Source organism: Hibiscus syriacus, unplaced genomic scaffold, assembly GCF_006381635.1.
Source record: "Hibiscus syriacus cultivar Baekdansim isolate YM2019G1 unplaced genomic scaffold, ASM638163v2 tig00110864_pilon, whole genome shotgun sequence".
In the NCBI taxonomy this organism is placed as follows: Eukaryota; Viridiplantae; Streptophyta; class Magnoliopsida; order Malvales; family Malvaceae; genus Hibiscus; species Hibiscus syriacus.
Genome location: NW_024062893.1, coordinates 732,074 through 804,162, shown reverse-complemented (window position 1 = coordinate 804,162; position 72,089 = coordinate 732,074). Strand labels below are relative to the sequence as shown.

The 72,089-nt window shown below is 33.6% G+C and overlaps 2 protein-coding genes and 1 pseudogene across 3 annotated transcripts; 1 reads left to right on the top strand and 2 right to left on the bottom strand.

Moving 5' to 3' along the window:
* Positions 1–21,517: 21,517 nt before the first annotated feature.
* On the bottom strand, positions 21,518–22,476 carry LOC120143782 (PLASMODESMATA CALLOSE-BINDING PROTEIN 3-like). Its single transcript, XM_039158018.1, has 4 exons — positions 22,384–22,476; positions 22,041–22,283; positions 21,912–21,942; positions 21,518–21,756 (listed from the first exon to the last, which is right to left on the bottom strand). Exons 1-4 carry the CDS (start codon positions 22,433–22,435, stop codon positions 21,537–21,539), a joined length of 546 nt encoding a protein of 181 aa, XP_039013949.1. The 5' UTR covers positions 22,436–22,476; the 3' UTR covers positions 21,518–21,536.
* Positions 22,477–36,625: 14,149 nt separating this feature from the next.
* Positions 36,626–38,741, top strand: LOC120143866 (annotated as a pseudogene).
* Positions 38,742–39,126: 385 nt separating this feature from the next.
* On the bottom strand, positions 39,127–44,296 carry LOC120143849. Of its 2 annotated transcripts, XM_039158069.1 has the most exons (5): positions 44,067–44,296; positions 42,381–42,616; positions 41,523–42,252; positions 41,139–41,396; positions 39,127–41,099 (listed from the first exon to the last, which is right to left on the bottom strand). In XM_039158069.1, the coding sequence occupies exons 2-5, from the start codon at positions 42,612–42,614 to the stop codon at positions 39,208–39,210; spliced, it is 3,114 nt and encodes a 1,037-aa protein (XP_039014000.1). In that variant the 5' UTR covers positions 42,615–42,616; positions 44,067–44,296; the 3' UTR covers positions 39,127–39,207. The 2 variants fall into 2 exon arrangements, with proteins under 2 accessions (XP_039014000.1, XP_039013999.1); XM_039158068.1 differs by having other exon boundaries at positions 39,127–41,396.
* Between the last annotated feature and the right edge of the window lie 27,793 nt (positions 44,297–72,089).

Genomic DNA, 72,089 nt, shown 5'->3' with positions numbered 1-72,089 from the left:
TAAGTCGAATCCCAATTCTGAATCTATCCGAAAGGCGATTTATCCGAAAGGCGATTGCGACACTTTGTGCTTCGAAACAGTGCTGGCTTTAGTTTGAGCCATGTCATCTCTATTGTTCAAGGGTTGATCATGGGTGCTTTCTTGAGGGAGATCATCTGGATCTGCCGGGGGCGCAAATTGGGAGGAGCCAATGTCAACGTTAGACTTTTGAAGTCCGTTATTAGATTATTTACGGCTTTGGCACTTTTGTCGTCTCTCAACAAGCATCCAAGGGCCATACACTGTTGTGGGGCTAGTTGCGCCTGAGTCATCTCAGGGGTAGTTTCAGCGTTGGGTGCCAGAGGATTATCACTCATTTTCTTCGGACATAAATCACTAATATTACCATAAATACCACACTTGGAGCAGACAACAGGAAGGGACTCATACTCTATTATTTGGATTTGACCACATATCTCCAGTTTCGAGATAAGAGGTTTCTTCAAATTGAGCGTATGGCCATACGGGCGAAACGGCCACGACACCCATTGCCGGTCTGATAATCAATCTTAAGAACGGTTCCGAGTCGTTCTCCAATCGCTTGAATTGTACTTCGCTTGTACCAGGTAATCGGAAGTCTAGGAAGTCTCACCTACGTCATGATTTGACTAGGGTGCGCTTGGGATATGTTGTAATCGGTTTTCGTCCGGGCACGAAATATTTATTTGGCGGGAAAAGTGATGTGAATAAATGGTTTTGAAAATAATTTGGGAGTCGCCATCGGCCTTTTGGGTCGGGTAGGTCGAATATCTAAAAAAAATCTTTTAAAAGATTTTTTAAGAAAACATCAATTAAAAGATAAACTGATCTGCGTTTTAACCAAAAATTCGTTCTTTTCAATAATAAAAAGGGATTCGTGGTCGGTTACGTTTAGAGAAGGATTAACACCCCTACAACGCCCAAAATTTGTACTTTTTAATTATAAATTGTCTCTATTATTATAAATTTAAAAATTCAAAATATATTTAATTTATAATCCTATTATTTCAAAATTATAATTATGAAAAAAATAATAATTTATATAAAATATTTATTTAGTTAGAAATATCAGAAAATGACTTATAGGTGCCTTAAGACAGCTCTTTTCTTTGATATTAATAAATATTAATATAATAATTTAAATAAAAATAAATTATAATTTTTTATAATATTTAATTTTAAAATACCAGAATAGGACATCCAGTTATATTAAGACTGTCATTTTCTTTGATATTGAAAAATAAATAAATAAATATTAAAATAATTTATATAAAAAATATAAATTATTACTTATTATATATATATATTTATATGACTATATAATAATAATAAAAATAATATATAAACAAGTAAAATTAAAACAATAAAAATACAATTAGAACTATATATTTAAAAGCAGTAAAATAAATGAAAATATTTAAAATTAGTGACTAAATTATAATAAAATTAAAATTAAAATACCTAATTCATAATTAATTATTTAAAATTATAGGGATTAAACATGTCATTTTCCTTATTTATTAATTTGATGACTAAAATAAAATTATATAAAATTCAAATATCAGATTAAAATAAATTAAAAATATATACTCAGGATTAAAAAAATATTTATTAAAATTAAAGGATTAAATCAGTAATTTATCTAAAATATTTATAATTACGGTTAAGGGCTAAAATATAAATAAATAAAATTTAGAGACCAAATTAAAAGGATTATAAATTTGATTTAGTGACTAAAATGTAAGAAATACAAGTTAAAGGCCTGCGGACGGGATTTAACCCTTAGTTAATTACACAAATAGCCCTCCCCGAAACGACGTCGTTTGGGAAGTCCTTTCTTCCCTCTCTCTCTCTTCTCTGAGAGAATTAAAAATTCTCTCGCTTCTCTCTAAATCAGAGAGAAGCACATCGGCCGATCGCCGTTCACCGGCTTTGACCCCGCCGCCGGCCACCGCCTTCGGTGGCCAGAAATTTTTTTTACACTAAAACGTAGATCGGACCGTCCTAATGACGGTTCCGGTGTTCTTTTCTCCTAAATAGCTCCCGATCGGAGCAAATATAAGAAAGTACCTTCGATTTTCGAAGGTTTTGGTAACGTTTGAAGAGGTCCGGCAGTCGTGGCTTCCTCGGTAAGCTTATCTCCTTTCTTTTCTTTTGTTTTTGGTTGCTGTGTTGTGGGTTTTTTTTTCTGTTCTCCGTTCTTCCTCTCTTCTCCTTTCTCTTTTCTAGCAGGGGGCTCGGTGGCTTTTATAGCCACCACCGGTGATGGCTTCAGACCGGTCCAAAAGGGGTTCTTCGGTGAGTCACCAGACTTCCAGTGGTGACTCACCGTTTGGGGAAGACGTGTGCGGCTGGAGTGGCTCTTCTGGAAGCCTTCGACGAGACGTGGCAGCGGTGGAGATGGTGGGAACAGCTGCGGCGGCCGCGTGGCCCTAGGGTATCATACCTTAGGGTTTACATCTGGAGAAGTGTGGGCCGTTGGATCTCTCAGATCCAACGGCTGAGATGATGAGGCGGCTAGGGTTAGATGATGGAAACCCTAGAAGGGTTCTGTTGGGCCTGGTCGGGTTGTAAACTGGTTGGGTTTACTTGTAATTGGGCCTGTAATTATTATTATTTTATTATTATTATTTAATAATAATAATAATAATAATAATATAAATAATATTTAAATGAAAAAATGAATATCTTCAGCTGCCCCTCTTTGCTTATTCTTGTGTTAACAAGAATAGAGCAAATACGAAAAGATAATAAGTTTTTTCATTTGACTTCACTTGATTAATATGGAAATGTTGAATAAATTCTTCTCTTTCTTCAGATGAGTTCTTCTCATTATGAACTTTCCCCTGGGGATGATGTTGACCTATTTTCTTCGGTGATAGAGTCATTCAAAAGGTTGAATAAGTTCTTCTCATTATGAACGTCTTCTTTCTCCTTCAGATGAGTTCTTCTCATTATGAACTTTCTCTGGAAAGGTTGATGCTAATCTATCTGCTTCTGTGATAGAATTATGCAAAAGGTTGAACAAGCTCTTCTCATTGTGAACTTCTTCTTCTTCAGATGAGTTCTTCTCATTATGAACTTTCTCTGGAAATGTTGATCCATCAAATGATGAATTCAAACAAAAAGTTGAACAAGTTCTTCTCATTATGAACTTCTTCTTTCTTCTTCAGATGACGAGTTCTTCTCATTATGAACTTTCTCTGGAAATGTTGATCCATCAAATGATGAATTCAAACAAAAGTTGAACAAGTTCTTCTCATTATGAACTTCTTCTTTCTTCTTCAGATGACGAGTTCTTCTCATTATGAACTCTACCTGGCAATGTTGATCCATCAAATGATGAATTCAAACAAAAAAGTTGAACAAGTTCTTCTCATTATGAACTTCTTCTTCCTTCTTCAGATGAGTTCTTCTCATTATGAACTCTAACTGGTACTGTTGTTCTACCGAGTGATGAATTTAAGCAAAAAGTTGAGCAAGTTCTTCTCATTATGAACTTCTTCCTTCTTCAGATGAGTTCTTCTCATTATGAACTCAAACTGGAAATGTTGATCCATTGAATGATGGATTTTAATCTTTGCTAAAATCTTTGAAATTCCTGTTAAAATTCAACATGGATGAAAATGAATGAAAATGCACCTATATTTGCAAATGCCTAAAAATGATGCATGGATGTTAAGTTATTTGATTTCAGATTGGAGAACTAAGTATTTATTCAATTGTGTAGAAACCCAATAAATCTTTCTTCTTCAAATCAGAGAATCTATCATCTTTGACAAATGTAGATGTAGATATAATGTCACAAAATCTCTTGAGAATAAAACTCAATAGTATAGGCTCTTGAAAAGCTTGCACTCATGCAACATGTTGATTCTGATAACAACTCATCTGATTATCAAATGATCTTTCAAGATGATTTTGCATATATCGATAGTTCTTTTAATACCGAGAAAATCTTGAATTCTGATTCTGATGAGGAGAGTAAACTGTTATACTTGAAAAGAAATGGGATTCTCAGAGGCTGAGGCTTCAATAGCCATGAAGAGATGTGGTTCAGATTCATCAATTACAAAATTGACAGATTTTATATGTGCTGCTCAAATGGCTAAGGCTGATGACGCACTTCTTCCGGTAAAAGGTAGGAAGCCATTATGCAATGATCCCAATTACAAGAAAAGGCGAAACTTGGGCTTTGATTTTTAGGAAAGGAATAAGCAGAAGAAGCTTGAAAAGAAGCTTCTTAATGAAGACGATCATGCAGTTCATCTTTTAATTCCAATGATTGGTTCTGTGGTTCCTACCGAACCAGATCAGATAACTCAAAGAACACTTCCAGAAGATGCTATTGGGTCTCATCTTTCAAATTCAATGATGGGTTTTTGGGGTTCATACCAAACCAGATCAGATAACTCAAAGAACACTTCCAGAAGATGCTATTAGGTCTTCTTATTTCTACTATGAGTACATTCATCTTTCAAATCCAATGATTGATTTTTGACTGGAATATCATAGTAATTATTCGATGTAGAGCCAGAATTTGTAGATTCGAAACATTTTCATGCTACTACACTGAAAAGGGCTATATTCATAATTCTGCCAATTGAGAACAGATTTTCTCTTATTCTGCTTCCTCCACGTGCTGATGTTTTTCCATTGACAAAGAAATGATGGCTTTCCTGGGATCCAAGAACAAAGTTGAACTGTTTATAAACATGTACAGGAAATGCCAAATTGACAGAAAGGACCTGTAAGGCTCTTGAAGCTTATGACAATGAGCCACCTTCGAGTGTCCAGAAGTATGTTCTTGATGAGTGTTGAAAATGGAATCTGGTATGGGTTGAAAAGAATAAAATTGTTCCACTTGAATCTGATGAGGTGGAAATGCTTCTAGGTTTCCCTAAAAACCATACATGAGGAGCTACTAGAGACAAGTTCCCCAGTGATATCAATGTCCTGTCTCTTTTCTCTGGAATCAGTGATGCAGAGGTTACCTTCTACTGTCTTAGTATACTTTTGAAAACAAATATGCAAGAACTGAATGATGATCGGTTGGAGCAATTGATGAGTAGATTTGTCGAATTCGACCTTGTTGTCGGTGGCATCCAGCGTAACAACCTTAATGGAAGAAATAAACATCATCAAGATGAACTAGAAGATTTTTGTTGGTGCATTTTCTTGGAATGACTGCTACGACAACTGTCTCTTCTGTTGCTTCAATATATCTCACTCTTTTCGAATCATGGAACGGTTTAGTTGACAGTAAAACTGGTCATCTCAACTTTTGGAATCCTGTAACCAATGTTACCCTATATAACCAAAGTGCAAATAATGACTTGTTCATGGCTTTATGATGGTGATGATTTGCTTACTTTGTATTCCATGCCTTTAAAAGTATTAACATAAAGTGATATTCAGAAATCTTTAACTTATTTCAAAATTATGTTAATTCATAGAAGAATAAATTGAATTTTCGAAAATAAATTGAATCTCAAATAAATTGAACTTGGAATTTATTAATAAATAGATAGAATTGTACTCAAATTTATGGCAAGCACAAGAATGATAAAAATTAAAATGACTCAACAAATTATTAGCATAAGTATTTCTAAATTAATCAAATTGACACAATTTAGAGTAATGATGTAAGCTTTTGTCTGGAAGATCTCAAACGTTGTCAAAATGCTTGTAGATGTGAAGTTTCTCCCAAACTGTCAAAATCTTAATAGGGTTCAATTGTCAGATGCCTAATATCAATATGCATTTGAGCCGCCCATTCAGGTTTTCAACTCAAATCCATCCTTTGGTTACAAGATGCCATTTGCGGGTTTTCATCTTGACCCCCTTTTTTCTTTTTCTTTTTTCTTTTCTCTTTTTTTCTTTCTTTTTTTCTTTTTTCTTCTTTTTTCTTTTTTTTTCTTTTTTCTTTTTTTCTTCTTTTTTCTTTTTTTGTTTTTTTGTTTTTTGTTTTTTTTTCTTAAAGCATAATATTTCTTGACAGAATCCGAGTTTATTGGATTTCTCAGAATTTGTCCATCCATTTCTGCCAAGATCAACGCTCCTCCGAAAAAGGCCTTTTTTACAACGTATGGCCCTTCCCAATTAGGCATCCATTTCCCACGGAAATCTTTATGTATAGGCAAGATCTTTTTTAGTACTAGATCACCCTCTTGGAATTCTCTTGGATGTACTTTTTTGTCATGAGACTTCATCATCCGTTTCTGATACATCTGTCCATGGCAAATAGCTTTCAATCTTTTCTCCTCAATAAGGTTTAATTGATCAAATCTAGCTTGGATCCATTCGGATTCATCCAATTTTGTTTCTCTCAACATTCGAAGCGATGGAATCTCAACTTCAATTGGTAAGACTGCTTCCATCCCGTAGACTAAAGAAAAAGGTGTTGCCCCAGTAGATGTTCAAACAGTAGTTCGGTATGCATATAAAGCAAAAGGTAACTTCTCGTGCCAATCTTTGTAAGTTTCAGTAGTCTTTGTAATGATTCTCTTGATGTTCTTATTTGCTGCTTCAACTGCCCCATTCATCTTTGGACGATACGCTACTGAGTTTGCATGTTTGATCTTAAACTGTGCACAAAGTTCGGTCATCATTTTGTTGTTCAGGTTCAGAGCATTATCTGTAATGATCCTTTCTGGTAGGCCATACCGGCAAACTATCTCTTTCTTTATGACTTTGCAGACTGTGGACCTCTTAATATTGGCATATGAAGCAGCTTCAACCCATTTGGTAAAATAATCAATTGCCACAAGGATGAAGCAATGTCCATTCGATGCTTTTGGTGTGATTGCACCAATGACATCTATTCCCCACATAGAAAATGGCCAGGGTGCTGTCATTACATGTAAAGGAGATGGGGGTACATGAATCTTGTCTGCATATATCTGGCATTTATGACATTTCCTTGCATAATCAATGCAATCTGTGTGCATGGTAGCCCAATAGTATCCATATCTCATTATTTTTCTGGCCATGGAAAGACCATTTGCATGTGTTCCACATATTCCACTGTGTACTTCTTCAATGATGCTTCTGGCTTCGCTGGTATTTAAACATCTCAATAGAATTTGATCATTGCTTCTTCTATACATAATCTCGCCATCAAGAAAATATCCAACAACCATTCTTCTCAAGGTTCTTTTATCAATTTTAGATGCATTTTGTGGATAACTTTGATTTTTGATATATTGCAGGATATCATGATACCATGGTTTACCATCTACCTCTTCCTCCACACTATAACAATGTGCAGGAATTTCATATACTTGCATTTTGATTGGCATCATATCAACTTTTTTAGTTGCCTGAAACATAGCAGCTAATATAGCCAAAGCATCTGCCATTTGATTTTCTTCTCGAGGGAGATAATTGAAGGTGACTTTCTCAAATTCTTTCACTAATTTGAGGGTAAAATTTTGGTATTCCAACAATTTGGGATCTTTTGTTTCCCATTCTCCTCGTAATTGACACACCACTAACGATGAATCTCCATATATTTTGAGACATTTGATTTTTCTTTCTATAGCTGCTTTCAATCCCATGACACAAGCTTCGTATTCCGCCATGTTATTGGTGCAAAAGAACTCCAGTCTACTTGTAAAGGGATAATAAATATTTTCTGGAGAAATTAACACTGCCCCGATTCCTCGTCCCAAGGCGTTGGATGCTCCGTCAAAGTAAAGCTTCCAAGATGCAGATGCATCATTTGTTCCGAATTCTTCATTCATGGATATGCACAACAAATCTTCATCTGGAAAATTGAAACTCAGAGGCTGATAATCATTTAATACACGACTGGCCAGAAAATCACCTATGACACTTCCTTTTATCGCTTTTTGGTTGACATATACAATATCAAACTCAGATAATAACATTTGCCATCTAGCCATTCTGTCTGTCAAAGCTGGTGATTCCATTAAGAATTTCAAAGGATCAAGTTTGGATATCAACCAAGTAGTATGATATAACATATATTGTCTAAGTCTTCGAGTAGCCCACACCAAAGCACAACATAATTTTTGTATTGGTGGATATCGAATTTCACAATCAGTAAATTTCTTGCTCAGATAATAAATAGCTTTTTCTTTTCTTCCAGATTCATCATGTTGTCCCAGTACACATCCCATCGAATTTTCAAAGACCGTCAAGTAGAGAATTAACGGTCTATCAGGCATTGGTGATACTAAAATGGGGGCATTGGATAAATATTTCTTAATAATATCCAAAGTTTCTTGACATGCATCATTCCAGACTTCAGGATTGTTCTTTCGAAGTAATTTGAATACTGGATCATATTTGTCAGTTAATTGAGAAATGAACCGAGATATATAATTTAATCTTCCCAAAAAGCCTCGAACTTCTTTTTTTTGTATTGGGTGGTGGAAGATCTTGAATTTCTTTTACTTTATCTGGATCAATCTTGATTCCTTTTTTGCTGACCACAAATCCCAAAAGTTTCCCGGAAGTTACCCCAAAAGTGCATTTAGCGGGGTTGAGCTTTAATTGATACTTCCTCAATCTCTTGAAAAGCTTTCTCAAATTTTGAATATGTTCTTCTTCCGTTCGGGATTTGGCAATCATGTCATCTACATATACTTCAATCTCTTTGTGCATCATGTCATGAAACAAAGTTACCATGGCTCTTTGATATGTTGCCCCTGCATTTTTCAATCCAAATGGCATCACTTTATAGCAGAATGTGCCCCACATGGTTATAAATGTTATTTTTTCCATGTCTTCAGGATTCATTTTTATCTGATTATATCCTGAAAAGCCATCCATGAATGAAAACCATGCGTGTCCTGCAGTATTGTCTACCAAGGTGTATATGTGGGGTAATGGAAAGCTATCTTTCGGACTAGCTTTGTTGAGATCTCTGTAATCCACACACATTCGAACTTTCCCATTTTTCTTTGGTACGGGAACAATGTTGGCTACCCATTCTGGGTATTTGGCTGCCTGTAGGAAACTTGCATTAATCTGTTTCATCACTTCCTCTTTGATCTGTAACAACATTTCTGGCCTCATTCGCCTGAGCTTTTGTTGGACCGGTTTATATTCTGGATTGATTGGAAGCTTGTGCATTACTATATTTGTACTCAAACCAGGCATATCTTGATAAGACCAGGCGAAGATATCTTTGAACTCTTGAAGAAGATTTATCAATTCTTGTTTTATCTGGATTGTCAGAGTAGTACCAATTTTCACCTCTTTCATTTCTTCATCTGTTCCCAGATTTACAGTTTCAATCTCTTCTTTGTGAGGTAGAATTTGTTTATCTTCTTTTTCTACCAGTCTTAATAATTCAGTAGGAACATCACATTCCAGTTCATCCTCACACCCATTGATTTCTTCCAGACATATGGGCTGCTCTAAATTTATCTCTCGATTAAATTTAGGAATAAACATGCTATTAACATTGTGACACCTGCAAATTTAAGTCGGACATATTTCCGAAAGAATATAGTAAATTTATGAAATAAATGTAAAATGTAAGAAAATGTAAAAAATGATTGCCATCTGAAAATTTTAAAGAAAATTTCTTATATTTAATATTAGGTTAACATAATTTCCTTTACAAGATAACAAAAAGTTTTCATACTTTTGAGCTAAACATAAAGATTAGTTCTGAATATTACTTTGTGTTAACATTAAAAACTATAGGAAGGTCTTCAGTGGTCCAATTGTTGAGTGTTTCTCAAGGAAAACATGGGCGAATCCTATCCAAATATTTGTCAGTCTTGTTGTCATTCATGATCATGTTGATAAATAATCCATTCATAGCTTCTTCAACTATGCTTTGATCTTTCATCAACTTTTCTTCTTTAAAGGCCTCAACAAGCTGTTGTTCTACATTAATTGTTCCTCCTGATCTGAATGTGGTCTTCAATTGTGGGAAAGACATGTGTTCCCAAAGGATTTCTTCCCCTTTCAACCTTGCCTTTCTATCTTCACACCTTCTTTTCATTTCTTTGTTCTTTTGCTGAAAATTGGGCTTAAATCCAAGCCCAAAACGATCTTTCTTCATCTTTATACTTACATGAACTGAAATCCCTTGAAGATTCTTTCCTAAACCTTTCCCAGCTTTAGCTCCGATGCCTAAAGTTTGTCGTACCGTCATCTTGGTACAATCAGATAATCTAGGATATGGAATATTGCTTTCTTCTGCAATAAAGGTTGCATTGACAAATTCAAGAGCTCGGAAAGAGCATTCAAGAGCATCATCATTGGTTTCAATATATGGAACATCACTTGTTATAGACGCAATGATTTCTTCTTCAGCTCCTACGCATATTAGTTGTCCATCAACAACAAATTTCAACTTCTGATGTAATGAAGAAGGAACGGCTCCTGCTGAATGAATCCATGTCCTCCCTAATAAACAATTATATGTAGGGTGGATGTCCATCACCACAAAGTCAATATTGTACACGACTGGTCCGATTAACAACGATATTTCCATTTTCCCAAGAACCTCTTTTTGAGTACCATCAAAAGCTCGTACTACATTCTGATAACTCTTCATGTGTGATTTATCCACAGTCATTCTTTGAAGTGTGATTAGAGGCATCAAGTTGAGAGCGGATCCATTGTCAATCAATACTCCTGGCAAAACATGACCATGACAATGTGTAGTGATATTCAAAGCTTTTACTGACCCCATTCCGCCTTCAGGTATTTCATCATCCGTGAACGTTATGTAATTGTCAGCGGCTATATGTCCCACAATTCTGTCAAGTTTATTGAGGGATATATCTTCAGGGATAAAGGTTTGATTAAGCATTCTCATCAAAGCATTTCTATGTGCTTCTGAATTCATCAATAGATCAAGAATAGAAATTTTCTCTTGTTGTTTGTGTAGTTGTTCAACCACACTATACTCACTATGTTTCAGGAATTTCAAAAATTATTGCGCTTGTTTTTCTGTTACAGGCTCATTGAATGCTGGAGGGGATTCATCATCAAATACCTTTTGGGGTATTACCATGGTTTTTCCTTTTGCTTTCACTTGTTCTGAGGCATTGGATGTTTCGGGAGAGTAACATCTCCCACTTCTTGTAAAGAATCCGACTTCACTCACTACTTCAGACGTCGATCCCAGACTCTTTATTTTCTCTTCTATTTTTTCTAGAGAAACAGATCCTCCTACCATTGAAACATTGGTAGTATAATTCCAAGGTACCCTGCGGGTATCCTTGTATGGAAATGGTAAAGGATTTGTAATAACTACTTTCGGCTTTGTTGGTGCAGGAATTACTGTAGATGATTTCACATTAATGATCACATGATCATTTGTTCTTTGAATAGGTTTAGAATCCTCTGATGAGCAAACATCATCTTCTTTTTTCCCTGGTTCTTCTTCAAAGAATTCTATCTCTCTGCTATTCATCAATTTTTGCACCAAATCCCTAAACTCAGGACATAGTTGAATTTCATGCCCCTTGTCTTGATGATATTCACAATAATTCTTGCCTTCATTATGCTTTGGCCTGAATTGTTGTGGAATTATACCGGCTACAAAGAGTTGTTGAAATACCCAAACAAAAAGAGATTTAATTTCAGAAATGTCAGTTTTTTCTTTCTTTCTGTTCTCTTCCTGAATTGCATTCACGTTTTTATCTCCATGATTTGGCAATGGATGATTTGATGTAGATGGTGAATTGAATTCCAACTTTCCAGTGTTGATCAAATTTTGAACCACCCTTTTGAATGCCAAATAGTTTTCAATAGAATGACCCATTAATTCCTTCATGGTAAACACAGTGTGCCTTTACATCATACCATGGAGGGAATGGTGGTTGCATGGGAACCAAAGGATAGGGCCGTATGACATCTGCTTTTAACAGCGAATCATAGATTTCAGCATATGGTACTGGTAAAGGTGTAAAAGACAACCTTTCATTTTCCTTTCGAGATCCTCTGGACTATGCTCGATTAGTGTTTGTTTCCTCTTTCTTAACCCTTGGCTGGGTTATTGTAACACTTTTCGATGAATCCTTGTTGTAAGAGTTTGCATTGTTGACTTCATTCTCTTTTTTTCGGTACATAGGTCTTTTGGAACTAGACCCTTCATTTGATTCAATTTTGCCACTTTTCAAGACATTTTCAATGAGTTCTCCAGAAATGACCAAATCTGCAAAATTTCTGGTTGCATTCCCCATTAGATGATTTAAATAAGGAGCTTTCAATGTATGGACAAATATTACTGTGGCCTCTTTTTCTGACAAAGGTGGTTGAACTTGGGTTGTCGTGTCACGCCATCTCTGAGCATACTGTCTGAACGTTTCGTTATTCTTTTTCTCCAAATTTTGGAGAGTCCATCTATCAGGGACCATATCTGTTACGTGGCGGTACTGCTCTAGGAATGCTTTAGCCAGATCTTTCCAAGATCTAATGTTTGCTTTGGTCAATTGAGTATACCATTTTAAGGCTGGTCCTGTCAAACTATCTTGAAAGCAGTGAATTAACAATTTCTCATCTTTCACATATCCTGCCATTCTACGACAAAACATAGTAATGTGGGATGAAGGGCATGTGGTACCGTCATATCTATCAAATTCGGGAGCTTTGAACTTGATGGGGAGAACTAAGTCTGGAACCAAACTCAACTCACTAGCGTCAAATCCATAGAATGATTCAGTTATTTCCACGGATTTCATTCGTTCTTCTAAGCTCTTGATCTGTCTGGTCAATTCTTCATTTACTTTTTCTTTTTCATTCATCTCATTCAAATCTGGGATTAAATGCTCAGTATTAAAATCCCCTATTTTCACATCTGATATAAGTGGATTTTTGCTTGAAGATGCAGGATCCACTTGGCGATTTTCATGTGGTTTGGCTTCTTGAAATGCTGATGTGCGGGCATTGATTTGTATAGGTGTAGTACCAGAGTGATAAATTGGTTCTGGTGGAAAACCTAAAGGATACATAGGTTCTTGGTCGAAAGATACAGGATTTTCATGCATTTTTCCACTGATAGCCTGCCTTTTAAACATGTCTTCTATCATGCTGTCTTGTGAATTTGCAATACTGGCTTCAATTTTCTCCAGCTTCATTCTCATTTCTACTTGTTCTTATTGTTCCTCAATACGTTGTATTTTATCCTCCATAATTCTCTTAGTAGCTTGTCTAGTACCGTAGTGATGTTGTATTTCTCTTTTGGCCAGAATAACTGCGATTGAAAAATCTTCTGATATTATTACATTTTTTCAAATTTTAATTAATGAATTTTATCTTAATAATAATTATCCATAAAGAAAATCATGAAATGAATAATGAATGTATGCAAAATGTATGTATGCAAAAAGGTATTGATCCCAAAAAGTTAACTGTCATAGAACAACTTTCATCGGCATACAAAAGTTTCTTTATAATAGTTCATAACTACAACTAAGGCGTAACTTTCCTATTAAGCTCTATAATTTCTTTCATTAACCATGACACCTTCTTTCCGAACTTAGAAACTAGATCAACGTGATGCTCAATTATTTTAGCTTCAACAGCTAGTTCCCCAACATATCTAGCAACTTCGCTCATTTGTACCATGGCCTCGAATACCATATTACTTCTTTCTTCACTTCTTTCTACATAGAAATCAGTTGACTTTTGCCATTGTTCATTAGTTCCTTCAAGAGTTTGCTCTAACTCAGTGATTCTGACTTGACAATTGTGCAGAGTTTTTTCAAGATTTCGAATGCGTCTTCGCAGTGAAGCACTTTCCTCATTACTTTCTTTGAGATCACTAGGTCCTATACGAACCTTTTTCTTGAAATAATGACTCTTCAAGTTACAAAATGTAAGCGTTAAACTATAAGTTTTTGTTTCTAGACTGATCCAGATCTTCTTCAAGCTTTGTTCGTGCTTCTTGCGTTCTTTGATTAAGCTTCTGGATTTGAACATTCTTGTTTCTGCATCTTTGCATCCAATAGCTAGCCACTTCTTGCTCTACCTCAAGTTTGGTGTTGAAATTCTTTCTTTCCAGCTCCCATTTTTCTTTTTCAATATTGAACTCTTCAATCTTTTGGCCTCCGACTTCAAGTTCGGCAATCAGATGGTTCATTTCAGATTCAAATCCTTTGAACATGATATTTTTCTCACCTTCAAATTTATCAAAGATGTCATTCTTCATCTCCTCTAAATCTTTGGCTCGATCCCTTTCTCTTTGCATTTCATTCATGATCTCGCGATGTTCAGCTTTGTGTTTTATAATTCGCTCTCTTCTGTCAACCTCAAAATCTTCCATTTTTTGCTTTCCTTTCTCAAGGCTTTTGAGTAGACGACTATTCTTTTCTTTCAGATCTTCAACTTGACTTTTCTCGATGTTCAATTCTCTGGTCATTTGTACTGTTGATTGGCTTGGTCCTGATGCTTTCTGGGATTTAAATAACTCCTGGTAATTTTTCTTTAATGCTCTAAATTCACCATCAACTTTTTCTTTGTTTTCTCTCAACATTGCATATTGTGATGAATAAAAGTCAATGTCAACACCCAACATAGCTTTATCTCGTCTCATTTGCTCTAATTCTCTCGACCAGCCTTCTCTTTCTACTTCAAACTCAGCTCTTAGGATTTCAATCTCTGATGGAACCACCTTAATGCGATCTTCCATAGAGATATCCTCATTTTGATCTGGTAGAGGAATATTTTCATTTTTCCTGACAGATCTCCATTCCTCATAATCAGGAGTTAGCATTTCTTTTGCTGCTTTAGCTCGGATACAAAAAGTTGTTTTCCAAGCTGTAAAGGCTTCCATGATATTTCTTTTATAATTTTTGCTATGGAATGCGAACTCAGATGAATGTAATCCAGCGGTGACAGGTACAAATTGACGACCTTCATACTGTCTTATGACCAGAAGTGGTGCATATCCAATTCCTCCCCACAATCCGAGCAACATTATCCAGTTGTAATCACCACATTTGTAAAAGAATTATCTTTGGATTTGCCATAGGGCTCGCCAAACAATGTCATTGCTTTGCAGATTTCAAAAGGCATTAATCCACATATCTTTCTTAATTTCTTTCGGCCATTCTTGCTCCAGAAATTCTTTTAATGGTGAGTAATCCGTATTAAAGCGTCGGTATGAAACCTTTTCTGTCCTCCAGAAATGGCTACGGATCCAAACATATAACAACTGGGTACACCCTGAGAATCGTCCACCTCCTAGCTTTCTACAAGCATTTAACGATCTGAAAGTCTCTGCTAGAATTGCAGAAGCATGATTAATCTTTTTTGGTAGCTGCTCAAACAAATCTACTACTGCAGCTTCAATATATCCCAATACTTTTGGGAATATGACCATACCATACATACCCAGAGCAAATAGATCGAATCGTACTTTAGTGTCTGGATGACTCTGAATAAGTTCTTTAATGTTAGTCCAAGCAATGCCTTCGCTTTCGCCTTTTTGTTTTGTACGGGATGCCACCCATTCTTCTCGTACTCCGGCAATCTTTGCTAATTTAACTCGAAAGGGTTGAGTTTTAATTGACTTTGAATAAATTCGATTCTCCAAAGCCCCTTCTATATGTAGCAAAGTTGTATACTCTTCAATAGTAGGGACCAAGTCCTCCTTATTGAGAGTGAAGCAATTGTACCCTGGATTCCAGAATTGAATTAGGGCTCGAAGTAAGTCATCATCAACTTCGACATAGAGCAAATATGGGATGTTTCTGTAAGTCTGATAAAAGTGTAATTTTTTGTTTGAGTCCCAACTTTCCCAAATGCTTCGCAAATCTTGCATGTCATTTCTTTTTAGCGAAACTGGAGCATAATTGACCAAGTCCGATATATAGTCATCTTGCAGACTGTCTCCTCCTTGTCTTTGTAAGTCCTCAGCCCACTGTCTTACTTCTGAGTTTAGAACTATTTGATTTAAACACTTTTTATCCATGGACGAAGGTTTTCCAATGAGACAATTATCACGAGGATCAATGCCTTTTATCATGTATGATGCTATGCAAACAGAAGAAATAAAAGAAAACACACAAAAAGAAATGAATTAGTTTACATAATAAAGAAATTTAATAATAATAACTACCTAAATATCCTTATTTAAACATGCTTTTTCATAATTTAAATAATTTAAATTTACATGTAATTTAATTAGTAAGAAAATAAATAAATTAAAAAGAAAGTTAGAATTCATTTCTCCTGTGTGTAAACCTATTTTGGACAAAATTTTGGCATGGCTTCAGATTGGAAGGATTTCTAGGGTTTATTATATGCAAGGTTTCAGATCTAAGAATAAAGGTACCCGAATTGTCCTTGTTATTGCCCCCTTGGGCTATCAACCCTCAATCCTAGTCCATCACAGACTAAAGTGGATCGAGTTCAATTCGAGGGGATACACTTCTCTATGCCTGACACAGAGAATAAATTCTCACGAAGACATAGAGCATGTGAACCCCGAAAGTTACTTGCTAGGTCTGACACGGAGAATAAATTCTCACGAAGACGTCGCTTTCACTTCCACTTAAAAGGGACAAACTCAATTATAGAGCTTTATGTTATGCAATACAAGTGTTGTGTGTGAGGAGAAATGTTCAAACCTCTGACAGAAAAAATAAATAATGAAATAAAATACTTGCAAATAAAATGAAATATTTATAAGAAAATATATAAATATTATGAAAATAATAAGTATATAAAAAATTTGAAAAGAAATAATTATAAATCAAATATATGAATTTTTTAATTTATAATTAATAGAGACAATTTATAATTGATTTTAAAAGTTTGACCAGTCCCCAGCGGAGTCGCCAAGCTGTCGTAACCGGTTTTCGTCCGGGCACGAAATATTTATTTGGCGGGAAAAGTGATGTGAATAAATGGTTTTGAAAATAATTTGGGAGTCGCCATCGGCCTTTTGGGTCAGATAGGTCGAATACCTAAAAAAAATATTTTAAAAGATTTTTTAAGAAAACATCAATTAAAAGATAAATTGATCTGCGTTTTAACCAAAAATTCATTCTTTTTAATAATAAAAAGGGATTCGTGGTCGGTTACGTTTAGGGAAGGATTAGCACCCCTACAACGCCCAAAATTGGTACTTTTTAATTATAAATTGTCTTTATTATTATAAATTTAAAAATTCAAAATATATTTAATTTATAATTCTATTATTTCAAAATTATAATTATGAAAAAAAAATAATTTATATAAAATATTTATTTAGTTAGAAATATCAGAAAAGGACTTCTAGGTGCCTTAAGACAGCTCTTTTCTTTGATATTAATAAATATTAATATAATAATTTAAATAAAAATAAATTATAATTTTTTTATAATATTTAATTTTAAAATACCAGAATAGGACATCCAGTTATATTAAGACTGCCCTTTTCTTTGATATTAAAAATTAAATAAATAAATATTAAAATAATTTATATAAAAAAATATAAATTATTACTTATTATATATATATATTTATATGACTATATAATAATAATAAAAATAATATATAAACAAGTAAAATTAAAACAATTAAAATACAATTAGAACTACATATTTAAAAGCAGTAAAATAAATGAAAATATTTAAAATTAGTGACTAAATTATAATAAAATTAAAATTAAAATACCTATTTCATAATTAATTATTTAAAATTATAGGGATTAAACATGTCATTTTCCTTATTTATTAATTTGATGACTAAAATAAAATTATATAAAATTCGAATATCAGATTAAAATAAATTAAAAATATATACTCAGGATTAAAAAAATATTTATTAAAATTAAAGGATTAAATCAGTAATTTATCTAAAATATTTATAATTACGGTTAAGGGCTAAAATATAAATAAATAAAATTTAGAGACCAAATTAAAAGGATTATAAATTTGATTTAGTGACTAAAATGTAAGAAATACAAGTTAAAGGCCTGCGGACGGGATTTAACCCTTAGTTAATTACACAAATAGCCCTCCCCGAAACGACGTCGTTTCGGAAGGGCTACTTAAGCCCGAAACCGGCTGGCCCTTCGGGCCAGCCCTCATTTCCTTTCTTCCCTCTCTCTCTCTTCTCTGAGAGAATTAAAAATTCTCTCGCTTCTCTCTAAATCAGAGAGAAGCACATCGGCCGATCGCCGTTCACCGGCTTTGACCCCGCCGCCGGCCACCGTCTTCGGTGGCCGAAATTTTTTTTTTTACACTAAAACGTAGATCGGACCGTCCTAATGACGGTTCCGGTGTTCTTTTCTCCTAAATAGCTCCCGATCGGAGCAAATCTAAGAAAGTACCTTCGATTTTCGAAGGTTTTGGTAACGTTTGAAGAGGTCCGGCGGTCGTGGCTTCCTCGTTAAGCTTCTCTCCTTTCTTTTCTTTTGTTTTTAGTTGCTGTGTTGTGGGTTTTTTTTTCTGTTCTCCGTTCTTCCTCTCTTCTCCTTTCTCTTTTCTGGAAGGGGGCTCGGTGGCTTTTATAGCCACCACCGGTGATGGCTTCGGACCAGTCCAAAAGGGGTTCTTCAATGAGTCACCAGACTTCCAGTGGTGACTCACCGTTTGGGGAAGACGTGTGCGGCTGGAGTGGCTCTTCTGGAAGCCTTCGACGAGACGTGGCAGCGGTGGAGATGGTGGGAGCAGCTGCGGCGGCCGCGTGGCCCTAGGGTATCTCTCAGATCCAACGGCTGAGATGATGAGGCGGCTAGGGTTAGATGATGGAAACCCTAGAAGGGTTCTGTTGGGCCTGGTCGAGTTGTTAACTGGGTTGGGTTTACTTGTAATTGGGCCTGTAATTATTATTATTTTTTAATAATAATAATAATAATAATAATATAAATAATATTTAAATGAAAAAATGAATATCTTCAGGACAGATTAAAATCATCTGATCAAGGTTCAACCATCAGATAATGGCCAAAGATCACCCAAGAACCATCGGAAAAAACCTTCACATAATCACTTCTAGCAGAAAATTTGACAAGAAATGACCATCCAGCTCAGTTGGTAGAGCACAAGGTTCTTTACATTGAGGTCGTGGGATCGAGTCCCACAGAGGGTATTTCATAATTCGGATGTCTCTTACGGAAGCTGCTCTCAACCTGATGTTGAAAGTAGCCTATTATCTTACCTCCCCTTATCCCATACATATGGGAAAATGGGACAGCCATTTATATCAATCAATTTGATCGGGTGGACAGGATTCCAAAGAACCAAGATTCGGTTTTGTAGCGGGTTATAGGCAACACGTCAGTCAAGAACCTTTACAATCAATGTAAGTTTCATTCTTTTAAGTGCAAGATTGCGAAACCGTTCTGAAAAATTGATAAAAGGAATTTCGTTGTTCTCACCAATCTCGATATCATCATCAAATAATTCTCTGTCATCATCATCTAATGATATCTTCAGTGGTGCTGCCATCTTGAAAGCCAGTGACCATGTCAAGGTAAGAAACAGGTCGGGTAGTGACAGGAGAATTATCGCAAATCATAGCAGTTTGGTTATCGGGTAGGGGGAGCGTGGAAACGTCTGGCGGAGCCTCATCTCTTCGGCGTTGACTCTTGGGCAGTTGACTTTCTTCTGACGGCTCAGAGGCAGTAGACATCTAGGGTTTGTTGTAATAATTTTATAATTACTATTATACATTTTTGTCAAGGCATATTTAACTGAGCCTTTTTTTTATTTAAATCCTTCTTGTTGTACCAAAAAAATTCCTTCGAGAGGTCTGCCTATTGGTTCCCCTATTAAACCTAAATTTTAACTAATTAACGCATTAAACTTACAATAAAGCCCCCATAAACTGTTTATTTTACTACATTGCCATTTTCACACAGAGGAATACGAAGGCATTGGTTGTCATTGTACTTACCAGCTAAACCAAGGCCCATTACTGTCACAAATCAATTTCACCCGATCCTTGAAATTGAATAACAATTGTCACTTCGTTAGCTTCGCTCACTCTTTTAACACTCCGGATTTCCCAAAGCAAAAGATAAACAAAATTTCAGAACGCCATTTATTAAATCTTCCAGCTTTGATTTAAAGCTTTAATTTTCTGGCTACTCTCTTTGCTTCTCGCTCTTATTCTCTCCTCGCTGTTCGCGGATTCCACCGAGCTCCGATCCCGATGGCTTCTGTTGCCGGATCCAATGTCGTTGCTTTGAAATGCGCTGCGAGGTTTGTTGATTGAAGTAACCGAAAATTTGTTCAGATTAGGCAATGGTCTCCCACAAAAGAGGTGCACATTCTGCATCGACCAAACACTAAAGTTTGAAATTTTTAAATGGTTATGAGTGCCTGCTGAATAAATGCTCATACTAGGTTCACATGACAACTATGTGGGAGAAGCATACATAACAAGTGAACGCAAGGTTGCCAATAGTAGGAATATTTGCAAACAGAGGAAGCTGCTAACTTGCATTGGAAAGGCAATAGCCTGTACATTGGCTACACTATCAGCAGAATTATGAGTAATTGTGGCTAGATTCCAGGATACACTGGGTCCTGTAGACTTTTTCACGCTTGCTTCTTCAACACTCGGGCCTTTTTCATCCTTGAGACCATCATCAGATGCTGAAGTTGCCTTGCTCTTATCCGATTCAACATCCTCTTTGTCTGTGTCTCCCACTGGATCTAAAGGGAGTGAACTCGACTCAACAAACTCGTCAGACTTGAGAAATTCTCCGGATGTGGATCTCATAAAATGATCTCTGGATAAGCTATAGTTCTCTAATTGAATGCTGAATAATGACTCAGTGGATGGATAACTCCAATCCTTTTTACTTCTTGCGAAGGAAGCAGAGGGAATCTTATAAGAATCGATCTCTCCTCCTCCGTCCATCACTTGGATAGGCGGGTACTGCATCGATGTAGTTTCATGTGTGACACTAAAGACTTGAGACGTTAACGTTAGACTTGCATCTCCATTTCGACATTCTCCTAATTTGTAAGAACTGTTACCAGAAACATGATGTTTATCGAAGTGATTGCATAGAATTCTCTTCAGGCTTAGGGCCTGATCTGGTCTTCGGTAGGTTTAAAGCCACTTGAAACTGATCCCCTGTAGATGAAGACAATGAAGAGGCTGTTGAACTCTGATTTTCTTCTGAGTTGAGTATATTGCCATCCGTCTCTTGAATTACTTCTGATTGTTTACTGCTATCACTTTGTATTTCAAAATTATGATTGTTTCCCCATACTTTGACAACCTCAGGATTAATCTCAAAATGGTTAGTTTCAATCCCTGCAACCCCATTTATAACCTCTGAATATGTATCTGATTGATTACTGCTTCCGGTTTCGACATCAAGTTCTACATACTTTGTTAAATGCATAAAGCTTCCACTAACCTCACTTGAAAGCTCACCGCTTCCAGCTTCATCATCATGTATCTTATGCAGATTGTTCCAGCTTCATCATCAAGTTCCACGTACTTTGTAAATGATTTTTTTTAGAAGATAAATAAATTTTAATTTATTGTCACATAAAGAAAATAAAACAGAAAAGAATTATGTGCTTTGACGTGCAAACCTAAAATCTCATTCTTTTATGCTATATCAAAAGTCAAAAGCCTCGCGTTACAATCCAAAGAGTGACGAAAAAAGTGAAGAAAATGTTGTTAACGCTCATGAAGACGACGGCAACCGCATGATTTGGAAGGTTGATGCTCGTTGATCCGCTTGGGCCAAAGGCGGTGCTCGTTCCAGTCGGAATCCCGGTCGTCGGAGTTGTACCGATGCCGGTGCCAGGACCAGGACCAGTGCCAATGCCAGTGCCAGTGCTACTGAAAAAAAGAAGAAACAGCATAAAAAAATGAAATATCAGATGGTTTAATCATTGCAGCAAAGAGCTGCCATCGAAGGAAGTTTAAAGATTCGCCACTAGACCTCAAATCAAAGCAATCATTGCATGAAACTTTTTTAAATCTAATAACCGTACCTTGATGGATAGGTGCAAGTAGAAGCAATATCTGCAAAAAAAAAAAAAAAAAATTATACCAACAAAAGAATGATTGGGAAGAAAGAAATAGCATGCATGGGTGAAAGAAAGGGAAGGGAGGAAGTTAACTGGTAGGAGGATTTGGACTAACTGTAGCAGCTCCAGCAAAATCACAGCTTCCTGTAACTTGACCATTGTTCTGGAAATAACTATTCACAGCATAGTTGCAGTGATCTTTCACTGTGTTGGGATTATAGCATGCACCATTTTGGAGAATTGCAGAACAATCTACTCCGTTTCCACACGCATAATCCAGGGCTGTTTGAAGAGCTTGTTCACTCACTCCATCTTTACATAAACAATAAGTAGCACCTGCAAACATTAAAAAAGAAAGGAAAACAATCACCCATCAAACAGCATTACATATAATCTGAACCTGAAAAAGAAAGGGGAAAAAAATCAACTAACTTACTTGAATGGCCAGTCATGACCAAGAAAAGCAATAGGCAAATCAAAGGAACCATGGTTGAACTGGAAATCAAATAGAGCAGAAAAGGAGATGGAGATCTGTAGATGACAGAATATGAAAGAAAGGATGATGGAGTGGGTAGTGACGGATGAGGTTCAAGGCTTCTTTATTACAGCAAATGTCTTAGACAATACCTTAGAGACAATGCCTTAGATCTCTTTTGTTTCAATGTGCTGTCCCCATGAGTTAGTGCTGTGCCTGCGGCTGTTACGTGGTGTGTGGCCAAAGGGAAAAACAAACACTTTGGTTATGGGAATGGAATCATTATTGTTTGCGAAAGGGACATGAAAACATACATTTTGGTCGTATTATTTTACTCTATTAAATACATTAACTTGGTGCATTTCGTATTCTAAATTACATGTTTGAGCTCACCCGACCTACCATACAATACAAGCATACAGCTGTATAGACTAATTAATAACTCCAACCGACACGATTATGCTTATGATCTGCCTTGCTTAATCATGCGTTTAACAGACATATATACATATAATTTTATCTGATTTTGTTTCTATTCCTAAGATTTATGATCGACTTGCTTTCGGTCAATTAATCCAAAACTCCAAGTCTTTATCTATGATACACTATTAAATTGATTTGGTGTTTTGTTTATGACGATGCGTCAGCAACTGTAGAAAGAAATATTTTAATTAAAATAGCTAGTTAATTAATTTTGTTTTTTTATTTTTTTATTTTGTCACCGAGCGGAGAAAAGTAATATTTTGGTAATTTATTTTATTGATTTATAATTTTTTGGTTATTGTAACATTAAATGATGTTAGTTTGATAATGTGAAATGTTTGTAAATTGAGTTAAATTTTTAATTTGATTCTTGAACTTTAGATAAAACATTAATTTATCCTATGAATCTAATCAAAATTTCTCGTCATCGATTGTCATTTATCATCGGCGTCGGCCACTGTCAACCACCATTAGTCATTATTTCTAAAGATTCATATTCTACATATATTAGATTCATATTCAGGAGGCCAAAATAGAATCAATTGAAAATTTTAAGATCCAACGGCTATCGCCAAGGCCAATGACAAGTGATGGACGATGACCAGAGACTTTGGTCAGGTTTAAGTGTTAAATTGATATTTATCTAAAGTGTAGACACCCGTTTTCATCCCGATTTTTGATCTTTTAAATAATTGAATTATTTAGATTGAAAGTTCGAGTATTTGTTTTGGTCTTTAAATTTCAATTATTCATGTTAGAGTTATAATTAACCAGTATGGATTTATAATAAATAAATTAGGTTATTAATTAGATTATATTTCATAATATTTATTTATTTAATTTAGGAATATACGATATAAATATATGACCTATAAATAAATAAGCATTAAATATATATTTAAAGTAAACAAATGCTAATACAAGCTACATCTGTTGACAAATTACATAACCATACCCAATTACAAGCTGACTCAAGCCCAAACAAAGCCTGTATGCATAGGATGGTAATAAGACCAGCGCTGTTGTATGGATCAGAATGTTGGGCAATCAAGAAGGATAACGTAAAGAGGATGGAGGCCACAGAAATGAGAATGCTTCGATGGGCATGTGGTAGAACTCTGTGGGACATGACACCAATCTCTGCTATTAGGATGTCCTTGGGGGTGGTGCATGTATCCGAAAAATTGAGGGAGAGAAGACTACGGTGGTTTGGGCATGTCCAAAGGCGACAACCGTCGGATGCGGTCAGGAGGGTAGAGTTGATTACAGTCGACGGTGCCAGAAGGAGAGGAAGACCAAGGCGGAAGTGGGAAGACTGCTTGAGATCTGATCTGAAGGATTTAGCCATTACCGAGGACATGCCCTCTAATAGGAAAGTATGGAGACTTAAGACCAGGGTAGCCGAGTAGTGCGGGTCACAGACATATGGTATAACATCTCTGTCTTCTTTTTAACGCCTTTGTAATAAGTTCCATGACTTCTACTTTATATACGTTTCTGTCATTAGATTTTATGAAGGCCTAGAACTAGGGTAGTGGAGTAGTGTTGCCTTAGTTTAGGTTTTAACCCATTTGACTTTATTCCTTCTCGTAGCTTGCTATCGTTGACTATTGTGTATCATTCTCTTCTGGTTTCTTCTTTTTAAATACGTTTCTTTCTATATGCAGAGATTTTTATGCAGGAATTTATTTACAGGGATTATTTCCCATTACAGACGCGCATATGAAGCCTGCATATGAAGACTGTTCAACTATGTATTTATTTATTTACTTATACATGTATTACATTTAATCTTTATCTTTGATTTTATTACTGCCAGAGTTCTTCCAAGGAAGCTGCTCTCAATCCTGGCATTGGGGGCAGCCTACTACCCTACCTCCCCCTTACCCCATTGTATATAGGAATAGGGTTTTGTTATTGTTGTTGTTGTTGTTGTTGTTGTTGTTGTTGTTTAACCCTAATCTACAAAACATCCAACGTTGCCATCGTTTGGGTTGTTGGATCAAAATCAATCCAACGATCCAGAGTCATCCATACCTAAATAAGGACTCACACAAACCTAACTCGCCGCTAGTAACACTTTTGTGACAGCTGGCCTTCCAGAAGATTTCTAGACCTTGTCTTGTACACTTCCAAAAACCACAGTCAGCAAAAAATGATTCTCGCATGAAAACAAAAGAGAAAAAATGATTAGATTTTGTAGTTTTTTTGCCCATTTATATATGTAAATGTAAAGGGTATAAAACCCAAAGGAATACAGTGTAAACCCTTACATGTAACAATAAAAAAACAATATAAATCGAACATTTTTCAAGGTATTTTTATTTTCTCTTTCTCAATGTTATCGTCGGATTTCTAAAAAATGTTAGATAATATTGATAACAAATCAATTAATTAACCTATTTTGTTATCGTCAAATTTCTAAGGTCCAATCAGTTTTAAAAAAGTGCTACCTATTACGTTACATAAGCGCTACCTATATGTTATTATGATTGATAATGTTTCTACTAATTAATTGGTTATGTTAAAGTCAATATTTTTTTGTGCATTTTACATATGATGATAACATTCCCGGTTATTACCATGATTATTACCAACACAAATAATATTTCCGGTGAAAACATATAACATTTCCTATAGCACTTTTAACCGGTCACCTAGTCACACCATTTTTTAGTTGTATTTTAACCGCCTCGTAGCAGAATCTTCCTTCCTAAGTTTTCAAAATCATAAAATAGAAAATAAAGAGAAAAAGAGGGGAAACGTTTACATGGGTTTAGAAAGAGACGATCAGAGATGTTTTCATCGGGCAAAGAAGTAAAAAATTAGAGAGTGCTTCGAGGGTTGTCTAGTGGTTTGCATGTTGTTTAGAAGGTTCCTATTTGAGATATTGGATAAAGGGGCAGTGGTTTAGGTCAAAGTAAGAGGCAATTTTAGCCTTAGACTCTTCGGAGGTGAAGGGATGAAGGTATGAGTTCATTTTAGAGGGAAAATGAGGTTTTATTCGTGGTTGATATCCGCTAACCGGGGTTTAGGTTTGGGAGACACAACTTTTGGAGGTTGTTTAAGGTAGATGTAGGTTTTTTGACCACTAGTGGCGGTGATAGGAATGACAAACCGTGGTTGAAGTACAACGAAGATGAGAGGGGAGAGATCTTCAAAGCTTCCAGTTAATAGAGAGATTTGAGAGAGTTTGTGAACTCTTAAAAGAGAGACAGCCGATAATAGAGATTATCATTAAGTTTTTAGGTTAAATTAATATTAGATATTTATATTAATATTTTTGGGTAAATATTTTTTAGTCATTGAAACTTTAGGGTATATTTGCTCTTAGATCCTCCCAAATTAAGCACATATTTATATTTTCATCATCTGCAATGATTATTTCATTTTAATTTTAATCTTAATGGCATGCTTTTGTGATTTTTGCATTTTTATATGTTAATGCATGTTAAGCTTGTAAAATACGGGAAATTGTAATTTAGTCCCTCTAATTTAAGTATCTTTTTACATTTAGATCACTGTGTAAATTTTGAATTGTATATTTAATTTTAGTTTATTTTAATTTGGCTACTGTCTTGAAAATTATACAATTAGTTTAGATTTAATGCTTGAACTATTTTTTCTATTTCAATTGAATCATTAAGTTAATTGATTAACCTTAATATTATATTAATTTAATTTATTCATTTGGTAACCTACAAATAGTTGGTTTTTAACTAAATTTGTATTAATAATCTTAGTAAATTAGATTTTTATGCATGCTTTTATTTATTTATTTATTTTATTTGAAAACAAATAGAGAGTCGAGAATCGATTACCCTATATTTGAAAATTTAGAAATTTTGAGTTTGAATTTATTTAATTTACGATTCATTAAGTTTTTTTTTTCAAAAATCAAAAAATGGATTTCTCTTTGGTTAATGCTTTCACTTGATTGAATATATATTTAGGATTGTTGCATATCATAGCTCTATACTCGAGTTTCGTCACGTTTCACCTAAATGGGGAAAACGTCACACCACCGGGGAATATTTGTTTTCCTCAGGTAGGTCTGGCAAAGTACCTTTGGAAAGCATTTTAAGTGTTTGTCTGGATATTGGTTTCCGACACAATAAATTAGTGGTGGGATATCTTATACTGAATTTGATTCGTAAAGTCTGTAATGGGCCAGAATTGAAGTCTCTATATATCTTAGTAGGTTATAGGGATAGTTTGGGAACCCTATTTTAGAACCAAACTTCATATAGAGAATTTAGTAAGTCTACCCCACTGGAGCTATGTGGATACTCTAAGAGAATTAGAACACATATGGTTAAGGTTGTGAAATTAATTGGGTGCTTTACTGCCTTTATGGTTTGTTTGGTAATATAATTGGTTTGCTTTCTTTTAATTATCTTTGATGTTACTAATTTGATTTTTCTTTTCCTTTCATGTTTCATTATCATTACATAAATGTAACACCCATAACACGTATACACGAACTAATACGAGTTATAGATGTCACATCAGAAATTCAAAAACATTTCTTTAAGTGAACTGAGTAAAATTTTGTTTTATTCAAACATCTCAAGTTTCATAACTTGAACAATTATTATAAAATAATTATTCAGATAAAAAGTGTAATACAATATTGTTGGTTACCAATTCAAAACCAGTATCAAGCAGTGGTAGACAGTTCTGTTTTGTTTCACAAAATAAATACGACTATCTAACACGTTTGATTTAAAACCCAAATTAATTTTATTTAAGCATAATTTAATATCATAATATGTATTCATACTATTAATTATATTTAATACTAACTATATTAAGAAATTGCATACATTTCATTCTCGTATACATGCCAGCTAGAACTTTTAGAACACAGTAGGATGTCATCATCGTTACATGTAAATATTTCTTTGGTGATTGATGCCAAGCTCTTCTCCATACTCCTTTTCCTCCTTTTTCCTCTGAAAATCATCACACGCTAAGTATACACTTAGTGAGGCAATCATATGAATATTTAAAGCAATGCAACACATAAATTTAAATGAATAACCATATTCAATGTAATATGATCACTTACATGTATTCCAACTATGTTAGCATATATTAACATGATATAACCAGATATCAAGTTTCTTACCAATATACTTGCCATTCATTCCACAAGCTCGTTGTCGCAACCGTCTTTCGGGTGGGCACAGAGTTGGGCTTCGACTTGAATAAAAACGTTAGAGCCGCCACCGATCATTTATTTTTTTTGAAAAAAATTTGGTTGATCGGATATCATCTTACCTGATATGCGTTTTACTAGAAATATATCAAATTCATGAGTCAGTTACAATCAATGAAGGATTCGAATTAAAATTAATTGCGAAAATTTAAATTAAAATTAAAAATTCACAATTGTCTTAATTGCGAAAATTAAAATTTAAAGATTCGATTCGAATTGGTTACCTTTGATCGATTAAAATTGTCCCAAAAAATCAAATTAATGTTAAATAATAGAATAAAATAAAATGAAAAATAATGAAAATAATGAAAAATAAAAATATTAAATAAAAAAATATATTGAAGAGATTAGTGATAAAATTGAAGTTAATTGGAAGCTGCAAGGAGAAAATAAAAGTCAGTGTACCAATTTAAAGTAAACAAAGAAATAATAAAGTGGATTAAATTGAAATAAAAATGAAATTCATAGACCAAATTGAAAACAGTGACCAGAATGATTTACATATCGAAATAGCAGGGACGACATAAATGATTTGAAAATCCTTTAATTACACAATGGTCCTCGATATATATATATGTGCATAACCCCCCTTTACATCTCGTTTCTCATTTTCCTCAAAAATCACTCCCCCTCATCTCTCTGAATTCTCTCAACCCTTTCCCCCGAAAAATCATCCGGCCAAAGGACGGTCACCTTCCTCGGCCACACTTTACCAAAATACTCTCCTCAACGCCCTAAACACCAATCCAAAACCCAATTGCCCAAAAAAGTACCACATTGGCGTAGATCTACGAAGAAAAGTTATGATTTTTACCTTTGTTTTGGAAATGTTTCGTTTTCCAAGGCCTTTGTCTCTCCGACGATGCTCCTATGCACCTCTGAATGCTCATGATGAAACAAAGCTTCGAGCTTTGTTTTTTGGCTCTCGTCTTCGACTGTTTTTCTTTATTTGTTTTGGCTCAGTTTTTGTGTTGGTATTTTCTAGTAGCTTGCACTTTGGTATCTTGTTGTTTTTTGCTTTTCAGATTGTTGTTGTTTTTCCCCGGTGAAGCATCGAGGTATTTATAACCCCTTATTGAAGTTGGTTTTTGATATTTTGGGGTTGTGGGTTGTTGCTTGACCAGTTAAATGGGATGGGTCAGTCCCGATTTAGCCAGGATTATTTGCATGGCTGATTTTTTTTGATTTGTTTGTTGTTCGTGATTCATGTTGGAAAATATGTGGTGTTCTGTTTGGTGTTGAAATGGTCGGTTTAGCACCGGCGCGTGGTCTCACACGCCCGTTGATTACCCCCTTGCGGCACCTTGTCATATTATATGGAAACCCTAGTTTCCTTTTGGGTTGGGTCAGGCCTGTTTATCCTATGTTGGGCTCCCACCGGGTTTTGCTGAGTCAGGCTACCCGATTGGGTACTGGACTTGAACCCTTGGACTTGAAATGGACCTGAAAACGAAAAAAATAAAATAAAATAAATAAGTGAAATAAATAAATAATATAAATAACTAACTATATAAAAAAATTGTACATTTTCAAAACAACTTTTAAAAACTATATTATATATTTTCAAAATCATTTTCGAAACTATAATATATATATATATATCCACAAATTATTTTTCAAAACTATATAATATATTTTCAAAAATCATTTTCAAAACTACATAATATATTTTTCAAAAATTGTTTTCAAAACTATATATATATATATATATATATATATATATATATATTTTCAAAAACTGATATTTTAAAAAGTATAAATTATATGTTTTCAAAAAATCGTATTCTACAAACTATATATTATATTTTTTTCAAAAATATTTTCAAAAACTATATTATATTAATATATATACTAAATAAGCCCCGGACAAAAATGGGTGTCTACACTTGTAAGTTTATTTGTCTGTTTACCATTTATTAACCAATAAACCATAGCCCAATTTAAACCCTGAGAACCTTGGGTATTTGAGTCTAAAATATACACCGTAGTGCTAAACTTGCACTAAGCTTACGCTCTAGTGCTAATCCCGATATGACACATAAGGTCGTGCCCACCACCTACACTAGGTTTACACTCTAGTGCTAATCCAGATATGACACATAAGGTTGTGTCCACCACCTGCACTTAGGGTCCTGACACACTAGTGCTAATATAAACTCGCATCTACTATACTCTATGGAATGCCAACTATACCCTGTTCCTCAATGACTTACTTGGGTATATAGTCTATTTTTTTATTCCATCCATGGCAATGTATATTAATATAATTTTAACATTGGGCAGTTCATACCCGAAGTAACATTCGTAATAAATATTATATATATTCATGATAAAAATTATATATATAATAACAAGTGATCAATGCATTTTATTTTCAACCTTTGACATATTTAGAATATGTCAAATATATGATGAATGACATAAATATCAAGCCAACATAATTAAGGTAAACTCATCGCAAGTCCAACCTGATGATGTATAGAACACCCATTTATAATGTTATGCATGCATTGCACTCATTTTGACATTATATACAAGTCAAAATATAAGCCTCACTAAGCTATAACTTGATCCTTTGCTTCTAATTTCGTTAAATCAAAAAATTTGTCATAATTTCATATTCTGGCAGTTTGCACTATCTTTAAAGAAATATTATTATATATTAATAAACACCTTTAAAAATTATTATGTTTATACCAATGGAAACTATACTCAAATACAAATCTATCCATATAAGGAACTCCTTCTAGTTCAGTTTTTACAATTTATGGTGAATTTTCAAAATTGACTGACATAATTTGTTTTGAGTAGAATTTGCTGCCTCGTTTTTTTATCTATCCTCGGTTAAAAATTCATATATTTCTGTATGTATCTCAAAATTATTTTTCATTTGTTCTAAACAAAACTATACTAATATAAGAATCCAATGGTACAAAAATCATTCTCTAATATTTTTTATAATTTATAGTAATTTTCTAAACTTATTATCCATAACATAAATTCTAAGCAGATTTCACCAATTTGCATTTTCAATTTGTTCACTAATTCTATTAACTCACCAAATGCACATATATGCATGCATCACAAATCAAATAACATTTTAGGAATCACTCCTTACCATAGTAACTCCATCATTGGCTCATCGCAAGCCAATGTTTGTTTGATAACAAAAGTACAATTTAATTTTGCACTCACCTGGTGTCCTAAGCTTGCAACATTTCTTGGAATTTCCCATTTCACCCTTAAGCTTATCCTTAGGTTCAATAATATTTGATCTTGATTTCAAGAAATCAATCTCTAGATGAACATTATTAGCAAACATATACAAATTCAAACTAAATGTTAGAATCTTACTAACATATGCATACTTTGGAAAATAAATTCCTAACAAATTTTCCGATACTTATTCAATACAATTTCCATGTCACAGCATAAATGTTGATCTTAATACTTCTACTTGACCACTCAAGTTTTTTTTATCCCAACATCACATAACATTTTCACTTAAGCTCCCAACCTTTTCATATTTATAATTTAAACCTCAACTTTTACAAGCTTTCCAAAATAATCCAATTTCACATCCTAACTTCAATTTCAAAACTCACATTAATTTCCAGCATAGTACATCAAATATTGAACAAGTACACAACAATTCATAACTTTTCCATAATTATCGATTAGGTCTCCCAACTTTCATAAAATTACATAATGGTCTCTACAATTTTATAAGGCTTGTAAAATACTTCCTACATAATTTTAAGCCCCTAAATAATTTTTCCAAATTTTTTCTCATCCATTTAAGCCAAGGTTGAATACTTCAAAGTTCCAAGACTAAGGTTTTCATGATTTTGCTCAGTTTTGATTCGATTCAAGCATGAAATCAACTTTGATTCAACCTTATACAATCTCTATAATCAAATCCCTAACTTAATTTCATCAAAAAAAATCTTTCTCCCAAGATTAAGGTTAGGCTGAAACTTCATATGTTCATATGATCATGTACAAGTGATTTTAATCATCAATCATGCTTTGAAATGATTCTACAACCTTGATAACATCAAAATATTTCATCAATTCCATAAACCCTAATGTGAACATAAACCATATAGTTTGGGATCTTTGAACACAAAGCAAATTAGCAAACAATAATGGTATCAAATGATAACATTTTTCGAATAGAACAATTTTCTATTTCACTTCATGATCCAAAATCCAAAGAAAATTGTTTGAAAATGAAAAATAAAAATTATCTTACATTGTTCATGGGGAGCACGAAATTTTGGCTGAAAATGGGTAAGTTTTCATGAAATTTCTATTGAATTTCATGTTAATTTAACCTTTATTTAAGCTTAAATGAATAAAATATTCATTTAATGAGAAATGTCCATTTTTCCATTAATGAAACTTGATATTTACAATAATACCAAGACATAACCTTATCATATTTCCAAAGTAAAATATGAAAAAAAATATTTTACCCTTTACAACTTTGCCCATGCAATCTTTCCCAAATTTCAATCTTGTCATTTTTCATCCAATGGTCCAAATTGAACATGGAAATAAATCTTCAAATCCAATGATCCATATTTTTTTCCATCATTTTAAAATGTAGAAATAATATTTCTAAGATTAATTTATCATCCTTCAAATTTTCACAAAATTTCTATTTAATTCGATCTACCGAATTTTTACCGACTTTAACACTTTCTAGTTTTTAGCACAATTTTGAGTTCAAGAATCAGATTTCAATAAAACCAAACTATTAAGATTAAACTTCCCATTTATGGAATAAAAATATTTTTGGGAAAATTACCAATTAGGTCCTTAAATTTTTCTCAATTTTCTACTTTGGCCATCAAACTTTCAAAATTTGCATTTTAGTCACTAACCAAAACTTTGAGGTATTACAATAAACATGGCATGGCATATAATGTATTAATCCTACAATCATCTAGTTTTCATCAGAAGCTTCTTATAAATAGACAATTGCTTCCGATGGGATTTAACGAATTTCAGAAATTCAGCCGTGATCAGAATTTAACCAAGTCAGATTTGGAGATAGTCTCCTCGGTGGTGAAGGTTCCAATTTGCTTGAGAAATTTTCATTGACGGTTAGACTAGATTATTGGCCAGAGTTTTTGCAAATATAGGAAGGATGAGAGGAAAACAAGAAACTTTTGTTCAAGCAAGTGTATGGGGACATAGTTGAATTGTTGAAGGTCCCAATTAGTGCTGCTATTATTCGAGCTATGTTTGAGTGTTGGAATTTTCTCTTATCGATGCTTCACCTATGTCAAAGTGGATGTGACTCAGACTATTGAAGAATACACCGCCCTACTGAACATACCAAACACTATAAGATGTTCGATTTATACCAAAACAATTTGATCAAAGGACTTTGTCACAAAAATTACGCTGCTCACTAGAAATTCAAAGGAATGGATAGTCGAGCATACTCAAAATGATGGGAATTCTTGGGTAAAATTAAAATGAGTGATTCATTAACAACACCGTCAAAGAGAAAAAGAGATTTGTTTGCTCTAGCAGTTTATGGACTAGTAATATTCCTTAGAGACTTGAGACATATTGACATCGCAATCATATATTTCTTTAAGGTTCTTGGAAGAGGAATAAATCTTGCTCCAACCATTTTGGAAGAGACGTTCAAATCTCTAATTGAGTATAACGCCCCAAATCCCAGGTTAGTAGTTTCGGGTTAACCCAAGTAGGTTTTAAAATGAATCCATTAGCATTTTAAAAGTTTTGGACCATATTAGCATTGATATAGGCTAAGGCTAGGCCCAATAGATGATAAAAAAAATGGTATTTTTATGTTGTGATCAAAATAAAGAGGACCAAGGAAGCAAATTACCCCTCAACTTTCCTAAAGGTTGAATCATTTTAATGAATGATGATGTCAACGGGGGGAAGTTCTCATATCTCATTTTCTTCATACCTTTTTTTTTCTTCTTCATCCATTCAAACATTATCTTTCATGGCATCTTAAGAAATGTATGACCTTTATTCCATTTCAAGCCTTGTCCAACAACACCAAGGTATGAACCTTAATCCCCTCATTCTAAGGTTCAGTTCAAGCTCTCTATGGCAAGTTTTGGGTAAGATACCAAATATGGGTTTAGTGGGGGGTTAGAAACCTAAGTGATTTCAGCTTATTTTTTAGAGATTCAAGCCTCAAGAAACGTTTTAAAAATCCCTTCTAAGTTTCCCAACAATGTTAATAACATTTATGATTGATTTTTGTCTAGTGAGAGAAGTAGGACAAAGCTCCAAACCTAAGAGAAAGGAAAAACTCAATCTTGGTTGAACCTTGGATGTTTCTAGCAGCTTAGGAATCCAAGGTAACTCAATTCTACCACATGTAGGTCATTATATGTGTTTTGGTAGGCTGCATGAGTTATGAAGCATGTTCATGGTAGAATTTAAAAATAAGTGTTTTCCAGCATGTTTATAGAATCTTTATGACCCCATATTCAGACATAACTCTTTAACAATTTTTTGAGACCTCAATAGGATGCTTAAGAGTGTCGGGGATGCATTTCTATGCCCAAAATAGGGCATTTCAGAGCACGAGTATCGGTTCTAGAAGAATAATATCGATATTGTTCTTCAGGTGTTAAAAACAAATAACTTTTAGGCATAGAAATATCGATACTTATGCAATAGATATCGATACTATAGGTGAGATATCGAGATTCGCAGAGTGGCATCGATACTGAGTTCACTTAGCGTATACCAGTCACCAAATTTGTATCGATACTCATTGGAGTATCCAAAACTTTCGGCCATGGAGAAAAAAATTTGGAAAAATTGTATAAAAATTTCTCTTAGGTTTAAATTATATAGAATGATGATTTCATAAAGTTTAAATTAAGTTTTGGATAAATATGGATCAATGTTATGCTTAGCGGATCTTTTTTCAAGTTTTAAGAAATTGGAGGATTGTAAAGTAAATGTTTTGTATGACTAATGTGACATCTTTGACTCAAAATACAGGTACATATATGAGTTAAAGGTGTTATAATTTTTGGTATCAGAGCTACATGTTTAGTCGATTTTCGGCCTAAACCGAAGAGAAATGTGTCAAAAATATATACATGTCACTAGGATGTCTGAATTATTGATTTGGTGTGATTAAGTGATTAAATGAATAATATTGATTTTTTAATTAATGTGAGATAGTATACGAGTAAATTAGATAATGTAATGATATAGCAAAAAATGTCAGTGTTAGTGATATTATTTGATAATTCAGAAAAGAAGATCGAGATCGTTTTTAATTTGAATAAACTAGAGGAAACTCTAGTTTACCTTTCGAGAAAGTTTAGTGTCGTACGAAATTTTCTTCATGCTACAAAAGGAATATCCTGCTAACGGGTGAATAGTAAATTGAGACGAAATCACAATTCACTCGATTGGAAAACAAGGATATCAATTTAGAGAAAGATTGGATGAGCATTGGTTTGAGAATATAAAGTGATGGTTAAATGTTTTGGGGCCTCAAAGGCAAGGATAAATAGCGTATAAATTGTTATCGAGGATTTAGAATAATTTCAATTACATATTATATATTTTCATTGTTAGGCCCTAATAGATGGTTGTTTAAAGTTAATGATTTAAAAAGGCTCAAAAAGATTTTGAGATTATGATGATTGGGAAATAGAGTTAAGCAAAAGAAAGATTTTATAGGAAACAATCGCGATCAATATTAACCTCCACTATTAGAATGAGAAAACAAATCATATCGATAAAGATTGCTTAATAAGGATTTCTTTGATTTGTCTCAAAGTAGTAATTAGTTACCAAAGATTTCAATCAGATTGGAAGAAAAAGAGAGAAAATAAGTATCAGTTTAAGGATAAATTGTTATTGAAGAGGAAAGGTACTTCGATTTCGATAATAAGAAAAGTTATGAGTCATAAGGTTTGGTTTAGATCTTCTATGTGTTTCTATACCAAATGAGACTATGGTTTGAAGGAGTTTGGTTACGAAAAGAAATTATAAGAATGCTAGAGTAAGAAGTGAAGTACAAGAATTCAAGTATTGTTAACTGAAAAGTGTTCCTTGAAATGAGTACATGGTTACGATAATTATATAAAAATATGAAGGATGTTTGGACGGTGATACAATGATCCGTTGAACCAAATGCGTGTGGAAAATTCGTCCTAAAGTGTAATTTCAACTAGGACTAAAATGCAAATTTTGAAAATTGGTGGCTAATGTATAAAATAAAAAACGTTTAGGGACTTAAAGTGTAATTTTGAAAAAGTTATATATTTTGGTCATATAAATGGATAGTTTACCTTAAAAGAAGGATTTTTATGTCTTCAGATTTTCGATCTGAAATTTGTAGAAAACGCTATTAATCAATAAAGTTCGGTAAAATAATCGGATATTTTGATAAAGTTTGGTAAAATAAAGTCCCATTTTGTAGAAGGTGCAGAAGATAGAACATTGGTGATCAAGTAAGACTCACCAGATATGCCCACTTCCACTGTAATTGATCTCAACCTTCCGGCTCCTGTTGAGGATCAAGCAATGGGGAATGTTGGCTTATCGCCATGGGAGATTTGGAGGTCAAGAACCATGGCTGGTGAAGGAGGAATGGTGGGTTCGTTCCCTTGAATGAATCAAGTTTTGGGCATAGGTTACTTCATTATGATGCAAAGATTTCAGTGTATATGCGAGTTAATTAGTTGGTCCTCTTGCATTGGAACTTGTTGTTTCTGTTCTTTTTGTCTATGTTCTTGGAGTATATCTACACCAAAACTCCAAACGATTTGTCTTGTTTTTATATTATGAACTATTTGGTTTACTTCAAATATATCTCACACATTTTGATTCAAGTCTCTTAAAGAGTATTTTACATATCTGATTTATGTCAAATATATTTGATACATATTTTGATTCAAGTCTCTTAAAGAGTATTTGACATTTTTCTCTAACATAACAATGTTGTTTGTGTACCGTTATCAAGTTAACAGTTCAATTGTATAATTGGAACGAAAATCAAAAGTTAGTGTTAGAATTGAAATAACTGAAAGTTCAGTTGTATAAATGATACATTGTCTGAAGTTCAATGGTATCTTATGTAATTTACCCATATTGATATCAACCGCTCGTTCATTTGCTTGCTCTTATCTTTACTAACGTTGTTCATCAGAGCCAGAGAGGCCAACAACCCAACAATGTTTTGCTCAACAGCTTCCTCTCATTAATTTTGATAAAAAAATCTCCATTAGCTCCCCTAAAATCCTTAAACCTTCTTCTGCTTCTTCTTCACCTTGTTGTCTACAATTGAATTCCTGGTTGTCACCCAAATCTCTTGTACCTCTGGCTGCTTCAGTTACTATTCTTATTTCTCCAGTTCCAGGTACATCAATAGAATGATTTAATGTTATATTTCCATGGCTTCACTTTAAGTTCATTGCATTTACTGTTTATTTGACTAGTAGGGTAACTTGGGTTGTTCCATTGAATGTGGTTTCATCAATTTGATTCAAATTCTATGAGAAATGAACTGCGAAATTATTGAAGTTCAGGTCATAGTTAAACACGATAACTTGATCTTTTGTTTTTAACATTTTACAGCTAAAGCTGGACTGTTGTCAGGATTCCCTGGAATAGAATCGGTTCCCGGTCCTAAATTACCTGAAATTGAGTTTCTAAATCGCTTCAATGGTTTGGTCATCATTCTCAGTCCAATTCATTAACATTTGTGCTTTATGTTCTAGTTTGCTGACTCGAAATTAGCATTAAAAAACTGGTGGCTTGATTTTTCAGAAGAAAACTAGAAGTACGCTGAAGCTGATGCAAGATTCAAGTCATCTCCCTTGCTGAAGCAGCTGTTAGAGCGGTCTAAGCAGAACAAAGAAAAGTAATTCATCTTCTTTACCCTATATCAGGATCGATACTCATTGATTTCAATTGAAGTAATCTTTCCATAATTCATTTGTTTTCTCATCTTTTCATTTGATATGAAATTCGAGATGACTGAATCCAAATTTGTTTGATACGAATCTTCAAGAATGGTTACATGAATCACTTCAATTAAACTTTATTTGTTAAGGGTGATTGCATGATCCAACTGAGTTCAGCTTTGAGTTCTTGAACTTCAATAAGGGGAGGATTGATTGAATAAAACACCATCTGTTAAGGGTGATTGTATGAACCAACCGAGTTGAGCTTTGAATTCCTGAACTTGCATTATAAGGTATTAGTCATCAAGATAGAATTGTGATGTTTGCTGCAAATATTTGGAAAATTGCAGGAACAAGCAAGAAATTCAAGACAAGTACTGCCTACGAGGGGCGGAGATGGGAGTAGGGGATTGTTCGGTAGAAGCGATGTCGCTTGAAGACAAAGAAAAGTTCATTGCAATGTTGAAGCAGAAGGCCGAAGTCGAATGAAATGGAGGGGACTTTTCATCTTCTTTTTTTTCATTTCATTGGTAGCATATATTAGGTCAAAAGCACATGAAAGAACAAATGCAATGGCAATGGCCACTTTTTTTTATTGAGTTTGGTTTACAAAATCCCCATTCATCAAAACCCATGAAAAAACTAAGGCAGGATGAAAATTAGGAAACCATGCCTTATGCTTTTCAAATGTTCGTGTACAGAAATTATTTCATGACCTAAGGTGATTGCTTGAATAATCAAACCAAATAAGGCTCACCAAAATATTGTTGAATTATTTTTTCTTAGTACTCCACATTTCATAAACTTGAATTATTATTGTTTAATAAATAAATGTATAAACGGGGTTATTGATTCAAAAGAAATATATACATTTGGTTTGATTCAAAAGAGAAGAAACAGTAAGATGTTATCATGTCTAAGATTAAACCTAACATCTTCTGAAACAACCATTGATATTATGAAGAAATGATGCAACATTATTTATGGATGATACAAGTTATTTGTTTGTAACAATTCAAATTTCAGGATAAGAAATGTACAAAGGCAAGATCCATGGATCATTTTAGACCTCGCCTCTCAATGCAATGAACTAGTTCCCTCTATAGTATTCTCAATTAATACATTAAAAGCCTGTATTCGTTACTAGGTTATGGCAAGAGGTGGGGGATTACCTGCATGGCATCTCTGCCTGCGAGGCCGCCTAGTTTTCCCCCATCCGGTAAGGCTTCTATCCTCCAACCTCACTTCGATGTTGTTAAGCTGCTGCACCAATGTCGTGAACGATGTCTCAGCTACCGAAGCAGGAGAAGAGTTGTTAGTAGCTACTGACAATCGCCTCCGTCTGTTGCCATTTCTTTTTGTCAATCCAGATTGCCATGAATGTCCCGTTGCTCTCATAAGCCATCCAAATGTCTGAATATCTTCTGTTACCTCCTGCCTTGATAGGGAAGCAAGGCCTGGAAGGATGTCCTTTCGGAAGTCCCTCCGCTGCCTTCCTCGCCTTCCCTGGCCATTCCGTGTTCGGGTTGTTAACAAAGGGGTAGTTCCGGTTTCTTCCACTTCAAAGTTTTCAAGAACCAGAGGTTTGGGCATGTAATCCTCTTCCTTGGTTTCTGCTAATTCCAAAATCATAGATTCAAAGTAATCAATCTCTTCCACGGAAGATTCATCTTGATCCCTAATTTTAACTCTCAAAAAAGCCCCAAACTTGCTCTCAAGATCCTCGCCAAAAGAGGAAATCATCTCAGCAAACCAATTAAGGGTGCCTAACTCAGAAGTCTCAAACGGATTGAGATTGACATCATCCAAATGGCTGCACAGACCAGATGACGATATGGCAACTATTGCCTCAGCTGCGCTTTTAATAAGTTCATCCTGCAAGCAGTCATCTTTGCTTTGTACTGATAGCAAAGGTAACTCACATGCCTTTTCAGGAAATTCTTCTCCGTGAATAACATCCTCAGGCTCGGGAGCTGGTGAAGCTTCCAAATCTATCCCCCCAGCCATCTTCATGCTAGTGCTCCGAACAGAGGGCGTAAAAGAAGCTTCATTCTCATCAACACAGGAGTTCAAATCAATTTCAGGTCTTAGACTTGATAAATTTCTATCTGCTTCCTTCTCTAAGGCTGAGTTCTCTGCAACAGAGTCTTGGCCTACATCGAGAATCGTTTCATCACAAGGTAAGTTAATATCAAGTAGCCTATTTCTCCCCTTATTTTCTGCTTCACCTTCAAATGGTGCAGGAACAGATACGAATGGGAAGGTCAATGAAGACTCATTCTTAGAAACAAAACATTTTTCATAAAGAGGAGTCCCTAGAATCATTTTATTGTGCAGGCATTCACTTATTGCACTCCTGCCGGCATTGGCATTATTGGAGAACGGAAGTGATTTCACATTGCGTGTCAAAATTTGATTGAAACCATTTCTGGTTTCATTTTTAATGGTCCACTGCTTTGTAGAAGATTGAGAGAAGCTCAACTCTCCAACAGGGAAATCCCTTCCTTCACTAGTGGCCTCGTTCTTACAAGCAGGCTTGGCTAGTAACCATGGCAGACCTGGAAGATGGTCCTCATGATTTTTTCCCCCGTCTATTTGATGACCTTGCTGCAAAACCGGTTCAGTAGATGAACAGTTCGAAAGCAACACATTCAAATTCACATCAGTTCTGGACTTCATATTAACACTATTTGAGCAGTTGTATAGCTTAGTTGAATCATGAGTGAAGTGCTTGAAGACCCCCTTACTATCCTTACTACATTTTGGGTAATCATAACTGATGGAAGGGAAGCAAATTGCAGGTTCCTTGGACCCGGAAGATGATCCATTATAATATCCATGTCGATTGGGCAATTCACCTCCAAAACCTAGGTTAAGTTTAGAATTGCGACTCACCTGCCACTTCTCCCAAAAAATTTCATTGCTTTGTGGTGCCATCATGGAACTCTTACTAAAAGAACTGGATGAATTAAAAAATGGGTGAGTCTGAAGTGACATTGAATTCTGGTTACTGAAAGGCTTTCCACACGAAGAAACTGAATGAGACCATTGCTTTACAGCATGGGAAGAAGTAAATGGATTCAAACTGGGTACTTTGGAAGTCATGATTGAACCTGGATTGCCGTTATTGGAGATTTCACAATTTCTTTCGGAAACTTCTAAACTGTGAAGCATTCTCTCTCTAGAGAGCTCTGCCTTGCTTTGACCAGTTAGTGAAAAAGTTGGAGGATCATGAGCTTTGTCAAAAAGAACCTGTACCTGCTGAGACAATACAGGCAACTTCTCGGGCTGAAAACCTTGAGAAGTGGATATTAAGTTCGCTTTACAATGCCCTGCAAAGAAAGACAATATTCACATTAGAAAAAACAAATTACATGTTAAATTATGATCAGGCAGTCCACACTTTTTTCAGTCTGGTATCAAAAAGAAAAGAATTGAGGGAAATATCATTTATTGACCTGCTTCAAGCACATGGGGAAAGAATCCTCTAGCATTTCCATTGCTTTCAACATGCAAATTATTCATGGACCAATTATCACTTTGGCAATGAGAGTTGATAGAAATTTCTTTTGACAAGCCAAGAAGCTCTTGCTTTGGTTTCACAGGTGGTTCACAGCCTCCACAATCGGGATCTTGGCAGTCAGAGTATGAAGAACCATTGGCTTCTTCAATCTGAATAGGCTCATTCAAGTCGGCCAAACTATTTTTGCCCCGCAAACATGTATCAGATCTTGAAGTATCACCTAAGCAACCAGCCTTCCCAACATCACCGGGTGCTTCCTTGAACTGTGCTGCTTCTTCAGTATCAATGTAGTCATCCGCAGGAAGTTCAAGATCAAACGTTTTCCTTCCCACTTTTGTGGGTCTGCACTCTACCACCTTAACATCATTTGAGTTGTTTCCATTTTGGGGCAGAAAGGAACCAGCTTGGATGCTGTTTCCCTTCATGAAACTCAGGAGAGAATGACTATGCTCAACACCAGATACCGATGGTCTAGCAGAATTGGAGTTTGCCACAGGGAAGCTGAGAATATGCAACTTATGAGCATCTTCGATTGTAATTTGCGAAGCGAACGGGCTTGATGAAAATGATGTCCCAACAGGAACCTGATTTGTAGGTAATTTTCTCTTTTTTATTTCATCCATCAAGTCCTTTTGTGTCCTATACAAGCGATGAAGCTCATACACCTGGATAAAGACAGAGAACTCCATATATTTAAATATCTACAAAATAAAGTTGAGTTTATATACAAAAGACACTCAACTTCATCGGAACATTTCAGGCAAAATCCATATAAAACTAAATACAGGCCAACCTGAGTCCTGAATATTGCCTCATGTTCAAGCATCTTTCGCTTCAAAGCATTCTTATCATAGCCAGGATATGCCTCTGCAATGGCCCTCAGGAAAAAACCATTGTAATAAGGACCATTTATCAAGGTCTTATCCCCGTAATAAAGTGGCCAGCTACAACTGTTAGAATCTTTGGTTAGATCTTTCATCGAGTAATATCCTGGAAGATAGCTTTCAGACTGCACTTTTGTTCCCATTCCTGAAATCAGGAACAAGCCTAGGTAATTTGATATATAATAAGCAATCATAACTACTAGAATCTTAATAATTATTGGCCTAAAAACTTACTTGCAGTGTTATCCATTCACATTATATATAGCAGAAATCATATATAATGATCGCATACAAATATCAAAAGCTCACTCTAAATTCTCTCGGTATAAAGAAATTCTTCAAAAATGTGAGAAAGAATTTCTAGCTGAGTCAGATTTTGTTTAAAAACGTGGAATATTTGTCATTGGAACAAAATAGGGCACCCTACTGTTGCTGCAAATGCATGGACCCTATCCCAACTGAACCACAAAACAAATATAAATAACAATAATCACAAGCAAATACGAAATGAATGCCTATGATAGTAAGCAACCCAAGACCCAAGTAACCAAAGATGAAAAACTTGGTTGAATGTCTCGCTCGGTGATTTGAAAAAAAAATAATTTAAAAGAGCTTCAACAATAATTGAATGATCCTAAACCCTAAATAACAGCCTAACAATATTAAACACACGTTGAATGGTTGAAGGTCTATTGCATATGTCTGGTTGAAGAGCAAATTCAACAGCAACTCGAAGGACATCACAAGAATAAAGGAAGCAGCCGGCTAAAAAATAAAGGATAATGGTCAAAGTCATAAATTTCGATGTTTTCCCTACTTCAAATGATGCATGCCATGTCGTCAACTACGTTCCGTAAATATAGCCATCAAAACCAATGAATCATCCCACCTTTGTCTGGTACAATATGTCCATACACTCAAACAGTTCCTATACTTGGTTCCAGCTAAAATGTAAAAGAGTTTTGTCCTACATTTATGGAAAGGTATCAAATCATAAATTCATAGCTAATGCCACCAAAAGTAGACACATAAAACCAAGATTTAGGAGTATAATGCAAGTCAAATACACCATCAATTAAGAACCATATCCACTTCATATGCATATTGAAAACTCCCAGATAAAGACTTAATTTAGGAGGAAAGTTAGGAACCCTATGAACAAGAAGGCAAAATCATATTCTATTTATGAAGAAATGGAGACATTGAGATGCTAAATTAGTAAGCAAAGTCAATAGACTAGATCCCACATAACTAATACCTAAATTAATATGACAAATTACCAAATATTAGCATCTAAAATTTCATTGCAAAAAGTATAACACCCATCAAATCAGAATTACCAACAACCCCAACCCAGAAATCACAAAGTATAAAATAAAACAAGATAATAATAACAATAATAATTAATTAAAAAATTACAGTTGAACTAAAAGGTTCAAATAACTCAATTACAAAGTGTATAAAAATAACTCAGGCAAAAAGGAACAAATAAAGAAAGAAAAGAGAATACAAATAACCAAATCATAACAATATACTAGATAAAGAAAAATCTATAAGTCTAATTAACAGAGTGGTGAAAAAAAAAGAATTTTTACCTCAGACCCACATCCTGTAATCACTCCTCCTTCAAGATTGTTTTATTTCCCCATCATAGATAATTCATAGCTCCCAAGCAACCCCAGAGTATCAACAAAGAATAAATCTTTACAGAAAAGAAGTACAGCTTTTACAACCAAATGGGTGTTTTTGTAACACCATTAAAGGAGCTCAGATCATCATCAGATTGAATAACAAACAGAAGGAGATTCCGATCTACAGAGCCACACTCTTAAACAAAAAAAATAAAGAATAAAGAATAATTATTGAAGTCCTGAAATTTAATTTTGTTTCTAGAGAGAGAAGAAAGGAAAAAAAAAACAAGTAGATGCTTTGGGGAGGTTTTGGAGAGAGAAAGGAAGAAAGAGAGAGATCCCATATGGAAAATGAAATCTTTCACACAAACAAAGACAAGAAATTTGTCAACATCCGGTCTCTGCTTTTTCTTCACTTCTCCCTCGTTTTCTTTTTCGTTTTCCTCTCCTCGGGTTCTTTCTGAAACTACGCTTCTATATAATATTATTTATAGAAAGGGAATTTCTAGATTCTCTCCGCCTCCTTTGCTTTCTAATTGTTTTTCAGATAATTAACAAAAATAATATAAGGCCCTTGTTTTATAAAGCTTGTCAATTTTTAAATACTCTTAAGATTGTCTTAATTATTCAATTTTGACTTTTAATTCATTTGAAGCTACTCAGTAATGATGGTTATTCAATCAAATTGAATAGAAAGGAATTTAAGATAATCGAGTTTATGAATATTAATTTATTTTTAATTTTTTTGAATGAGAAGGAACAGTATAATTTGCTTCTAACAAGCTTGTTGCAAGGAGGGTCGTGCAAGTCCTTAGCAACAGTCCTGAGCAAGGGAGCTGGAGTAGTGGAAAAGGAGTGAAGCAGGTAATCTCGAGGAAGATCAAGCTTTGCAGTACCATCTGCAACCATGTTTTCTCACGGAGGAGCTAGAGGAATTCAGTATATTAGCTCCGAGCACACATGAAATGGTACACTTTTTTTTTTTATTTAGGTTTAGGAAGATTGTTTTAACGAGACAATCGTTTTTGTCCTGTCTTGTATCTCCTGTCATTAATATAATGCATAGGTATTATGTAAATATAAAGAAGCATGTAGTTACAATTTGATCAAAATAAAATTAAAATAAGTGAGAAATTAAAGAAATAAAAATTGTGTAAAGTTGAGAAACTAAATTATAAAAATAAAAAATATTATAGAAATTAAAGATAAAATTAAAAAATAAATAAATTATTAACTTAAGAACAAAATAATATCGTTCTAATTTTAAATTTTAAATTGTTTAAAGTTTAAAAAAATTAAACTTAACTCAAACTCAATATAAGAACAAATTTTTTTCTTAATTAACTCAAATATCTTAAAATTAAAAAAGTCAAATAAAAATCAATTTTTGCTCATTTTATTATTAATGAAAACTATAACTTTAAATTTAACTTTTACATCGCGGTTCTACTCTAAATTCAACATTTACAATCGAATTAACATGATTTTTACTTTGCTTAAGATTTTAGTTTACGCTTATTATATTTAAATATTAATTTTTAAGTTTTATACTTTAATTTGATCTAATTTAAATTATTTATATATATACTAAAAAATATACTTTTATACTAGTAATTATGATTTTTTATTAAATTCATCTTTTTAACATAAATTCATGTGAGTTTAGTGGAGAGAATGATGACAAGTGTCCTATTCCGTAAGGGGTAATGGTAATTAATTAGTTTACAAAGCAGTGATTAATTGGCTAATTCATAAGATACAGCAGACAACAAATGGGTCCTCCGATCTTGTCTGCGTTAAGGTTGAGGTTTCTTCGGGTTTAAGACACATAATCACGAGATTAGTTTTTTTATTAATATTACATATAATAATTGTTACTATATTATAATTATAATAATATGATTTAATGAGTCTACATTACACGCCGTACACCGCAACACACCACTAAAATTAGAGGCGTAACTTTTTTGGGGCCCAAAGAGGCTCCGGTCCTGTAAAAAAATTATATTCGATAGATTTTGATCTAATAATATTTTAATTCATGTAAAAATATGTATTCAAATTAAAAAAAAGAATTTATTAAATATTTAATCATGTAGAGGCTGAATTAAAGAATGATAATCCAATGTCCTCAAAGTTTTGGTCTAATAAAAATTTAGGTCATTGTAAGTTTAAATATCAGACAAATTAAACATTATTTTCTGAATTTTAAGTTTAAATATCTAATAAACCGTTATATGTTTAAATACCTAACACCTGAAGAACGTACAATTTGCCTCAATATTGCTACTTAGAAAAATACACAACATTTGTTATACTGCTAGAATTTTTTTTTTAGAAATCAGTGATGCTCGAAGTGTTTTTATAGAAAAATGGTTATGTGACATGGTAATATAATATAAATTTAAAATTCATTTAAGTACTTAAATTTTTTGTATTATTTATAAAAGTGTTAATATATTTTTTGTAATGTAACAGATTTTCGGTACATATTTGTACTATTTGCACATAAACCAAGAGCCTAAGCCAAAAAAATGTATATGCCTTTGTCATTTCAGATAAAAATATTTTTCATGGATGAATGTAACACATAATTTGAGGTTTTTAATTTAATAAATTTTAATCCTTATTTATCATAGGTTAGAGTCATCAAACATTATTTATATCCCGATAAAGTAAGATTAGAAACGAGCATTTGAAGATATCATTCTTGAAGGATATAAGAGCTTATGCTTATCGATAGTAGCAATGTTGAACATGTATAATTTCCATTTGTTATAATTCATTTGTTGTTTGTTAACATGCCTTTGTTTGTAGCTTTCAATTTGACTAATTTTAATAGGTGTTTTTGTCTTTGTACAATGAAAATGGTAAATATTGGTTCTTATTTGTAACACCCCAAATTGAATGGGACTAAGGCACCACATTGGGATGTCGAGGCAACCCCTAAATTTCAAAACCTATTTATTTTCTTTTCAAATATAATAAATGGTATCAATAATAAACATAATTAACAGTTATAAAACATTTTATAAACTGGAGCTCCATGGCACATAGTTTAAATCAAAATAATACAACTTTGTCTTATAAATCTGAATACATAAGTAAGGTCCTATGAATACATATGCCCACTAAGTTACGATACAATACTCTGAAGGAGATGCTAGAAGTCCTGTTGCGACGGTGCTCCATGAACTTCTCAGTTACTGACCTGTCAATGGAAAACATCCGAAGGCTGAGCTTACAAAACCCATCATTATAATCGCTAATCTAGAGCATCATTATAAGTTTTATAAACATAAGCATGCTAAATACGTGTATTATGCAGTAGGTACATGCATGATATAGATCAAGTGTGTAATACCCCAAATATCATGTAAGTGACTTTATTGAAAAGATTTAAAATTTTAAGACTCAATTGTATAAATGATAAAAAGATAGGAAATGATTGGAATAGTTTTTATGACAAATTTGTATAAATGAATGAATATAGAGGGTAATTAGGCCCTTTAAGGAGAAATGAATTTAAAATTCATTCCTTATTAGGGATTTAGGAAGAAAAAGGGGAAAGTAAAACCATTAGAGTTATCTCTTTTCTTCTTCCCCGTGCAAGGACCATCCTCCATAGCCAAATGTAAGATTTAATTTAACCAGTACTTCCTCTTATTTTTGGGTTGTTGTTGGAACATTGAGTATTATGGAAGCTTAAGAAAGGGTTAAGTAAGATTAAAACTATGAGATTGTTGAAATATTTGAGATTGAAGAAAATGGGTTTTTGAATGATATGTTAGGATATTAGTTTTTACTGATGTTTATTAGTATATTTGACTTGTCAAAGAAGTAAATAAGAGATTAGAAGCATTGGATGGGATTAAGAACATGTTAGAAAAAGTGGTATGATTCTTGGGTAGAATTGTTCTTTGGAGATTTGAGATGTTTTAAGAAGCTAAATGAAGGAAAATTAGTAGGGATAAGTAAAGATCAGTTTAATAGCATTGATGGGTGTAAACATAAGGAAATTTGACCAAATTTAGGTAAGAATCGGGATGAAAAAATGGAAAATTTGGGTAAGGGTATTGGTATTGATAGAATAATACTGATAATATAGGCTAAAATGGGAAGAATCAGCTGAGCAGTATCGATACTGTTGCAAGTAGTATCGATACTATGAGGAAGGTATTGATACCATTGATAACATAATGCAAAATGGTATCGATACCGTAATAGAGTATCGGTACCATAGTATAGTAGTATCGAAATCATGGTAGGGGTATCGATACTATTGAGCCAGAAATTTTAAGATAGGCTGAGATTGTTATAGAAAATTTAATATGTACTCTTGAATATTGTTTAAGTATAATTGTTAGGGAATATACTAACAATTGATATTGTACGTGTCTTTAATGGATTCTTGAGTAGATCGAAATCAAGCTCCTGAGTCAAGCAAAACGAAAGGCAATGGCAAAGTACCTGAGTAATCAGCTTTGCGTTTTGGATACAATAGCAAGGCAAGCCAGGTGAGTGCATTTATTATGCACCTACATGTTATATTAGTAATAGATGTATGATTTCTTAATATTTGTATGGTGATTACCAAATAAGCACTAAGTGTACAATTCACAGAATTCATCATATGTTGATGAACAACCGTTTCGGCACTAAGTGTGCAATTCACGGAATTCATCATATGCTAATGAACAACCTTTTCGGCACTAAGTGTGCAACTCACGAAATTTATCATATGTTGATGAACAACCGTTTTGACACTAAGTGTGCAATTCACAGAATTCATCATATGTTTATGAACAACCGTTTTGGCACTAAGTGTGCAACTTACGGAATTCATCATATGTTGATGAACAACCATTTCGGCACTATGTGTTTTCACGGAATTCATCATATGTTGATGAACAACCATTTCGGTACTATGTGTGCAATTCATGGAATTCATCATATGTTGATGAAAAACCATACATGCACTATGTGTGCAACCCACGAAATTCATTATATGTTGATGAACAACCGTACAGACACTATGTGTGCAACATACGGAATTCATTATAGGTTGATGAACGACCGTATAGGCACTACGTGTGTATCTTAATAAAATGATCATGACTAGAAAGTTGGTAAATTACTGTGTTAGCACTACGGGTGCAAAATTATAGGGTTTATAATAAACTAAAAGAGTTTATTGATATTATGAATAATTATTAGAGTAGAAATTGTTCTAAAATAAAATACAAAATGTCTAACTGTGCATTTGGCAAAAAGATGCTAATAATGCAAGTTAGAATAAAGGTTAAATTCATTTAGGATAAAAGACTAATGCCTAACGATGCATTTTGGCAAAAAGGTTCCACTAATACAAGTTAGATGAAGAACAGTGCATAATTGGCATGAAAGGATGTCATAAATGAAAATGTATAACAGTGCATAATTGGCATGAAATGATGCCACAAATGAAAATATATAGCGGTATATTAATGGTTTATAAGGTGTCACTCATGATAATTATAAAAGATAAATGACCATTTGGCACTTTGGTGCAATACATGTACATTACTTTCTCATTTAACGTACATAGAGAAAATAAAGAATAATTTGGAAAAATATACAGAATGATAGATATTTGGGATTACCATGATTATTTATGTAAAAAAATCAGGTTTAACTAAAAAGGATTTATCTGATCCTTATGGAGTATACGATTTAGTTCGTCATTAAATAGTCATGAGATACTTATGTATAAATTACATATTCTTTACAATATTATGTCTCAGTAAGTATATACTTAACGTGTGTTGATTTCACGCGTAGGTAACATCAAAGACTAGTCTAGTACTGGGAGCAGGAGCAACTATCATCAATCTAAGGTTGACTCTCATCAGTAATAGTAAGACAATCATATTAATTTGAAAAATTATTGCATATAATCGAAATTAAGAAAAATTGTTCTAGAATGTATTTAAAGTGATAACTTTGGTAATAGGTTTCAACGACTGTTTTCTTATTGTATAAAAAAAATTTTGGTTTTAAATTTCAAGACAAAATTTTACAGGTTTTCAAATGGGCAAATGCTTTAAAAGCGATGTGATATTTGTATCTCGTGTATGGAAAGGTATATGGGAGATGGGTGTTACAAAGTGATACCTACTTAAGGCTTAACTATCTTATCACTGAAGTAGGAGTCTCACGCTTCCTTTAATCCTCTACTAAGGGTTTCTAACCCTGATAAATGCAACTGCTACGCATTATCTAAATGTAACACTGACTCTACTATATATTATCTAAATGCAGTACTGACTAGTAGTGCCTGTACTAGACCTCGGACACTAGACAATTAAGGATATCACACCCTTCTAACCCACACCGAATTAGCCAAAGTAGTGCCTTGTGCAATTACTTCAGTGTTCTCAGATATCTTATATCAATAGATGATCGTCACCACCTGTACTGGATTGATGTGACTATACAATGCATATCTAAGGCTCAAAGACCATACAACATTAACATCTCTAACCCACTCCTTGCGAGTGGTCGGGCCTCACACCTTGACAATTCCCATCTAGGGCAATTAAGATAGTTTGATTATACCCTGGTATAGCATGATACACTAAAATGAGGTCAACTCCTCACTAGTTGTTATTTCACTCGTTCTCTCATCTAGAACGTTATGCTAATTTTTATTAGCTTGTTATTATTGTTAATTAGGAAATTGTTCTATTCTAGTCGTTCATTGCTTAAAGGCATTTTAGTCATTTCTTATTCTAAAGAAGTCTCTGTGTGTTTTACGAGTTCACAATGATATTGTGCTGGTAGTTCGTTGTCTATAATGCTAACTGTCCTGATAACTAGCTCGGGTTTAAGATTAGGTAGCGACTCCCTAATCGCTCCTACTACGCTTTCCCTCAATTTACCCTCGAATTGAAGGGACAACTATAGTTTCACCATTCACTGATATTCTTGTTATACACAACTTCGCAATTTTGAAATCTGATTATCTCGTCACACCGCTTATTGGTACACCCTCTGCAATGATTTTTCATTCTTAGATACCCGTTATGTACTTTGCTAAAATTATTTGGGCATATTACGCCTGCTATGGTTACTATGGTGCTAACCCACTCCTACGAGTGTTTATGGGCCCTATTTAGCCACTTACGTTTCCCCACAGACTTGTTCTACCACTATATACTATCCGTAGCTCTTACGGACCTTAATCGGGTCAAATCTGATTCTTCAAGATGGGTAGTATCAATACTCTACTTATAGTATCGATACCCTAGGGTCAATTATTGATACCCCTATGAGTGTCAGTACCAAAAAATAGCTTCGAAGTCCTGAAAAATGGCCTAGTATCGATATTGTAGGAGCAATATCGATACTCTCCCCAACATATCGTTATTCTCCTTTGAAAACCCTAATTTTTGCCCCAAATCAACCAATATCGATATTTTTCATCCCAGTTCGATATTCGAACCTAGAAATGGTTTATTTAGGCTCGAAAAATACATAAAATACCTTAAATGACATATTTTGGTTCCTAAACATTTTTTGAAACTTTAGGGAGTTTCTTAAGGTCATAAAGTTGCATAAAAACATCTTATTTATATCAAATTCATCATCTAACTATGAATTCAAGTATAAACCCTAAAATGCTTAAATACTCAAATCCTAGCAAATCTTTATGTTTAATAAAGCCTTAACATTGCAAAGGATTAGAAATACACTACCTTGATGCTAGGATCACAAAATAAAGCTCATTGCTTATCCAAACTTATTTTCTTGGTGATTCAGATGAAAATTCTCACTTTTCTCTATCAAGGAATTAAACCTAGACTTAATTCATTGAAAAGGAATTGCTGGTGGGTTTATGAACAGAATTAAAATATGAAAATGGGTTCAAGATCTTACTTTTGTGTTAAGGTGCTTGGGAGGAAGAATGGAGAACAAATGGTAGAGAAAAGAAGAAGAAATGAAGACAAAAGGAGATGAAGAGATAAGAAAGTTTTCATCTTTTAAAAAAGGAATCATGTAACACCCCAACCCGTACCCGACCCGAATACGAGTCTGAGGTGTCACATTGACTTCTCAAAACATTTACTTTTACAAAATACCCAAGATTCAGTTTGATATTTCTAATAAAACCATTTACTTTCTATGATATAAAACATATGGTTTTACAAACCTGACCAAAGCATATCTAATACAAATCTTTTAACTACATGCCAACTAGATTCTATATAAAAAATACATGTTATTCATTTAGGTTCTGATCTGACCTTCGGTAAGGAGAAACTAACATGTCTTGCTCCTCTTAGCTCCTATTCCTGTTTTCCTGAACCTACGTATGAAACACTCACACGCTAAGTCATAGACTTAGTGAAACATATAAATACATATGTAAATTATCAAATGCATGTACATATCATGTAATACAACGTCATACTTGTATACATACTTTTTCATGTAACAATTACGTACACACATGCATGTCATCATTTATATTTTCTCATACTCTTATATGATTATCCTTTCTATCTCCTATCTCTTGTTCATTTGATCTCTTATTTTCATATTATATATCTTATAACATGTTCTACATCATCATATGAGTCATTGATATTCATTCATATATATATATATTAACATATATTCATGTACATCACATAACAAATGCAATAACCAATAACACACAATCTTTTCTGTAACATATACACACATTCACATATATGATCATATAAAACATGTAACACATTTCTCATTACAACTCACATATTATTATTATCTTTTTGGTTAGCCCATGCACACTACTGAGAACTTAAGGTATGTGAGTACATAGAGGTTGTGCACTATCCTATCACCACAGCTCGTATAGTTCCCACTAGGGGCGCGTAGAATTTGTCTCGAATGACCACTTAGATGTCCCGAAGGACCACATATAACACATATGTCCAGAATGACCACTATGTCCCGAAGAACCGCGTAGACCCTCGACTCTTGGCATGCCAACTATACCTATAGCTCTCATAACACATAACATGGGCATTATCGTTTACCTCATTACACATTCACATATTCATATCACATAGTTCTTTCACATAGCTCTTTATCACATTTCATATGATCACATAGTCACGTAGTTTACTTTCACGTAGCATTTTTCCATGAAATTCACATTATTCATCCTTTTCACACATGGTCACATCACATAGTTCTTTATCCCATTTCATATAGTTCACATATACCTTTTTCTCATATGCATATAACATATTATTTCTTATCTTTTAACTTATATTACATATGCATGTAATCTTATGACTTATTATTAATATCTCATAGATCACTATCATACAACACATATCTCATAACATGTAATGCAACAAGGCATATTCACCTAGATCACAAACATAGAGAAGCAATTACATCTAAACATATGCATAGACTCAAATTTATCTAAACATCATATCACTGATTACTTACATCTTGGTACTCATATTACCTAATATCAGAATTAGACTTCTCGCAAGTCATAATTCCTTAGCATAACTACACTTCATATCATGTACTCACCTGATCACCAATAACACTACCAAGTTCTTTCTCTTTCTTGCGTATCTTACTCTGACGACCTATCCGAGCTTTGCTTTCGATCGATGTCTACACAATCATATATTAATACTTATCAGAATCCAATTGATATACTATAATCTATCAATTCTTAGACTAAAAGAAAGATTTATTCCATTTCCCATTGAAGTGCATCGGTACATTCTACAGTGTATCGATGCATCCCTTAATAGGTGCATCGATGCACTACCCATGCATCGATACATAATTTACATTCGATGTTTCCATTTTAATGGGTGTATCGATGCACTCCCTATGCATCGATGCACTCATTGCATTCGATAATTATTTCGTTGAGAGTGCATTGGTACCCATTGAATGTGTATCGATGCACACAGCCCATAAATTACATTTTAGCACGAAAAGTACCTCATTCTAACTCAATTATGCCATACTTCAACCCCTTTCATATCCTAAACTCAATCACACATACTTAAGCCCATTTGTACTCATTATCACATCTTAAATCTCTAAATCCTATCCTCTACATAGGCTTCAAGAATCATACTCAAATTTCATCATGTTCTAAATCCAATTTTAAAATTTCATATCTCTTAAATAAACTACTGACAAGTCAAATTCTTCATTACAACTTTAAAAACCTCTTTATATCAAAAGTTCATTTCTAAAACCATAATAGAATTTCTCTTCTTATTCTCTTTACTTGATGATTTAAGTTCATATAAGCTTTCCTTAAGCTTATATAACACTCAAATAATCAAAACCCGCTTATAAATCCAAGAATTCAACACTAAAATCAAACTTACCTTTTAAACTTGAGCTACAGGAAGGAGAAGAAGAGAGTAAGAAGGCTTCTAGAATTCTCCCAAACCCACGTGTTTAACCCTTATTTAAAGGGGAAAAATATCATTTAAGCATAAAAGACCAAAATACCCCTTTAATCCATCCATTTATGCTATTTAATCCATCCTTAAAATTTCCCTACTTAAGTCCCTGAACTTTTAACTGATTTCTAAATTGAGCACAAAACTTTTAAAATTCTCACTTTAGCCACTAGCCCTGATTTTGGGATATTACAAATCACCACTCCTTTAAAAAAAATTCATCCCCGAATTTTCATGTCACGCATAATAAGAACATATCTTCTAATATTCTTATATTGTTTTCTTAACTTAATATTCCCTATTTTCCGTTAATAGACTTACCTCTGTAAATCCATGTAATACCACTTATAATATAAACCCATACTCTAATCCTTATACCTCAATATCATAACTCAATTGATTTCTATTCTTATTCTCTAATTACTTTACCACATAAACCAAATTTTTCCTCATTTCTTAATCCTTGTCTGTACCTCAATACATATAATCTTTTCATATTACCTAACGTACTTTTCTAATCCCTTTATTCTTTTATTCCTTCAAAAATCAAAATCTTCTTATCATATATTTTCTTTAATGTTCACCTACTCTTTTTCTATCACTTATACTCATCTCTAATTATCGATCTTCATCATATCTTCGTAACTTTGATAAATAACTTCACTTATACAGAATCTCATGCTTAATCTCCTTGCCTTCATAATATTTATCTGATCAAAATACACAACCATATCCAGATTCATATCATAATTGATTAAAACATATACTTTACTTAATCAACTAATCTTTCACATCATCTGACATACCGTCTTTACTTCTAATCATACTCATAATCCATGCCTCAATATAATCTTTATCATATCTGATTTTCTAAACTCTATCCTTTTCATAATCACGATCTCCTTATAACATAACTAATTTGTATTTTCCATCCGTATTCACATATTCTTTTTATTTCCCTCATACTTATCCTTGATCATCAATCTTTATAACATTTTCATAACTCTGATAGTCAACACTCTTTGCACAAATCTTATTCTTTGTAAAATCCTTGTTCGAATCACAATACATAACCATTTACAAATTCTACGCCATACCTTGCTAGCTTAACTTGACATCATCTTTAATCCTTTAACTCTAATACATTCATCATCACTTACCCTTGTCAGTCAGCAACAGTTCTTCTAATCATATACACTCTTATTCATACACGTTATGATTCCCCTATTTCAAATTCATAATCTCTGGCTTTATACACCTTATACGCTTGTCACTAATACACTTATTCTTGAACTCTTCCACCAATTCTCACTGCATCATTTGATCTTTTAACGCTCTTATGTTGACACTTGTTCACCATATTCTATCTTATCCACTAAGTAACAAAATGACTCCATATCACCTTTCCGATTCAAAACAATGAAAACTTTCTATCATTATTCATATATGATTTCAACTTTCTGAAATCAACCTTTAATCTTATAAGACACTTTCTGAGGTTTCCGCTCTTCATCCTGTCTGGCCAGCGCAGGTGAATTGCTATCACCATCAGATTTGTCGGCTATCGATTCACTTCGATAATTGTTATAATCAATTTCTATTATATCATACAAATCTTATTCTATTAGCAAGATAACATACTCTTTACTCTATTAGATCAGAAATTTTCACTTTGAGTTGGCATGTATACATTTTTAAACCTCATTTGACTTCGGTTTATGACTAGAATCGGCTAAACCTTAGCTCTGATACCATTAAATATAACACCCCAACCCCTACCTGACCCGGATACGAGTTTGAGGTGTCACATTGACTTCTCAAAACATTTACTTTTACAAAATACTCAAGATTCAGTTTGATATTTCTAATAAAACCATTTACTTTCTATGATATAAAACATATGGTTTTACAAAACTGATCATAGCGTATCTAATACAAATCTTTTAACTACATGCCAACTAGATTCTATATAACAAAATACATGTTATTCATTTAGGTTCTGATCTGACCTTCGGTAAGGAGAAACTAACTTGTCTTGCTCCTCTTAGCTTATCTTCCTGCTTTCCTGAACCTACGTGTGAAACACTCGCACGCTAAGTCATAGACTTAGTGAGACATATAAATACATATGTAAATTATCAAATGCATATACATATCATGTAATACAACGTCATACTTGTATACATACTTTTTCATGTAATAATTACATACACACATGCATGTCATCATTTATATTTTCTCATACTCTTATATGATTATCCTTTCTATCTCTTATCTGTTTTTCATATGATCTCTTATTTTCATATTCTATATCTTATAACATGTTCTTACATCATCATATGAGTCATTGATATTTATTCATATATATACATTAACATATATTCATGTATATCACATAACAAATGTCATAACCCATATCACACATTCTTTCCTGTAACATATACACATATACACACATACACATATATCATCATATAAAACATGTAACACATTCTCATTAAAACTCACACTTTATTATTATCTTTTTGGTTAGCCCATGCACACTACAGAGAACTTAAGCTATGCGAGTACATAGAGGTTATGCACTATGTTGTCTCCATAGCTCGTATAATTCCCACTAGGGGCGTGTAGAATTTGTCCCGAGAGACCACTTAGATGTCCCGAAGGACCGCGTAGACCCTTGACTCTTGGCATGCCAACTATACTTATAGCTCTCATAACACATGACATGGGCATTATCTTTTACCTCATTACACATTCACATATTCATATCACATAGTTCTTTCACATAGCTCTTTATCACATTTCATATGATCACATAGTCACGTAGTTTACTTTAACGTAGCATTTTTCCATGAAATTCACATTATTCATTCTTTTCACACATGGTCACATCACATAGTTCTTTATCACATTTCATATAGTTCACATATACCTTTTTCTCACATGCATATAACATATTATTTCTTATTTTTTAACTTATATTACATATGCATGTAATCTTATGACTTATTATCAATATCTCATAGATCACTATTATACAACACATATCTCATAACATGTAATGCAATAAGGCATATTCACCTAGATCACAAACATAGAGAAGCAATTACATGTAAACATATGCATAGACTAGAATTTCTCTAAACATTATATCACTGATTGCTTACATCTTGGTACTCATATTACCTAATATCAGAATTAGACTTCTCGCAAGTCATAATTCCTTAGCATAACTACACTTCATATCATGTACTCACCTGATCACCAATAACACTACCAAGTTCTTTCTCTTTCTTGCGTATCTTACTCTGACGACCTATCCGAACTTTGCTTTCGATCGATGTCTACACAATCATATATTAATACTTATCAGTATTCAATTGATATACTATAATCTATCAATTCTTAGACTAAAAGAAATATTTATTCCATTTCCCATTGAAGTGAATCGGTACATTCTACAGTGTATCGATGCATCCCTTAATAGGTGCATCGATGCACTACCCATGCATCGATACACAATTTACATTCGATGTTTCCATTTTAATGGGTGTATCGATGCACTCCCTATGCATCGATGCACTCATTACATTTGATGTTTATTTCATTGAGAGTTCATCGGTATCCATTGAATGTGTATCGATGCACACATCCTAGAAATTATATTTTAGCACAAAAATCACTTCATTCTAACTCAATTATGCCATACTTCAACCCCTTTCATATCCTAAACTCAAACACACATACTTAAGCCCATTTGTACTCATTATCACATCTTAAATCTCCAAATCCTATCCTCTACATATGCTTCAAGAATCATACTCAAATTTTATCATGTTCTAAATCTAATTTTAACTTTTTATATCTCTTAAATAAACTACTGACAAATCAAATTCTTCATTATAACTTTAAAAACCTCTTTATATCAAAAGTTCATTTCTAAACCCATAATAGAATTTCTCTTTTTATTCTCTTTACTTGATGATTTAAGTTCATATAAGCTTTCCTTAAGCTTATATAACACTCAAATAATCAAAACCCACTTATAAATCCAAGAATTCAACACTAAAATCAAACTTACCTTTTAAACTTGAGCTACAAGAAGGAGAATAAGAGAGTAAGAAGAAGGCTTCCAGAATTCTCTCAAACCCACGTGTTTAACCCTTATTTAAAGGGAAAAAATATCCTTTAAGCATAAAAGACCAAAATACCCCTTTAATTCATCCATTTATGCTATTTAATCCATCCTTAAAATTTCCTTACTTAAGTCCCTGAACTTTTAACTGATTTTTAAATTGAGCATAAAACTTTCAAAATTCTGACTTTAGCCACTAGCCCTGATTTTGGGATATTACAAATCATTACACTTTTGGTCATCCTATTATCCTTCCACTATTCAAAAACCTCATTTTTATGTCTAATTGAGTCCAATTAAGCCCAACGACTTAAATTTATAATTTCCATGGGTCCACTTACCTCTCGGGTAAACCCGAAACTACTAGCCATAATTTGGGGTGTTTCATTATTGGTTGTTAATGTTGTGGAGTAACAAAATTATGTTTTGGACTCTCTCAGTGACAATGAGGTTGTTAATTAAAAACAGTTGGATCATTTTCCATATTTCTTAATTCATGACTATATGAAGCCTATAATAAATATATGATTAATATGAAGATATATCACAATAAGAGTAATTATTATTATTCACAATATTTACTTACCTCAGATATGCCACCTTCTTTGTATGTGTTGGGCATGAACATAAATAGTTTTGATACTTGGAATACATCAGTGTGCCTCACATCTAGATTAAAAAGTTTATTTGGAGAAGGTTTATGAGTATTATCCAATTATGATGTTGCATCTTCATTTGCGAGGTTAGATAATGAAACTTGATCCTTGGTTTTCTTGTGTATTTCTCTCTCTGTTTCAAGTATTATAGGATCACCAATCCCAAAAATATCTTTGTTCGTAGTATTTCTCCTTTTGACAACCCACTTTGACACCTTGTAATTTGATGCTTATTTTTGCAATTTGATCTTTAACATCGTTGAACGTTCTAAATATTTATCATTCACGATGATATATATTCATACAAAAAAGGCTAGATTAAAATACATAGCTTGTACTGATTTTGGATTATCTACTTCAATATTTTCATTGTTCTTATGTAATTTAACATCTTTCTTTGCATAAATTATCCAACGTTTCATGATACATCCTTAAGGTATTTCTTTCGTCTTTTCATATTTCAAAACAACAAACATATGTCTACATGAAAATCTAATAAACTCCAACTTCATACAACAACACATTGTATCGTGGGTGACATCTTTAATTACAAGATACCATATCTTTTCTTTTCAACATGCTCTAGCCAATAACACACACATCCATTATCTGGTATATTATTTTTGACTAAATAATACTCTTATATGACATGTCTTTGCATAAAGTAGTAAAACAATTTCTCCCATATACTTGTGTTGCATGAGTTTTTAAACTCGTTTATACACCATCACAATATGGTTGTTCATATGTTGTTTTGTAGTCTTGAAGACCTCCTCCCACCTTAAAGATTGCAGTTCCTTAAGATAATATGTAACAAAACAATACAACATTACCTTTTTGTCCAACAAAGTTTTAAGTGTTCTATGCATTGACTCACTCCGTTGAGTAGTCCTCATTGTTGCACCTAAAAAAATTAATAGTTTTCATTAAGTACAATAAATAATAGAGAATATAAAATGAATTCAATTATAATTAAAAGTATTTTTAAAATATAAATAGAGGCACATGCATAAAAGTATCTTGTATATATGCTTCTGCCCATTTTTCTTTGGTCCCGTACAATTCTTTTACCTATCTTCTATCTTCATATTTATGTTTATGAACTAATTCAGTCCAAGCCTTTTCAAAATTTGTTGGTGTTCTACACTTGTTATCGAGCTCATAAATTCATTGTGAAATAGTTTATTGCCATTTGATTTCACACTCCTCATAAGATGTCATAAGCATAATCTATGCTTCGTCTTTGGGAGAACTTGAGCAATAACATTTGTCATGGCTTTTTCTCCATCGGTAATGACAGTAAGTGGTTTGTAGCCATCTCATGTATTTAGAGATGGACATGGGACCCGAACCCGACGGGTTCTGACCAGACCCGACCCGAACGGGTCAGATTTTTTTTTAAAAATCGAGTTCGGGTTTAGGGTGAAAAATACCCGACCCAAAAAAATATATAATTTTACCTTATATAGTTAGGAATAATTACAATAATACCCCTCTCCATATTATTTTTTCAATTAAGTCACTGTTTTTATTAAATAAAAATAATTTTTTTATTATTTCGGGTCGGATCGGGTTTTTAAGTTATATATCGAGTCGGGTGAAAACTTGTTTTGGTCGGGTCAGGTCTTGGGTGGAGGACTCCTTATTTTTGGGTTGAGTGGACCAAAAACCCGACCCATGCCCATCCGTACATGTATTAATCAATTTTTGTAAAACCCACACATAAGTATCTTCTTTATTAAATGCTAAATTACTATTTTTATAATCATATTTTTACAGTGTAAAATTACTTGAACGTATGTGTTATTTTATTCATGCTAAATAGCACATACTTTTTTAGTATAATCATATCACTTTAATGGTGTATTGAGATATACAACATACACTGTAAAAATTTTATAATATGATTATACTAAAAAAGCTTTCTAACATGATTAAGACAGATATATGCCAAAAATTTTATCACATGGAGAAAAAAATCATTATTTTTCTGTATTTGTATAATACAGTCATATCATATATAAAATTATCAATTATATTTTGTATATGTTTATTCAACTAACCTGTAAAACAAACTAGAAATTACCGGTAATTAATTATTTTTAAATGTATTTTAAAAATATTAAATATTGTGATCGATAGAATTTTATGTTAGTTAGAAAATTACAGATACAAAATAGATTAAAAGTATATATTTGTATGTGAATGAGAACCTTAATTTTTATATTTTGCTTCAAGTCATATTCATTGATGGTTAATTAATTGATCGCTTCAACATTTTTAATGCACTTTAAGAAATCAAAAGCTTGATAAGATATTATTAATTTTTTTCAATGTTTCAAAGAAAAAAATATCTAAAATTCAACAATTATTATTAAACTTATTTAATTTGCAGCAAACATAAAAAAATTAAAAAACATTTATGAAACCTATAAACATTACTAGTACGAAATGTTTTTAATTTATATTTAAAAACAATTTAAAAAATAATAAACTAAATCCAAATAAATAAATAATTTTATTCGAATTTGATATGGTATGATCCATATTTTTTTCGAATCAATCTGATGGTTGAGTTTGGATTGATATAGAGATTCAGCTGTCATAAATTTTGAGGGAGGGATGGGATGTGACAAATGTGGACCAAGTCATTATCAACTTATTTAAGAATTAATTAAGAAATAAAGAAACGTTATATTCATGAGTAGACCCTTTGTTTCATAGATTTTTTAAATTCATATTATTAGGGAAATTGTACCTTAATCTTAATTGTGGGCCCTTAAATACCTCTGCCTTATCATTTTCATAGAAAATGTGTGAAGTTTTCTTATGTCAAGTGGAAAGGTGTTATCAAGTATGGGTATGCAATCAATTTAATAATACAAAAATTAATTTTTTTAATATATTTATAGGATTATAATCTCTACATGTAATATCTGATGCAGATACTGAATAAAAATGATGAATTATTTATATCCAATTTAATGCTTAGTGTCCCATCAAGATTTGCTTTATTTTCTTTCACATTACAATGATTTAATTTCAGCAAAAGGTTTGTGCATGAGAAAAAGATGTAAATTTCATCAATATTTTCAGGGGAATTAGATTAAATCCATCAACGTATTTATGAACAACCAATCCTCGTTATCCATTTTTTTAATTGAGTGGATCAAGTTTTCTGGGCAGTTTTTAACCAAAAATTTTCGAATGCATTTGCTTTCATCAACTTGAAGAAAAAAAATTGTTTTAGTATTATAGAAATATATAAATTCATGTAAAAAATTAAGAAGTCATATTGTTATTTATTACAAACATGTCTTAGACACGAACCAAATTACTTTAGTGATTAAAGGAATTGTTGTTGTTATTAGAGATCACATGTTCGAACACCAGCGTCTCTAGTAGGGTAATTGAGCATTTATTGTCAAATGATTTAAAGTATTTAGAACAAATATTGTTTTATAATCACTTTAGCTTAATAAAAGAAATACAAGTTTTAAGAATTCCTCATCCTACGGTCACTTCTATGTGTCTTTATATCCATTCCACCTTTGGAGCACATATTAACGGATTGGAGATAAGTTGTGGTCTACAGATACATAGTTTCTTTAAGATAAATTTTCGGTCACTTCTAAATAATCGAGATTGTTTGTCTCCCAAAATATAACAACTAGATAACGTACAATAGCACAACTGTAGAGATTACAAATTATACCATTGCATGCACCTATTACTGAAAACTAGATGAGAAGAAAAAAGAGATTTTGCTTTACATTTGTGTTTAACTTTTTTTTTTAAATGGAGTTGTGTTTAATTTAAAAGGTTTGCACAGTCTATAGGGTTTCACATGGGAGAATAATTGACAATAATATATTCTGAAAATTGAGATCATTAACAAGTATTTGAATAGAGTCAAAAAAAATCTATTAATATTATATTTAATTGATTATATATTTGTGAATTATAAGACATGTCATATTAATATTCGAATTTAAGGAAATCATAATATATCCTTTTAATTTAGAATATCCAAAATATATGTCATGAACTACACTCTTTCATGCGCCTATTACCGAAAACTAGAGGAAAAAGAAGAATTTTAGTTTTTGAGTTGTATTTAACTTATAAGGTTTGCACTGTAAGGGTTTCACATCGGAGAATAATTGGGAATAATATATTCTGAAAATTAAAATCATTAGTGTGTATCTGAATAAAATAAAAAAAATAATCCATTAATATAGTACTTAAATGAATATATATTTGTGAACAGGCTTGTAAATGAACTAGATGTTTAGCGAATCATTCATGAATCGTTCGGCGAGAAGTTTGTTTATTTTTGTTTATTTATTAAACGAATGAACATGAACACGATTTTATGTTCGTTTAATTAAATGTCCGTGAACGTTCGGTAATTTATTCGTTTATGTTCAGCCCAATATCCAAACCTGTTTGAAATATTAAGACCTAATAAATTAACGTTGAACTCATTAATATTTTAAAACTCAATTCATTTTGAACTCCAAAAAATAATAAAAAAAATCAATTAAATAAAATATAAATCCTAAAATTATTTAAAAAGAAAAGAAAACACTTCTCAAACATAAATGTAATTAATTTTATGTTCCTTCGTTTACGTTCCTTCGTTTGTGTTCGTTTATATTCGTTCGTTTATCATTTTAATGAACGAACACAAACAAACTACATTTCTTAATGAACTAAAACGAACAAGAAATTTTGTTCGTTTAGTTGCTCATGTTGATTTGTTTGTTCAGTTAAAATTAAACGAACAAACATGAATATACTTCGTTTTGTTTATAGCCTACGTGAACGGCAATATATAGCATATTAATTTTCTAATTTAAAGAAATCATAATATATCATTTTAATTTAAAATATTTAAAATGGATATGTTCTAAGAAAAAAATATAATCTATAGTGGGTCAAATAATTTCAAACCCCTTAAGGATCCAGTTGATTCAAACAATCATGAACCCACAACATACAAATGCAACCCCACCCTTGATAGGTTAAATGAGTTTGGATTTGCACTGTTACATTTGCGTGCAAAACATAATCATAATCAAAGTCCGATAATGAACAGGTGGGTTGGTGTATATAAATATTTCTCATGTTTGTTATCCTATCATTTTTTATTATTTTTTTACACAACTTACAAGTATCATACTTTGAGTATAAATTTCTCATTCATCACTTAATCATTTTGATCATATGAGATATTGTTGTAAAATTATCATGAAATAGAATATAAATAAATAAATTTTTTAACACCCCTAGTAATGAATTGCCATATGTCACCAGTTTATCTTATATGACGAGATTGATATCAAAACATTTGTTATCACTCATTTTTTTCTCATAATATTGATTTTTCACAAATTTCACTCAATCGATAACTTCAAATAAAAATTTTCTATTATTTTGAGGGTTTTAGGGGTTTTATTGTATTGAGGGTTTTGGAGTGTTTGTTCGAAAATTCGAAAGATGAGAAATATTATTTTGAAAAGATTAACAATATATATCAAAATTAGTCTCATCAAATGACCTTTGAAAGAGATTAGATTATTAGCATGTCGAATATTTAAATGAATTTTTCATCGATTTTTAGTTGATTTCGTGAAAAGTCAATCGAATGAGAAGAAAGACGAGTGGACTATGAATGTGGTATCAATTTTATTGTAAAAGACGACCGATAACGAGTGACGATCGGAAATGTACAATGCATAAAACTTAACATTCTTAAAGTTTAGTTGGAAAGTTGATAAACTCTTGAAGTTTAGTATTTAAGATGATGTCGTTTTGAGCATTAATAATCACAACAACATGATATTATCGTGTCATTAAAATTTAAATATACTTTTATAATAAGTACAACATAGCTTACTATTATACCGATCATTGTTGTGGGATAAAAAAACTGGGCTAATTCATTAATTACTGTGTATATTTATATTTCGAATGCGTTGAAATTGGGCATTGGATGCATTCAATACATTTTACATAATAAAATATGATTTTTATTCTAAAATCTAAATGATTATGAAAAAACCATAAAACATTTCATCGTCTGTACAAAAAGGGCATACATGTAATTGTAGAGATTTACAAGGGCTATTCCAAAAAGTTCAGCCAAAAGATCCATGATTATCCAGAGAGGGTTCCAAATCCCAATGCCGATCTGTACTGTCCACGAATCTTGGCGTTACTTGTGACAGAGAGCAAGTTGAACCTCTCTGTTCCAACCCTCGTTTTCTGCTGAAATAACAGAACTACCCTTTTGTTTAGATGCTTTTGTCCTATGACGAAATTGGCCTCAGCAAAAGGTGGCGCAACGCAATATTTTCACGAAATCCGAGGAAGCGTGCATCTTCTGTCCCCCGGCTTTTTCGAGAAAGTAACTAAAAAAATTATATACATATGGATAATTATGATGTACGATAATTTTAATATACGCTTAAAAAATATTATTAAAAATATTATTATTTTTTAATATTTTTGATAAAATATTATCTAAAATATTATTTTTTATAAAAAAATATTATTTTTGCTAACTAACTTTTGATATAACTCAATATTAATATTTTTGGTAGAAAAAATAATATTTGAGGTATCGCTTTACCAAAAATATTAGACACTTTATGTAACCCCCTAGACCCAGCCTAGGCGTTTCGACTAAGTCTATTGGATCACATCCATAATTTTTAAAGACATTTTCCGAAACCCTTATTCGATCAATGTAAAATCACATTATAAATACATTTATAAAAGGATATAATAAATTACGATAAAACCTAACTCATGAATATAAAACTAAATAGTTAAAAATTTAATTTTTAAAACATGTCGTAGAATTTGGATCACTATAAACCAATTATCAATAGCAGAATAAAATTCATTTCTGAAACAAATACTTCAAATAAAGGCCCATGCTACCAAAATAAAGTCAACTTGAAATATAAAAGCATTACAAATAGATGTACTTCAAGATATATGTTGATTCTCCAAGTACTCGATCTGGGGTATCTAACCAACAGTATCTGAAAAGGAAAAAAAATATTTTCGAAAAGTGAGCTAGGCTCAATGTGTTCCAATAGTACAATAAAATCATAGTAGGTACAATAACCGAGTAATAGTTCAGTAAATCATCATAAAATCATAATGAAGTTTAACTTTTGAAACTCGTAGTTTAAATCCCTTCTCCTGTACACCAACCGCAATTCCCCAGAGCTGCGTCTGTAGAGCTACCTTAAGCACACAACAAAAAGGAAGCATACCTAAGGATAAGCTTTTGGGTCTGTATCCTTAGGTCTATAGGGCTTACTCTAAGCACACAGCAAAGAGGGCCAACCTAATAGAGCATCTTGGGGCTCGTGAGCCTACCCAAGAGTCCATTAAGTCCGTAAGGTTTACCAGCTTGATCAGAGCTATACCTCCGTAATTATTCCAACCCAAAATCAGTATTTCAAAAATACTATTTATGCAGTAAGCATAATTTCCATAAATCAATAAACATCGTTATCATATATTAATGAAAACCAATAGTCATATATCAGTAATTGTCCATAAACCATAAATAAACAATAAATCATAGCTTTCAATGTACCATATTTCAAAACAGATAAAACAATTAAATAGTACTTAGGGAACACACCTCGATAATAGGATCAAATTGTAGATCTACTGAGTACTGGCCTCGCCACGCTCTGCTACAGTTTTCGAACCTAATTCATAATAGCACTACATTACTAGAGGGTAACATAATCAATTTCTGAAATTATAAGATTTACGGGTCTTACGGGTAAATACTGACACTCGTGGTTTAACTGATCTAGAAGAGCTGGGTCGAGCTGTCGAACGATCCGGAGAGTCTCTTGTACCTTCAAACAATAATAATTTATTAACCCCAAGTCTTACTTAATTGATCAAAGCTAAAATTCTTAAGTATATAAGCATTGTCTGGGTTTGACTATAAATTTGGAGGATTTCGAGTCTGAATTTGACCAAACGGATTGCGGAATCGGAATCAGGACGTCGAAAAACATAAAGTATGACTTTTCAAAAATTCAAATTCTTGGTCAAAATCCAAGTCAACGGGTTTGACTGATGATTTGGAGGCCTTCGGATTCGAATTTGGTGAAACAGACTTCGGAAACGGATTCGGCACGTTGAAAAATGTCAGAATAGGTATACTCGAACAAAATCAAAGGTCGTTTAATGGTCGTTTAAAGCCGGTCAAAGTTATGGTCAAAGGGGTTCAATAGTCCTCATTCGAAAATTTTCAAAATGTCACCTCTTTCAAAATATTTCGCAGAATTTCACATTTTTCAAAATATTTCCTAGAATGTCACTATTTTCAAAATATTTCCCATAATATCACCTTTTTCAAAATATTTCCTAGTATGTCACATTTTTCACAAAAATTCATAGAATATCACCGAGTCGGGTCAGGTCGGGTCACGGGTCGGGTCAACGGGTCAGGTCAGACCGGTCAGCCCGGTTCGGACCGGTCAACCCGGTTCGGACCGGTCAAACCGGTTCAGACCGGTTAAACCGGTTCAGACCGATTTGGACCGGTCAAGCCGGTCAACCAATTAACACCAAGTTCGAATATTCCCCACGCGCAGGGGCGGCGCGTGGGGGCGCGTGAGATCGCTTCCGGCCTCCAAAAATTCTTTTAAGCGATTTTGAGTCACTTACCAACCTCGGTTCAAATTTATGAACAGTGAAGAGCTCGATTTCACTTCGATCGGAACTTTGATCGCTCCACCCCCTCAAGCGCCGCCGACCACAGAGACAAGGAGGACACCGTCGGACTCGGAACGACACCAGGAACACGATGGTGCGGGAGGTGTCGAAAACCGATCAACGATCGGAGATGAATTTAAGATTTTCCCGGCGGTGGTGCTAAAAAAACATCGATACTTTGACTCGAAATTGAAGGCGTTTGACAGCGTTTCGCTAAAATTGGTTTATTGGGTTTTGTTCACAGGTTGAAGATGAACACGATGGTGGTTTCAATTTGACAATCGGATGTTGAACTGCGTCGAAATCGGGCTTGAAAGTATATGTGCGGGAGAAAGGAAATATAAGCAAAACTTGTTTCTAATTTTTTTTTGAAATCAGAAACGTTTTTAAAACAGTGCTGCCGACACTCTTTGGAGGAATTCAAGGCTTGGTCCTTAAAATTTCCTTCAACTTCTAAAATGGACATCAAGTTTTCAAAACTTTTAATTTAGTCACCAAATTTCACCAAAATACACCAATAAATATATATTATTTTTTTTCTCGATTTTCCGGGTTGTTACAATTCTCCCTCTCTACAAGAAATTTCGTCCTCAAAATTTACCTTATGAGAATAGTTGAGGAAATTGAGCCTCCATGGACTCCACTGTCTCCCAAGTAGCTTCTGAGGGGCTTCGGTTACTCCATTGAACTTTGACCATTGGAATACACCTATTCCGAAGAACTCGCTCATCTCTTTCTAAGATCTGAATGGGCTCCTCCTCATATGACAAATCAGGTCTTAGCTCTACCTCTTCAACCTGAATGATGTGACCCGGATCTGGACGGTATCGCCTCAACATTGATACATGAAAGACATCATGAATACGATTGAGCTCAGGAGGCAACTCAAGCTGATATGCAACAGGTCATATCCTCTTCAAAATACAAAATGGTCCAATAAATCTTGGGCTCAATTTACCCTTACGCCCGAATCTCAATACTTTCTTCCAGGGTGATACTTTTAAAAAGACATGATCTTCAACTTCAAACTGAATATCTTTCCTCCTTTGATATGCATAAGACTTTTGTCTATCAAATGCCTCTTTCAGACGGTCACGAATCAATTTGACTGTATCCTCCGTCTCGCGAATTAACTCAGGTCCCAAAGTCTTCCAGTCACGCAACTCAGTCCAACATATCGGAGTGCGACATTTACGCCCATAGAGTGCTTCGTAGGGTGCCATACGAATGCTGGTCTGATAACTGTTATTGTAAGCAAATTTAGCTAACGACAAAAAGTTCTCCCAGCTACCATGAAAATCAATTACGCAACCCCTCAACATATCCTCCAGAATCTGAATCACCCTCTCCGATTGGCCATCAGTTTGTGGATGAAATGATGTACTATAATCCAATTTTGTTCCCAAAGCTGTATGTAGCGCCTTCCAAAATCTCGAAGTAAATCTTGGATCTCGATCAGAAATAATAGACAATGGAACACCATGCAATCTAACAATCTCCGAAATATACAATCTCGTCAGCTTGTCCAAAGTATAATTTACCCTCACAGGAATGAAGTGAGCTGACTTTGTAAGTCTGTCCACAATCACCCACACTGAATCTTTTTTCGAAGGAGTCATACGTAATCCGGTAACAAAATCCATAGTAATACACTCCCATTTCCATTCAGGAATCTTAATAGGTTGTAACAAACCTGATAGATGTTGATGCTCTGCTTTAACTTGCTGACAAGTCAAACACCTAGCCACAAAATCCGAGATGTCCTTCTTCATGCCAATCCAATGATACCTCTCTTTCAAATTCCGGTACATCTTATCTCCACCGGGGTGCATAGCATATGGACTACTATGAGCCTCATTAAGAATAATCTGTCTCAATTCAGAATCATCAGGCACACAATATCGACCCTTAAAGCACAACACTTTATCCTTATTAAGGGCGTAATCTAAGCTTGTTCCCTGTTCTACTTGCTCAAAGATGGATAGCAAGGAGCTATCAAGGGGCTGCTTAACTTTAATTTCATCAACCAAAGTCGGCTTAATTTGTAATTCTGCTAACAAAGTGCCATCGTCATATAAATTTATCCTGGCCATTAAAGACCTCAACTCCGCTACCGCCTTTCGACTCAAAGCATCCGCCACAATGTTAGCTTTACCAGGGTGATAATCAATCACACAATCATAATCATTTAGAAGCTCTAGCCAGCGCCGTTGTCTCAAATTAAGTTCATTCTGGGTCAGAAGGTACTTTAAGCTCTTATGATCAGTGAAAATATAACACTTCTCTCCGTAAAGATAGTGTCTCCAAATCTTCAAGGCAAAAATCACTGCTGCTAACTCCAAATCATGAGTTGGATAATTACACTCATGTGGTCACAGTTGACGTGATGCATAAGCAACTACCTTAGCCTCCTGCATTAGAACATAAACAAGTCCTGAATGTGAAGTATCACTATACACTGTAAAATCCTTCCCAGACTCTGGTTGAATCAACACTGGTGCTTGAGTCAAAACCACCTTTAATTTCTCAAAGCTCTCCTGTTGTGCCTCGCCCCAATCAAACAACACGTTCTTCCTTAACAGCTTTGTCAAAGGACCAGCAATGATCGAGAAGCCCTCGACAAAACGTCGATAATATCCAGCCAAGCCCAAGAAACTGCAGATCTCATAGACATTCTTGGGTCGTTTCCAAATTCACAATAGCCTCGATCTTGCTTGGATCGACCTGAATACCTCGCGCAGAAATAATATGCCCCAAAAATGACACTTCCTAAAGCCAAAATTCACACTTGCTTAGTTTGGAATATAGACGATGCTCTCTCAAGGTTCGCAGAACGATCTTCAAATGCTCGGCATGCTCTATTTCTGTCCGAGAATAAACTAGAATATCATCAATAAAGACAACCACAAATTGATCCAAATATGGTCGGAACACACGATTCATCAAATCCATGAAAGCTGTGGGAGCGTTCGTCAAACCAAAAGGCATTACTAAGAATTCATAATGACCATATCTAGTGCGAATGGTTGTTTTTGAAACATCTGACCCCTTAATTTTCAATTTATAATACCCCTAACGAAGATCAATCTTAGAGAATACAGTAACTCCTCGCAACTGATCAAATAAGTCGTCAATCCTGGGTAATGGGTACTTATTCTTGACCGTCATCTTGTTCAACTTCCGATATTCAATACATAGTCTTAGCGACCCATCCTTCTTTTTCACAAACAAAACTGGATCTCCCCAGAGTGAGGTACTATGCAAAATAAATCCTCGATCGAATAATTCTTGCAATTGGACCTTCAACTCCTTAAGTTCCTTTGGAGCCATGCGATAAGGTGCCATAAAAATAGGTGAAGATCCCGGATAATTCTCAATCTCGAACTCTACCTCTCTATTAGGAGGTAACCCAGGCAGCTCCTCCGGGAAAACATCAGAAAACTCGCTAACTGTACGAATCTCCTCGATCATGGACAAGGAACCTTTAGTGTTCAGAATACAGGCAATGAAAGTCTCATACCCCTTCCTGATCATACGATCAATTTCCATAGTTGAAACAATTTTAGAGAGATAGCCACGCCGTTCACCAATTAACACAATAGTCCGACCATCTGAAGTCTTCAGAGTAGCACGCTTGTATTCGCAATCCAAATTTACCTTGTGTTTATTCAACCAATCCATCCCAAGAATTAGATCGAACTCCTCTAAAGGAAGTTCCATAAGATCAGCGAGAAAAATTTCTCCCTGAACCTCCAGTGGACAACGTCGAAGTACTTTATTCACTAACATTGACTGTCCTACTGGACTTGTAACCGTAACCATATTATCAGTGTTCTCAATCGGAATATTAAGGTTTCGAGATACTGAACTCGATATATAGGAGTGTGTCGAACCATTGTCCAGTAATGCAAAGTATGGAATAAAATAAATAGTAAATGTACCTGCAATAACC

Excerpts from the sequence above, each read along its gene's own strand:
- LOC120143782 (XM_039158018.1), bottom strand. The coding sequence starts at position 22,435 with ATGGTTCCTTTGATTTGCCTATTGCTTTTCTTGGTCATGACTGGCCAT. Across the intron at positions 22,284-22,383 it reads GGTCATGACTGGCCATTCAA|GTGCTACTTATTGTTTATGT; the intron begins GTAAGTTAGTTG and ends TAATGTTTGCAG. Across the intron at positions 21,943-22,040 it reads TAGTCCAAATCCTCCTACCA|ATATTGCTTCTACTTGCACC; the intron begins GTTAACTTCCTC and ends TTTTTTTTGCAG.
- LOC120143849 (XM_039158068.1), bottom strand. The coding sequence starts at position 42,614 with ATGGGAACAAAAGTGCAGTCTGAAAGCTATCTTCCAGGATATTACTCG. Across the intron at positions 42,253-42,380 it reads AGGCAATATTCAGGACTCAG|GTGTATGAGCTTCATCGCTT; the intron begins GTTGGCCTGTAT and ends GTCTTTATCCAG. Across the intron at positions 41,397-41,522 it reads TCCCCATGTGCTTGAAGCAG|GGCATTGTAAAGCGAACTTA; the intron begins GTCAATAAATGA and ends CTTTCTTTGCAG.